At 34.2% G+C, this 72,089-nt stretch overlaps 1 pseudogene; it reads right to left on the bottom strand.

The window, feature by feature from the left end:
* Positions 1-33,364: 33,364 nt before the first annotated feature.
* LOC120146194 lies at positions 33,365-62,687 on the bottom strand (annotated as a pseudogene).
* Between the last annotated feature and the right edge of the window lie 9,402 nt (positions 62,688-72,089).

Here is a 72,089-nt window from a genome sequence, read left to right as displayed (position 1 = left end):
TCACCAAATTTCAAAAACTTTTATTTTAGTCACTAACTCAGTTTTTGGGATGTTACAGATCTCACATCAAATTACCCATTATTCACTATTCACAATTGCTAAATATTTTTTCTTTAAACATTAATTTTTTCAACTTTGAAACTATTTATATCTACTTGCATTTTCATATCATTTAAAAACATAATATTATAAATTCTATGCATACCAATATTGATAAACTAAACTAGTCAAAATAAATAGTTCTAATTTACTGTTACAAACCATTTAATCAAAAACTGATAAAACAAACTAATAATATAATTATACATGTCACTACTAGTCAAAAGAAAGATCGAGTATATCTTACTGATACTGGTATTATTGATGATCTTCACAATATGCTCGAGGGGCTCCTCACTACACGTCTGGTTTCCTATCAGATCCTATGCATGAAAATCATCACGCGCTAAGTACAACTTAGTGAGGCAATAATATTAAAGGTAAGAATATATATATATAAAGAATCGAAATATATATAAAAATAATTTAGACAAAATTTTCATAATTTTCAAACCAGATATCTTGTGTTGTATCTTTATTAGAAACCTGAAAGGAATCATCTTATGAATTTCATAAAATAATATTAAATTATATCAGACAGGATAATCAATCAATATTTCTTTTCAATCATACAGTTTTAAGAACTTCCATATTCTATTTTTGAAGCCCAAAGTATATTTAATAGAATATAAGGTACATGAGTCAGATGATTGTGCGCAATAAATATCCCAGTGCTATCATCAAAATCGGAACATATAAGCGCATATAGTGAAATCAACTCGGAAATCGCAATATGCACACAAAGTGCAATCCCGTCGGAATATATACTAGTGTACCCACCGATAAACCACAATATATCATAATCAGAATATAATCACTCCACCTCATGACATGCTAATTGTACCTATGACACTCAATACAACATACACTGGGCTTTCATTTCAATTTATGATCATTTAAAAAATCATATCAGAATCATTTTCAGATCATATTCACAAAAAATATAACAGGGGCAATTCATGCCCAAAATCATTCATAAAAATTATTAAAACATAATTCATAACTTTGAAATAAATAATGTGAGGTTGACGTATCACAAGTCATCCTAGATCAAAATAATTAAATAAACAAATTGCACTCACATTTGTCTCACTATCGAACCTTTATATGTTAATTCTTTATTCGTGTACTTTTTCCTTTCATTTCGGATCATTCGGATCACTAGGTTTATAGTAGTTTGACAAAATAACATCATAACATATCATATTCAGCTATATGTTAGTATCGAACTAACATAATCGAATCTTAAAATATAAAATTCTATGAAATAAAAATCAATACTTAATCAATACGATAATTATATCATACTTTAATTAAAATTCCAAACTTCTCAAAATACTCTTAAGCTATAATTATATCATACTTTAATTAAAATTCCAAACTTCTCAAAATACTCTTAAGTCCCAAATATTCATTTCCAACTTAAATCCCTCGAATTTTACCAATTTCCAAAACCAAACAATTAACTTTGAGTTCTTCCTAGAATTCACCTCAATTTTCCATTAAATTCATAATAGTCCTTCACTATTATGATCATATCACATTAATTACATAAAATTTTCAGCACCTCCATAGAATATTCAAATCACCACTTAAACATTCAAAAGCTTGCAAATTCATCCTTAATTTTCTTAAACTTTGTTAATTCAACTTCCAATCTCTATAAACTTGTAATTTGATTCGAACTTAATAATTAAACAAAAATGTCAGCAAGATTCCAGATTTCCAGAATTGTCCTAATATACCCAAATGATACTTCTACATTTACTAACTTGCAAACAAGTCTCTATTTTCTTAGGACCTTTCGAATTTTAACCCAACTTTTACCAAATTTGCAATTTGGTTCCACATAATTTCCCAACTTAATTTTCTAGCATTTCAATACTAAATATTATCATTGACTACTACAAATCTCACATTTATGCAATAATGTCCCATAATACTTAAAACTTGTAAACTAGCCCTTTCTCACTTTCAAGGTTCCAAATTGATCCAAATCAATCTCCAATTCACATAGAAAACTTCTAATATCATTTCCAAACCATATTAAATTTTTCAATAGTTTTCCTTAATATTTTTCCTATGGTTGAATACCTCATGTCACTTTCGGGAGACTTTTTGTTCAATTTCAGACATGAATTCAACCTTCTATGATCAATCTCATGCATTTTCAATCATCACAAAATTAAATTACATCAAAATCCCAATATTTCCAAAAACCCTAATTAAGCCAAACCTTATATATGCATGTACAGTTAATTTTAATCATCATACATGCTTTAAAAATATTCATCAACATCAAAAACATAAAAATCCTTCATCAATTCTTCAAGATCACTAAATCCCCTTAAACCCTAATCATCAAATCTCAACACACAAGCATCATCACCATGAAATATTTATAACAATTGATAGAGAATTTCATGTAGGTTAATTCTCTATCTAATAACTTAATCTAAAAATTAAATATTTATCTTCAAAAATCAAAATAAAGATTCATACCTTGGAGCTTGGTAAATTTTGGACAAGAGAGATGAACAAGCTGAAAATTAGGCCTTTATCTTGAGTATTCTAGTATTTAAAGGATAATACACATGGCATTTATCTAATTTAATTGAATTTAAAATTCAATTAATGAGAAATTACAAAAATACCATTAATAAATCTTGAAAATTTTCCAAATGCCATTGTATTATCTTCCATTAAATTATTTCATGGTCAAAGATGAATCAACTTAACTTTTACTTTCTAATTTAGCCATGAAATTTTCTAAAAATGTATTTTAGTCACTAAAATTCCACTGTTCAGTCAAATCTGACAAATTACATTGTTCTGAGCCAAATTTATCTTATCTAAAATATGGAAAAAAATATTTCAACCAATTCCTAACATTCTTCGATTTTTTGTAAAATTCTGATTTGATCTGATTATTTGATTTCAATACTGAACTTTATCGCTTTATAGCTTTTAACACAAATCTCGTACAAAAAAATTGATTCTTTCGAAAATCTTTGTTTTAAGCCAAACTATTTATTTACAGGCTAAAAAATATAATTTTTCAAAATTTCATTTACGGTCCCTAAACCTTTTAAAGTTTACACTTTAGTCATCAAAGTTTTAAAACTTACATTTTAGTCACTAGACAAAATTTGGGATATTAAAATCCTCCCCCTTAAAGAAAAATCATCCTCAAATTTTCCATACGTATATACATACCTGAAATAAACATATGAGGAAACTCTTTCTCTATATCTTTTTTTCGTTCCCAAGTTGCTTCATCAAATTTATGGTTCCACCAAAGAACTATTACCAGTGGAATCGTCTTATTTCTCAGTTCTTTAACTCCATGTGCTAGAATCTTTACTGGCTCCTCTTTGTATGATAAATCTGGTTGAATCTCAATTTCCTTTGGTGTAATTACATGTGAAGGATCTGTGCGATACTTTTGAAGCATTAATACGTGAAATACATTATGAATCTTGTCCATCGCTTGAGGTAATGCCAACTGATAAGCTATGGTCCAACTCTGTTTATAACCTCGTATGGCCCGATGAATCTTGAACTCAGTTTCCCTTTACGACCAAATCTCATAATCTTTTTCTAAGATGACACTTTAAGAAATACATTATCACCCTCTTGATACTCAATATCTTTTCTCTTTAAATCAACAAAAGATTTATGTCTATCGACAACTATCTTGAGATTATCTTGAATTACTTTCACTGTGTCTTCTACCTCTTTAATCAGATTTGGACCAATTACATCTTGATCTTTTAGTTCATACTAATTCAGTGGTGTTCGCATTTTACTCCGTACAATGCTTCAAAAGGATCCATTTTGATACTCGATTGATAACTGTTGTTATAAGAAAACTATGCTAAAGGCAAATACTTTTCCCATGATCATTTGAAGTAAATAACACATGCCCTTAGCATGTCTTCAAGTATCTGAATAATTCGCTCAGATTGACCATCTGTCTGAGGATGATAGGTTGTACTGAAATTCAGTCGAGTTCCTAATGTTTAATGTAAAAACTTCCAAAATCTTAAAGTAAATCTCGTGTCTCTATAAGAAACTATCGAAATAGGCACTCCGTGAAGTCGTACTATTGTTTTGATAATGATTCAAAATACTTGTTCATCGAATAATCCTCTCGATTTGGAATAAAGTGTGATGTCTTAGTCAATCTATCCACGATCACCCAAATCAAATCTTTCTTACTGGGTGTCAAAGGTAAACATTACAAAATCCATTGTAACTCGTTCCCATTTCCATTGAGAAATCAAAATAGGTTGTATCAGCCCCAAATATACTTGGTGTTCTGCTTTTACCTGCTGACAGGTTAGACATTTAGAAACAAACTCAGTGATGGCTCTTTTCATACCTACCCACCAATACCGACTCTTCAAATCTCGATACATTTTATTTCCTCCTGGATGCATAGTCAAGGGCCTATAATGAGCTTTGAATAGAATATATTTCTTCAGTTCTTCATTACTTAGTATGAAAACTCGATTATGATAATATAAACATCCACCAGACTTAATTTTAAAATCTTTCATTTCTCATTTCTTTGCTTCCTCCATTCTATCTAAACATTTTTTTATCTTAATTTTGTAGATCTTTGATTCGATCCAATAGGGCAGGTCTCAATCTCAATTATGAAATCAATGCACCATCTTTTTTCATTAATAATTGCACATCTAACACTCTCATAGAAGCAAAGGTTTTTCGGCTAAGTGCGTCAGCTACCACATTAGTCTTCCTAGGATGGTAATCAATTATCACATCATAGTCTTTTAGAAGCTCAATCCATCTTCTTTTCCTTATATTTAATTCCTTCTAAGTGAGCAAATATTTTAAACTCTTATGATCTGTATAAATGTAACATCGCTCACCATATAAATAATGATGCCAAATCTTCATGGAAAACACCACATGTTCTATCTCCAAGTCATGCATTCGATAATTCTGTTCATGTGCCTTTAACTTCCTTGAAGCATAGGCTACCACTTTAACTTCTTGCATTAAAACACATCCCAAACCATTATGGGACACATCAGTGCATATTATATAATCTTTTCCTGACACTGGCTGCACTAATAACGATACCTATGTTTGAATCATTTTAAGCATGTCAAAGCTTTCTTGACACTTTTCAGTCCAGATGAATGATACATGCTTTCGGATTAGTTTTGTAAGTGGAGATGCAATTATTGAAAAATTCTTCACAAATCTTCGATAATATCCAGTAAATCCCAAGAAACTTTGAACTTCAGAGACATTTTTTGAAGTTTTTCATTCTACTATCACTTGTACTTTCTTGGGATCTACTCTATTTCCTTCTGCTGAAATCATGTGGCCCAAAAAGGCGACCGCTGACAGCCAAAATTCATATTATGATAATTTAGCATATACCTTTTTATCTCGCAACGTCTGAAGTACGACATAGAGAAGTGCGTTGTGCATTTCATTAGTCTTAGAATACCCCAAAATATCATCAATGAACACAGCCACGAACTGATCCAAATACGACTAAAACACCCGATTCATCAAATCCATAAACACTGCTGGAGTAATAGTCAGTCCAAATGGCATTACAAATAACTCGTAGTGACCATATCGGGTTCTAAAAGCTATTTTTGGAATATCTTCCTCTTTTATCTTTAACTGATGATACCTTGATCAAAGATTGATCTTCGAAAATACTGAAGCACCCTTGAGTTGATCAAACAAATCATTGATCCTCAGAAGAGGGTATTTATTCTTCACTGTCATTTTATTCAGTTGACGGTAATATATACATAATCACATCGATCCATCTTTCTTTTTAACAAAAAGTATCGATGCACCCCACATAGATACACTCAGTCTAATAAAACCTTGATCAAGTAGCTCCTGTAATTTTTCCTTTAACTCTCTGAGTTCCATTGGAGCCATCTTGTATGGAGCTATTGAGATAGGTGCAGTACCCGGGAAAATATTAATTTTAAATTCCACTTATCGATCAGGAGGTAATCTTGCTAACTCATTAGGAAATACATCTGGAAATTCCTAAACTGTCGAAATATCCTCCTATCGAATTTCAGATGTCTGTGTATCAATTACAATTTCCAGGAAAGTTGTACGACCTTTTTACATCATTTTCGTTGTTGTCACTGTTGATATTACATTGGCTAAAGATCTCGTTTTTTCTCCGATCACTATTATCTTGGTACCATTTATATCTTTTATAAATAATATGTTCATACGACAATCAACCCATCCAAGATGCCGATATAGCTAATTCATGCCCAATATTATCTCAAACTCATAAAATGGCAACTCCATAAGATTCAATGGGAAAACAATCCCTTGATTTTTTTTATTAGACAATTCCTACTAATATGGGTATCTCTAGCACTATGACCCCAGTGGATTTATAGCTATCATATCACTATTGATGGGTTCTAATGGAATACCTTTATCTCTGACTAATTTTGAACTAATATAGGAATGTTGTTCACGTTTTGTGAGTACTAAATATGGACTTGAAATATGCAAGTATACACATTCAAACAAGTAATAAAATGATGAGTGAGTATAATCTCCACAGGGATTGGTAGAAATTACAAAGTTTAACCAAAGAAAAACACTACTCTATCTAAGTATAGTTAGTAATGGTATGCACTAATGACGGATGTCAAGGTAATAGATATTGGTTGGGATAGAATGATGGTATGATGTGGCATAAAATGGTAATGTTGAGGCAAAATGGATGTAAATGTAGTGGCAATGGAGCAAATTATAAGGTAAAAAAATAACAGTACCAAGGCAACAAAAAACGGTAAAAACAACAAATAAATGAAATGAGTTGACAATCCTCACAAGGGAAACTACTTTAGGAATGAGTGATGGGAATAATTTAAGGATGCTAAAATCATCTCTCTAGCAGATTTAATCTATCTAAGCTTCACTTGCTCGGCGGAATTTGCTGAAAGTGCTCCCATTATCTCTAGTCAAAGGAACCTAATAGAATCAAATGTCACAACATCTCCTCTCAGTCTCAACTATGGCAGCCTAAGCTATTAATAAAAACTACCCCTTTTAGTCGTTGAAATCATATCTTAATCTCTCTCAAGCACTAAGGGATTATGATATAATACTACTATGTCAGGTTTAAGCTTAAGTAAACTACTACACCCTATTGCTTATATGGATCTTACTTGTGTTTCTCTCAAATACTCCAAGCATTAATGACTAAGTTTCTCTCAAACACCTATCATTATCTAAGTAATGGACACTCTCATACCTCCTACAAACTTAGAAGATGAATCCTTCATAAGCAAAACAAGTAAATGCAAAAGATAAACTTCAATCTACCATTAAAACAAAATCAAACATCCATAAAATCAACCCCACCAAATAAGGTTAGTTCATGGTGGACTCAAATATTCCATGAGATAAAACATGAAAATCATTCGTTCCAAACAACCCAACTAAAATAAATGAAAGAAAACAATAAAGGGATGGAGGAAAAAGCCTTCGATGTGCGCTGTCGAAGCTCCCCTCGGCCACCATGAACCACCTTAGCTCGTTAGTTCTTCTCGGACGCCTAGCCATTCCCTCGAGCTTCACCAATAAAGGAACACCACCAAGAAGATGGAGGGAAGAAAAAAGTGGAGAAGATGAAGAAATTCAAGCTACCGAGTATGAGTGTGTAACCTCTCTCCTCTCTCATGTGAGGTGTATTAAATAATAAAAATATATAAGGGTATTCATGTAATTTAGCACTCCAAAATACCATCTTACCCATAGAGTCACTCCTTAGGCATGATGTCTATCCTTACAGATGACAGTGGTCCCCAACAAGCGGTTATAACCATAAGACATATGCTTAGCCAGCTGTCAATTTATAACAATATTTTTTTGTCCTTTTATGTGCCAGAAAGGCCAAGGTATTTCTATTTGCTTCAGCAATGTGTGATGCCACGGCTTTCCTTCCCAGCTCGCCCCTTTTCTTACTATTTTCCTACGCATCACTAAAAGCTACACCTTCTCCTCATACAACACCTTAATAACATAAAATAACACAGCCACCGCAAATGCAATGATATACATCTATGTGCATCTAAAATGATCTAAATGAGCCCTTAAACAAACAATAACTTCAGTGAAAAAGGCATTGAAAGTAGTCTTTTTAGGGAGTTATCACACTCCCAAACTTAAGTTATTGCTTGTCCTCAAGCAATGGATAGCAATTAACACAAACAAAATGTCATGATAATTTCCAATAACAAGACAGTCAAGACAAAAATCGAATTTCAATCCTTAGAAAAATTAGGCTCCAACATGCTATAGATATCAAGAATTCAAGTATTTTTCCCTAGGTCAAGATTCTTTGTGGTGGTGTGTGTGCGTGATTGTATCCAATTTATACTTAAAAAATTTAAGCAATTTCTAATTGAGTACCCTAATTTTGCTCCGGCATCACTTATTTATTCAGCACATTTATACTTCCTTTTTACTTAATAATTTTTATAATGTTGCTACGAGGAGATTCAGCCCATCACATCTACTATCCCACACTCTAGGTGAAAGCGAGCATACCTTTCACCCCCAAGCTAGTCAAATATAGTATACTATGATTGCTTTCATTCACTCATATACACATGGCTTCTATTTATTAAAGAAAGTTCCAGGCACTTCCACGTAAAAGAGGAGTGTTCCTCTACAGCTATGCCGAAGAATTTATTCACAATTTCATATATAAGGGAGTTCTCATTGATTTATCATTTCAACACAATACCAAATTTCAATTTCAAGGCTAACTAGAGTTCCTTCATAAAAATTTCCTAAATTTCTTAAGTATAGATAACATACAAATCGTGTACAAATAATTCAAAAAGCATCAAGCCCTAAATTCAATTCTTTCATTCTCAACAGTCATTTACATTCAATTTCTAGCCTAAAAATTCATCATCATCGGGTATCACCAAAACATTTCATCTAACTATCCTACCATTTACTGATGTCATGGTATATTGTTATGGTAATACTATTATGCATATGCTCTACCAAGAACACTACCTCCCCCAAACTTAAGGGAAGCATTGTCCTCAATGCTTAAAGAGAACTAATTAAGAAATGAAACTAAATGACATGCTATAAAATGAAAAATGAATGCAAAGGGAGGTACCTCATTTTTTTGGTGATGGTGTTGCAGTGGAGGTGCTAGCAGCTCCTCGTCTTGTCCTCTTCCGGAGTGGTACAGGGCTGGAATCAGAAGAAGTTGAATAATAATTGGTGATATTAACACGTATGGCTGAGGTTTTTCTCCGACGGCTACTTCGGTGAGCGGAGAAGGTTCAGGTGTAGAAAAGGGATTGGGGTTTTTTTTAGCTGGTACCAACGAAGAGTCTAGAGTCGAAGACTATGGGGATTCTGGGATTGACTCATCAATAGAAGGTTTAACATCATCAGGCTCAGGAGATTCCTCAACATTAAATGCTGGTAGAATTTCATCGGGGAACCCCGAGTAATTCTATTCAATGTAAGGAAGCATTACTTGAAAGGCATCCACCACAACATCCTTGTGCTTAACATAACCAAAGAAATTTCTTATATCACCATGTAAAGCATGCAAATAAGTCTGTTTCTGGTGGATAGCTTATTCGAGAGCAAGCATTCTTGCCTAGGTATTGGATTGTGTATCATCCACAGACTCTTCATTAATAGCGGCCTTAGACTTTGGGTTCTCCAAACCCAACAGTAATGGCAATCTAGCCCTAGTTATACCTGAAACAACAGACAAAACATCATCAAAATAACTCTCACAAACCTTTTTCTTTAGACACAAAGCAGTAATAAGATTTGGAAAAACCAAAGCACTAGCTTTCTTACCCAAGTATTCATGAACTTGCTCAACAATAATTTTACCCACATCAATAGAACGTGTGACCATAATAAAATGTAAAAGCATTAACCGGGGAAAAGATAATATTGTGTCGTAGGCAGTTGGCATGAGCTTATGCTTCATGAAATGGTTCCAAAGCTTTACGTGTGGTTGAAGACGTTCACGATTTACAGATTAACAGTTGGTCTGTCAACCATTCCAAGTCATGTTCAAAAAGCATAAATCCTCCAAGACTCCATCATATTTGGCACTGTCGGCATGTTTCTCAAAGTTTTCATGTTTATCTTCAACACCCTGCAAATGAAAATACATATTATAGGCAGACGGTGTAAATCAAATGTATTTACCTCAAACGTAAACTGCATGTTGGTTCAGTTTGGAAATATTCGTGTAGAACTCTTTCACCGATGATGCATTCACAGAACCTAGGTGCCTCGCAAACTTGTGCCACTTGTGGGGTTTGACTATATCCATTACATCTAGTCCTAAACCACCATCTTGTTCATCAGTAAAAATAAACCCCAACTCAAAGAAAAGCTTACAGTTTCTTGAAGTTTTAAAATCTTTGCTTTGTCGCGTTGTCAACAAACTATTGAGGAATATGGGTTTTGGCCTCTGTAGATCTCGTTCGTACCACTTTTGTACCGGTTTAAGAGTGAAATGAAGAAAAGTTTAAGCTTTGTTTGGTTTCAATAACGTCGGCTATGGAGGGAAAATGAGAGAAGAAAGAGATGAAAAAAATAAGTTAAAAGTAATAATATGATAGATGGAGTGAGTGAACGATTAAGAGAAAATGAGTGGATGGGGTAAATGGGTAGGTGGGAAAAAGAAAAAATAAAGTGTAAAATTAATGTGATGTGAAAGGACAATGGAAAGAGAGAAATAAAAATAAGGAAATAAAATAAATGAAAGGAATAAATAAAAAGAATATTTTCCCCTTAATTTTTTTATCTTTTCCTCCCTTGATAACCGCTCCTTTGTACATCATCAATACTAGTGGGTCCCTACAGTATAAAACAAATTGTAATTATTCAGGAAAAAGAAATAGAAATGATAGTAAAAAAATAAATTCATTATTTATTCACAATCAACGAAATTCAATGTCGTGGCATTGAAATTTGGTTTTTCGGACAGGCACAGTTAAGTGTCGTGCAAGTAAAGCACTGACTTGTCGCACACATGTGGAGCTCCATTGTAAATTTTTAGACGTCAACCATTGACTTTGAAGATCGTCCCATCATCTATGTTCTTGATGTCAACTGCTCCATGGGGATAGACATAATGCACTTCAAATGGTCCTGACCATAGAGATTTGAGCTTCCCAGGAAAAAGTTTAAGTATGGAATTGTAAAGAAACATTTGTTGCCAACATGAAAATGTTATGGCATCAGTTTTTGGCCATGCCACTTCTTTGTCTTTTCCTTGTATGTCCTCGCATTCTTATATGCCTGTGCTTTAAACTCTCGAACTCATTAAGTTCTAGTAATCCTTGTTCCCCAACTAACTGAGCATCAAAATTCAATCTTTTAATAGCCCAATATGCCTTAGGTTTGAGCTCAACAGGGAGGTGCAGGCCTTCCCATACAACAACTTGAATGGTGATATGCCTAGAGGAGCCTTGAACACTTTTCTATATGCCCAGAGTGCTTCATCTAACTTAGGTGACCAATCCATCCACCTTGGATTCACCACTTTTTCTAAAATCTGTTTTATTTCGCGGTTAAATATTTTAGCTTGACCACTTGTCTATGGATTATATACCGTGGCAATCTTGTGACAGACTACATACTTTCTTAATGCCTTGGCAATCAACTTGTTATCAAAGTGGGTTCCCTCATCACCAATGATGGCTCTAGAGACTCCAAACCGAGTGAAGATATTCTTGTACAAAAGTTGAGCATGATTTTGGAATCATTCTTTGATGTCGTAATTGCCTCCACCCACTTGTACACATAATCCACAGCAAGTAAGATGTATAGATCACCTCCAAAAGATGAGAATGGTCCCATGAAATCAATGCCCAAAACGCAAACAACTCAATTTCTAAAATTCCTTGCAGCGATATTTCATGTCGTCGGGATATATTTCCAGTGCGTTGTCATCGATTGCATGACTTGTAAAATACCTAAGCATCTTTGAACAGGGTTCACCAATAAAAACATGACTGCAACACCTTGGCAGCAGTCCTTGCTCCTCCAAAATGGCCTCCACTAGGGGTTTGTGTGACAATGGTATAAAATGTATTGTTTCTCCTTTTCATGTACACATCGTCTAATGAGTTGTTCATCACAATGCTTGAATAAAAATGGCTCGTCCCAAAAATAGAACCTTGCATCATGCTTGAATTTTTTCTTGCCCTGGTTGTTCAAATCAAAAGACAATATTCCACTAATAAGAAAATTAACAAGGTCAACGTACCATGGGATTTCTGTGGCATATAAGATTTTCTCATCAGAAAATTCCTCTTGAATATCTACAGTGTCATGGCATTCAAAATTGTTCTCTAGCCTAGATAAATGATCAGCAACTTGGCTCTCAGTACTTTTTCTATCTACAACCTCTAAGTCAAATTCTTGCAAAAGTAAGATCCACCTAATAAGTCTAAGCTTGGCATCCTTTTGTTCGCTAAATATTTTATAACTAAATGATCAGTTTGAACAATAATTTTAGTGCCTATTAGGTATGATCTAAATTTATCAAAATCAAATACCACGACAAGTAATTCTTTCTCAGTGGTTGTGTAGTTTAATTGTGCTTCATTCAATGTATGGCTAGCATAATATATAAAATAAAAAAGTTTGATGTTTCCCCAAAACAGCTCCTACGACATAGTCACTCGCATCACACATCAGCTTAAATGGTGATGTCCAGTCGAGAGGAACTACAATAGACGCTGAGATCAATCGTTGCTTCAGTTCATTGAATGCACTGAGGCATAACTCGTCAAACACAAAGGGTTCATTTTGTTGAAGCAAAGTTTATAAGGGATTAGGGATTTTGGAGAAGTCTTTGATGAATCCTCTATAAAAGCCAGCATGTCTAAGAAAACTCCTTATGCCCTTGACAAAGGTTGGCAGTGGCAATTTTTCAATCACTTCAATTTTTGCTTTATCCACATCAATTTCCTTGTAAGATATCTTATGCCCTAATACAATATCTTCAGTCACCATGAAGTGACATTTCTCCCAATTTAAGACCAAATCAACCTCCTCGCATCTTTTATGAACTTTAGCCAGGTTTCCAAGGCATTGCTCAAAATCGTCTCCAGAAATGAAGAAATCATCCATGAATATATCAAGGAAGTCCTCAACCATATAAGAAAAAATAGCTTGTATGCAACGCTGAAAAGTTTTTGGGGCATTACAGAGTCCAAAAGACATCCTCCTAAAAGCAAAAGTGGCATAGGGATAAGTGAATGTAGTCTTCTCTTAGTCCTCTAGTGCAATGGCAATTTAATTGTACCCATAATACCCATCTAAAAAGAAGTAGAATGCTTTGCATGCCAATCGATCTAACATTTGGTCAATGAAGGGTAGAAGAAAATGGTCCTTCTTTGTAGCTTTGTTGAGCTTACGATAATCTATACGTATCCTCTATCCAGTGACAGTGCTAGTGGCCAGTAGCTCATTATCTTCATTGGTAACCATAGTCGTGACACCTTTCTTTGGTACACATTGGACATGGCTCACCCATGAGCTATTTGATATAGGGTAAATCACTCCAGCATCAAGCCATTTCAGAATTTCTTTCATTACCACTTTCTTCATAATAGGGTTGAGTCTTCATTGTGGTTCTGTCAAGTTGTCGTGGCATTCTTCTAGTAGGATATTGTGCATGCAAATCGTGGTACTAATTCCCTTCAAATAAGCCATACTCCAACCAAGTGCTTTCTTATGTTGCATCAAAACACTGAACAAACTTTTTGCATGGTTAATAGTAAGGTTAGAGGAATAGTCATAGGTAAAGTATTATTTCTACCCAAATAAACATATTTAAGATGTCTTGGCAAGGGTTTAAGCTCTAGGGTATGTGCATGCAATAACGATAGCTTAGAGGGAATAAATTCATCAAAATTCAAGGATTCAAAGTTCATACCTGATCTAGCTAGTAGTAAACTAGATTTCTCCACCCCAATTGGAAATTTGTCATAGTCCTATAAGCTTTCATCATTAATCGAACATTCCTTGTCTGATAGCTGAATGAAATTGTTTTGGTAAAGGTGTTTTGTTTCTTCAATTAATGAGTTCAATTCAGACATGCCTTGTCATTCTTCAAGGTCATTAACATACTTGAGAGTACAAAACATATTGACAGTCACACACTGATCGAACACTCTCATTGTGAGTTCACCTTTTTTACAGTCTATCAAAATACGACTAGTGGTTAGGAAAGGTCTACCCAGAATGATGGGTGCCTTGGCATCAACTTCACAATCAAGAATAAGGAAGTCGACTGGAAACATAAATTTATCCACCCTTACTATGACATCCTCGACTCTCCCTTCAGGTCTAACATGGGATCGATCAACAAGTTTTAAATTCACAGAGGTGGGTCTTGCATCTCCTATGCCAAGCTTCAAGAATATGGACTTCGACATTAAGCTCAAACTTGAACCAAGATCACATAGTGTCTTTCCAACAAAATTAGCTTCTATAGAGCAGGGAATAATAAAGATTCCCATATCATTCTGCTTTACTGGAAACTTACTCAATAAAGAGCAAAATTATATTGTCGTGGCAACTGCCTCATACTTCTCCACTTTCATTTTCTTGGTGCAAATTTCCTTAAGAAATTTGACATGCATCGGCATTTATTAAATAGCTTCCAAGAAAGGTACATTGATAAGGAGCTGATCAAGAATGTCCACAAACTTCTTGAACTGAACTTCATCATTATGTTTCTTCAGTCTTTGCCGGAAGGGTGGTGGGGATCTAGCATCCTTAACTGCGGGAGTCAGAATTACTTTTTCTTTGATATCAAAATTTTGAGCTTCGGCAGGCTCACTAGTAGAATTGTCCTCCTTGTCCTTCTTGGCAATGATATCATCTTGTAATTTACCTTCAACTTGTTCGGCAACGGGGGTAGAATTATCATGTTGTGTCCTCCCAACTTTGACTTATTGGTTAATTTTCATTCCACTTCTAAGAGTCAACATATTGCATTGTTCTTTTCTATGCATTTTAGTTCCTTCGGTGTCACTTGGAAAATGTCCTTTATGACGCTCTTGTAATGCCATAGCAATCTGACCAACTTGACATTCCAAAGCTCTCAAAGATGAGCTATGGCTTTAAAGTAAGGTGCCTTGACTATGAAGCAAAGCTCATTGATTTTTAATTGAATTAGAATGGTTTTGCAGCATTGTCCTTGTGGTATATATGAAATCTTGAATTGTAGCTTCCAAAGAACTCATGCTCGCTGCAGATGAAGATCCTTTGTTAGCATTATGCCATGGCATAGTGTTTTGGTAGCCTTGAGATTCAGTGTGATTCTGCTGATAAGTAGGTTGACTAGCATTATGAGCTCCTTGATTACCCCATGAGAAATTGGGATGCTAATGCCATCATGTATTATAAGTGCTAGAATAGAGATTGTTATTATTTCTATTGAAATTACCTATAAAGTTGATGGGCTCATGATTGGTTGGGCATTCGCTCTTGTGACATGCCAAGCTAGCTGCTTTCACTTCCTTTACCTCAGTGAAACATTGTAATTTTTTCAGCATATTAGTAATAGTCGAGAGTTGAGCATACATCGAGTCATTGGTATCTAACTCGAATGTTCCAGGTGCTTTCCTTCTATTCCCAATCCTTGAAAGGAAATTGATAGTCATTATTGGAAATTCTATCCAAAATAGCAAACGCCTCAGTAGGTGATTTATCCAGCAATATTCCATTTGTCGAGGTAAAAAGCATTATCCTCGTGGGTGCATTGACTCCATTGTAAAACATAACTACTTGAGTCCAATCGTGAAAACCATGATTTGAGCACTTTTGAAACAAACTCTTGTAACGATCCCAACACTCATACATAGATTCGTCATTGCCCTGGCGAAAGGATGTTATATCATTCCTTAGATGAGTGTTCATGTTTAGTGGATTATATTGCAATAAGAAACTCTTGCAAAGATTGACCCATGATTCCATCGAATTGGATGGAACACCACTCAACCAAGCCCTTGTTCAGTCACGTAAAGAATATGGAAACAACTTTGATTTTAGCACATCCTCGTGCACTTCTTCTTAGCGGAAAGAATCACAAACCTCCAAAAAGTTACGAATATGTTGATTGGCATATTCAGTTGGCATGCCCCCAAACTGCATTATAGAATTCAACATATGAAGCATGACTGGTTTAAGCTCAAAATATGCAGCTTGAATGTTGGGTGCCACAATTCTAGGATTCAGATCATCTATCATCATATTTAAATGATCACGAATAGCATGAGGCCTATCAACAGGTCCAAAATTATGTAATGCCTTGACATTCTAATTTCTATCATCTTGACCAATGCCCTAGTTCCCAATTTGATACATATTTTCTCGTACACGTTGAACATGTCTCATTTGCCTGAAAAGTCTCTCAATCTCAGGTTTAATTCATTCTAATGGCTCGTCAGAATGTCGTCTAGGAATACAACAAATAATCCTGGAAAATAATAAAGAGAAATATCAAGTAAACTATACACAAATAAAGAAGCAAAAATAAAATGCTCTGGCAAAACAAATATACTTCACATTGCCAATCCCTAGAAAATGTGCCAAAAACTTGTTCTTGTTTTGTGAGTACTAAATATGGACGTGAAATATGTGCAAGTATACAAAATTGAACAAGTAATAAAGCGATGAGTGAGTATCGTCTCCACATGGATTGGTGGAAATTACAAAGTTTAACCAAAGTAAAGCACTACTCTATCTAAGTATAATTAGTAATGGTATGCACTAATGATGGATGTCAAGGAAATATATATTGGTGGGGATGGAATGATGGTATGATGTGGCATCAAATGGTAATGCTGAGGCAAAATGGATGTAAATGTAGTGGCAACAGAGAAAATTATAAGGTAAAAATAATAATAGTTCCAAGGTAACAAAAAATGGTAAAAACAACAAATAAATGAAATGATTTGACAATCATCACAAGGGAAACTACTTCGGGAATGAGTGATGGGGGATGATTTAAGGATGCTAAAACTTATCTCTCTAGAAAATTTAATCTATCTAAGCTTCACTTGCTCGATGGAGCTGAAAGTGCTCTCGCTATCTTTAGTCAAATGAACCTAATAGAATAGAATGCCACGGCATCTCCTCTCAATCTCAACTATGGCTACATATGTTATTGATAAAAACTACCTATTTTAGTCATTGAAATCCTATCTTAGTCTCTCTCAAGCACTAAGGGATTATGATATAGTGCTATTATGTTGGGTTTATGCTTAAGTAAACTACTACACCCCATTGTTTATGTGGATCTTACTTTGTTTCTCTCAAATACTCCAAGCATTAATGACTAAGTTTCTCTCGAACACGTAGCCTTCATCTAAGTAATGGACACTAGCATGTCTCCTACAAACTTAGAATATGAATCCTTCATAAGCAAAATAAGTAAATGCAAAAGATAAACTTCAATCTACTATTAAAAACAAAATCAAACATCCATAAAATCAACCCCACCAAATAAGGTTAGTTCATGGTGGGGCTCAAATATTTCATGAAATAAAACATGAAAATCATTCGCTCCAAACAACTCAACTAAAATAAATGAAAGAGAAAAGCAAAGGGATAGAGAAAAAAGCTTTTGAAGTATATTACTGAGCTCCCCTCGGCCACCATGAACCACCTTAACTCGCTAGCTCCTCTCGGAGGCCTAGCTTGCCACTCCCTCAAGCTTCACCAATGGAGGAACACCACCAAGAAGATGGAGGGAAAATAGAGAAGATGAAGAAATTCAAGTTGTCGAGTGTGAGTGTGTAACCTCTCTCCTCTCTCATGTAAGGTGTATTAAATAATAAAAAATATCTAAGGGTATTCATGGGATTTGGCACCCAAAATACCCATCATACCCATAGAGTCACTCCTTAGGTGTGATGTCTATCCTCACAGATGGCAATGGTCCCCAGCAAGCGGTTATAACCATCAAACACGTGTCTAGCCAACTGTCAATTTATAACAATATCTTTTTTTGTCATTTTCTGCGCCAGAAATGACAAGGCATTTCTATCTGCTTCAACAACGTGTGATGCCACTGCTTTTCTTCCCAGCTCACCCCTTTTCTTATTGTTTTCCTACCCATCACTAAAAACCTCACCTTCCTCCTCATACAGCATCTTAACAACATAAAATAACACAAACACCACAAATTCAATGATATGCATCTACATGTGTCTAAAATGACCTAAATAAGACCTTAAACAAACAATAACTTCAGTGAAAAAGACCTTGAAAGTAGCCTTTTTAGGGAGTTATCAAACGCGTAAAACCCTGATCAATTAAAACAAACACAGTCTCATCATAAAGATAAAGTACATGTTATATATATGGGTCATCATGATCCTCATTAGTCTTAATATTATAAATTCTGGCTGGAGAACAAGCATCGTACTGGGAGGCTATCTCTGAATATCTCCTCCCTCTACCTCTACCTCTACCTCTACCTTTACCTCTACCTCAGCCACCTCTCTAAGATACAACTACAGTCCTCTCTGTCTGAACTGATTTCTCTCCTGCTAACGAACAATCTCTGATAAAATGACTAGTGTCTCAGCAACAAAAACAGGCTCTAGTATTCATTATACAAACTCCAGGGTGAGTTTTGCCATAATGCTGACAAGGTAACATCTAACCCTGTGACTGAGTTGATCTGTTAACTCCTGAGACTTTCGTTTGAGTCTGTCGACCTTTTTTTTTCTTCAAATCCTTTACTACCAGAAGCATCACTTTCAGATTTATTTTGATACTAATAACCTGAGTCTCGACCTCTTTTAGACTGAAACGAGGATGATGCTCCTGATCTTTTGGACTGTCGTCTCCGCTCTATCATATAATTTTAATTTTGTGCCATTTCCAAATCTTTTTCTTTATTCTCCACTTCCTAAAAAGTGGTCAATTTTCAGTCAATAGAATTTATATGAGTCTGGGACGAAGACCTCAAATAAATTTATGACATATGCCTCTTTTGGTGGGAACCATCTCCGAGGAATATCAAGGAAGTTTATTAAACTCACATTCATAATCGTACGTAGATTTACTACCCTAAATAATAGTAAAGAAATATTGCTTCATCTAGGTAATAAACTACTCTTCGATGTACTTCTTCTGGAATGCCTCCTAAAAAAATGTCAAGTGATCCGATCTGCAAAAACATGTCATGTTCATCCACCATATACGAGCATACTTCATAATAGTGAAACTACTCCCTCCAATCTTTCGTTATCAGAAAAGTGAAGAATGTCCAACATAATTTTCACATCATTCAACCACATATCTACCACTACAGTCCTTTGTTTGCTTCTCCTTTAAATTCTACAGTTCCTAAACTTTTTAATTATTTTGAAACTGATATTTTCAAAGCTGGAGGAGGAGGTGGAGTGCTACTACCAGCTGATATCGAGCCACGATAGCCTCCAGAGCCTGTAAAAATGTTCTCTGATATGGATCTCACACTCCCTAATGTACCTGCCCTCCCTGTCGTTAAGGTACATGCTCTACCTCATTACTACTCCCACTACCGATTCCCTCAGGAACCTCTTGTTCGGTGACCCGTCTCATGCCTTCCAAACCCAACATCTAAACAAAAATCACAAACTTACGTTAGTATGGAGCAACATCATAAGTAAAATCATCAGACCATACCAGATCAGTAATTCCGATATCCTAGTGGCATGTACATATTTTTGAAATAACATAGGCTAGGTTTAGGCTGAGAATCGGCTAAACCTGCAACTCTGATACCAATAAATATAACACCCATAGCCCATAAACATTTAAAAATATGAGCCATAAATGTCACTTCAAAATGACCGATATTCACTATTCATAATTACTTAATACCTTTCTCTAAACATTCATTTTTCAACTTTGAAACTATTTATATCTACTTGCATTTACATATCATTTAAAAACATAATATTATATATTCTATGTATACCAATACTGCTAAATTAAACTAGTCAAAATAAATAGTTCTAATTTACTATTATAAACCATTTAATCAAAAATGATAAAGCGGACTAATAAAATAATTATACATGCCACTACTACTCAAAAGAAATATCGATGATATCTTACAGATATTGATATTATAGATGATCTTCACAAGATCCTCGAGAGGCTCCTCACTGCACGTCTGGTTTTCTATCAGATCCTACGTATGAAAATCATCACGCGCTAGTACAACTTAGTGAGGCAGTAATATTAAAGGTGAGATATATATATATATATATATATATATATATATATATAATCAAAATATATATATAAATATTTAAAAAATAATTCAGAAACAAATTTCAAAATTTTCAAACAAGATATCTCATGTTGTATCTTTATCAGAAACCTGAAAGAATCATCTTATGACTTTCATAAAATCATATTAAATTATATCAGACAGAATAATCAGTCAATATTTCTTTTCAATCAGACACTTTTCAGAACTTTCATATTCTATTTTTGTAGCCCAGATTATATTTAAGAGAATGTAAAGTACGTGAGTCAGACGAGTGTACGCAATAAATATCTCAGTGCTATCATCAAAATCGGAACAAATAAGCACATATAGTGATATCAACTCGGGAATCGCAATATGCACACGAAGTTCAATCCCGTCGGAATATATTAGTGTACCCACCGATACACCACAGTATATCAGAATCAGAATATAATCACTCCACCTCATGTCATGCTAATTGTACCTATGACACTCAATACAACATACAATGGGCTTTCATTTCCATTTATGATCATTTAATAAAAATCATATCAGAATCATTTTCAGATCATATTCACACACAAAATATAACAGGGGCAATTCAAACCCAAAATCATTCATAAAATTTTTTTAAAATATTTTGGATATAATTTCAAAAATCAAAACATAATTCATAACTTTGAAATAAATAATGTAAGGTTGACGTATCACAAGTCATCCTAGATCAAAATAATTAAATAAACAAATTGCACTCACATTTGTCTCACTATCGAACCTTTATATGTTAATTCTTTATTCGTGTACTTTTTCCTTTCATTTCGGATCATTCGAATCACTAGGTTTATAGTTGTCTGACAAAATAACATCATAACATATCATATTCAACTATATGTTAGTATTGAACTAACATAATCGAATCTTAAAATATAAAAGTCTATGAAATAAAAATCAATACGATAATTGAATCATACTTTAATTAAAATTCGAAACTTCTCAAAATACTCTTAAGCTCCCAAATATTCATTTCCAACTTAAATCCCTCGACTTTGACCAATTTCCAAAACCAAACCATTAACTTTGAGTTCTTCCTAAAAATCACCTCAATTTTCCATTAAATCATAATAGCCCTTCACTATTATGATGATATCACATTAATTACATAAAATTTCCATTATTTTAATAAAATGTTCAAATCATCACTTAAATATTCAAAACATTACAAATTCATCCTTAACTTTCTTAAACTTTGTCAATTCAACCTCCAATCTCCATAAGATTGTAATTTGATTATAAATTAATAGTTAAACAAAAATTTCAGTAAGATTCCAGAATTTCCATAATTTTCCTATATACCCAAATGATAATTCTACATTTACTATCTTGTAAACAAGTTCCCATTTTCTTAGGACCTTTCGAATTCTAACCCAACTTTTACCAAATTTGCAATTTGGTTACACATAACTTTCCAACTTAATTTTCTAGCATTTCAATATTAAATATTATCATTGACTACTACAAATCTCATATTTATACAATAATATCCTACAATCCTTAAAACTTGTAAACTAGCCCTTTTTCACTTTCATGGTTCCAAATTAATCCAAATCAATCTCCAATTCACATTGAATACTTCTAATATCATTTCTAAACCATATGAAAATTTTCAACATTTTCCCCTTAAGATTTTCCCTATAGTCGAATACCCATGTCATTTTAGGGAGACTTTTTGTTCAATTTGAAACATGAATTCAACCTTCTATGATCAATTTCATGCATTTTCAATCATCACAACATTAAATTACATCAAAATCCAAACATTTCCAAAAATCATAATTAAGCCAAACCTTATATATGCATGTAGAATTAATTTTAATCATCATGCATGCTTTAAAAATAATCACCAACATCAAAAACATAAAAATCATTCATCAATTCTTTAAGATCACTAAACCCCCCTTAAACCCTAGTCATCAAATCTCAACGCTCAAGCATCCTCACCATGAAATATTTATATCAATTGATAGAGAATTTCATGTAGGTTAATTCTCTATTTAATAACTTAATCCAAAAATCAAATATTTATCTTCAAAAATCAAATAAAGATTCATACCTTGGAGCTTGGTAAGTTTCAGCCAAGAGAGATGAACAAGCTGAAATTTAGGCCTTTATCTTGAGTATTCTAGTATTTAAAGAATAATACACATGGTATTTATCTAATTTAAATGAATTTAAAATTAAATTAATGAGAAATTACAAAAATATCATTAATAAATCTTGAATTTTTCCAAATGTCATTGTATTATCTTCCATTAAAATATTCCTTGGTCAAAGATGAATTAATTTGGCTTTGAATTTCTAATTTGGCCATGAAATTTTTGAAAACTGCATTTTCTTCACTAAAATTTCACTGTTTAGTCAAATCTGAAAAACTATACTGTTCTGAGCCAAATTTCTTTTATCTAAAATATGGAAATAATATTTGCAACCAATTCCTAACATCCTTCAAATTATCGTAAAATTTTGATTCGATCCGATTATTCGATTTCAAAATCGAACTTTATTGTTTTATTACTTTTAACACAAATTTTGTATCAAAAATTTAATTCCCGTGAAAATCTTTGTTTTAAGCCAAACTGTTCATTTAAAGGCTAAAAATATATAAAATTTCAAATTTTCATTTATGATCCCTAAACTTTTTAAAGTTTATACTTTGGTGACTAAATTTTCAAAACTTACACTTTAGTCACTAGATGAAATTTGGGGTATTACAAAACTAATCTGATATTTACCTGATTGTAATTTATAATTGATAAAGTTAGAAATTATAATTTTCTAATATTACAATGAGACATAATACTTCTTCACAATTTATAATGCATTATTAACTATGATAATTGAATTAATGTATTTACTTTTTATACTTATATTGTAGCCTATAAATATATTCAAAATTTTATTAAATTAATGAGTTGGTATTAAAATAAATGTAAAATAAATTAGTAATTGAAATCATTATATTATTAAATTTACTTTAAATTACTAAATTGAATTTATATATTTATTATGGTTATAATATTAAAAAATTAATTATGGATATTAAATTAAGTTTATTAAATGATTCATGAATTATTTTTATAATAATTAATAACTTAAATATAATTTGTCTTAAATATTTAATTATATATTAAACACGATTCTAGTTATTGATAATATTATAATATGAGATTAAAAATTTAATAACTTTATAAATATTGAAACTAACAAAATGTATAAATGTACAAATTAAATTTATCACAACTCAATACACCACAATTACAATTAAATGAAGTAAATAAATTTACATTGAAATTTAAGCTCTGAGATCTTATAGCAAAAGTTTTACAAGGCTGAAAACCTGACTTTACAACCAGAAATTTATTCATCGAGCTTTTGTTTATCTCAAAATATCTAAATGCTGCCAACATGATTAAATTACGAGCATCTTTTTAGCTTTAAAAGACAAAATAACACCAACATAATTTAACTATGGGTAACTAATTAGATAAGAATTCACAACAGTTCAGCTCTATCAGATCAACAACAACAATTTACAAGGCAACAGTCAGCCAACATGCAACAATCCATCATTTAGACCAAAACTAATCAGCATTCAAACGATTTCTAATCAACATTTAGACGAATTCCAATAAGCATTCAGACCAAGTCCAATCAACATTCATACCAATCCAATCAATGGTAAAGCTAAGGGGAATACGATAGCTAACAATGTCAAATATTTCCAACTTTACCAAACCTACAAAAGTTAAAACAATGGTAAATCATCCATTTATATGCTTGTTGAAATTTATGAAAATTAATCAAAAAGAAGTAAATGTAAGAGCAGTAGCATGATTGTTGAAATTCATGAAAATTAATAAATAAAAAAAGCAGTAGCACCTACAATAAATCATTTCAAGTATTAATGAAAATTATGAAATAAACACAATAAAAATTACCATAAAAGGGAATAATCAAGAAAAAATTATTCACAAATTCATTCAAATGTGCTTGTTGTAAATGTAAAAGCAGTAGTACCCTACAAAAGCAAAAAAAAATCATTTAATAAACAATTTTAATGAAATAAACATAAGAAAAATAGAGCAAATCAAATATTTACCTTTAAAGGGAAGAATCAATAGCTACAATAAGATACTCTTCATCCCTTTCTTCTAATTCAAAACCATACAACCAATTTCGAGTTGTTACAAAAATCTCAACATTTTTAGGTAAATGTTTGGCTCTCAACTTGTTCAAAATACGACCTCCCCATGCTAAAGGAAGATTCAGAAGCAACTGAAGTAATTGGAATGGCCAATATATCTCCCGCCATGCGAGAGAGTACCAAAAAAGAAGCATTTTGTGATTTCCAATACCTCAAAATTTCAAACTCAACATCTTCATTACGGGAACAGAGACAAATTAATGTAGGAATCAATGTCTGATTTTTCCAGTCCTTGAAACAGTTAAATTAAAATAAAATTATGAAAAGATAAATAAAATAAAATAGTTATAATTGTGAAAATAAAATAATCAAATTAAAATAATTAAGATTATAAAAAATCAAACTGAAATAGACTAGATTTTTTAAAAGTTCAAGGTCGATTGGAAGAACTTGACCCACTTATCTCTAGAGATGTGTTACTATGGACAAAAGAATAAGAACTAAGTGTAGATTTTGAATAATATATATATATATATATTAACAAACTCATTATATATGACATTTACCCTTCGTTAAACCTCGTTCTCTACATAAAGAACATTATACAACTCCTTCAAGAGTTGTAATTTATATCGAGGATCAATTAAAATAGTAATAGACAGAATCAATAAGTGATCAGACCAATATTTCTCATATAATTCAAGCATGGATCCTGCCATTGTAGAAATGCCTTGACAAGGATCATTGTGAGCATCACACAACAACTTTTCAATTGCAACAACATTAGCCAAATACAAGTTAGAGGTTGGTACTTAGATCTAGATAACAGAGTAGTAATTTTATAAAATGACTCAAGAAAATCACAAATTGTTTGAACAGTTTCCCACTCATATTCGGTAATAGCATCCAAGATATTTTCTCTATTCACAAACAAATTAATGGCTAATTTAGCATCAAGTGCCCTATGAATCATTAAGTAAATATAATTCCATCGAGTGGGAACATCAAGTAATAATTTACCACGAAAAGAAGATTCACAATCTTTAACAGCTAATTCAAAGGCACAAAGTCAAGAATCAGAAGAATCAATAAACTTAACAATTTCTCGTAACTTAGTAACAAAAGAATCAAGTACCTTCAAACCTTTTTGAACTATCAAGTTCAAAATGTGGCATCACACCTTACATGAAAATATTTACCATTGCATGGAATAGGAGAAATAGCATGCAAATCATCTCTAAGTCTTTTAATTTATGTTTTCTATTTTTTAATAAGATTGAACTATCCAATTAAATCAATTGAATCAATAGGCCAATCAAGTTAAACCAAACTGACTCGCAACACAAACACCTTGAATTAGATCCCATAACAACCTAGAATTTACATTTTTAATATAACAACTCAGAATTACAAATGAATAATACAAAACAAATAATAAATAACAAAAAAACATATAACAAAAAAACATATAACAAAAAACAAAATACACTACTAAAAAAGAAAACGAAAATAAATAAATAATAAATAATAAAAACAAATACAAAACAGAATATAAAATCAAAAAAGAAAATTTTAACGCATATAAAAAACAGAAAACAAAAACCAAATAAAAAATAAAACATTGTGGTTTTTTGTCTCCTTGTGTTGGTTGATCATTTTGATTTCTTTGTAGGTCTCCTGCATGAGAAAAAAAGATAGTTATTTATTTGTTACAACCCTAAAACAAAAAATAAAAAAGCAAAACAAAATCATGTCTTTTTACTTGGGAAATTTATCTCGTATGAATGAGAATCCATCAAACTCTAAAAAATAAAAGGATTCGATTGAAAAAGTGAAAGTAGCCAAGAATAGAAAATGAGTAGTCATGAACAATTGGTAAAGAGTTAGAAAATTTTTGGAATGAACAGTTGTTTTTTTTTTGGTTTTATAAAGAATAGAACTATAGAAGGTGCAGAGTCAAGAAGATGAGGAGTCGAGAAGGTGAGGATTCCATAGATTTTTCCCCCGAATAAACAATGCTTATTTTTGGGTTAGATCTAAAAAATAAAAAAGGAACGCTTTTTTATGTTGTTTTGGATCGAAAAAAATGAAGGACTAATGAAGGAATTTGTGTTTCGAACTAAAAAACACAAAAAAGAATGAAAGTTTTTGTTTTTTTGGGGATCAGACAGACTTTTTTTGGAAGAACATATGAAGAACACAGATGAGTTTTAGGGGTTTGATCTTTTTTTTTTTTTTTGAAATCTGGAAAAAATATGTTTTTCTAGATAGGGGAGAGGATTTTTCGGGATAAATAATTTAGAGAGAGAGAATTCAGAAAATGAGAAAATTAAAATTGAAAATGAGTAAAAAAATGGTATTTATATTACATTTTAATTCGGGCTTCTAAGCCCGCTCTTCAATGGAGACGGTAGTCTTGTCTCTTAAGTTTAAATTATTTCAATTTAATCCTTTATCTTTTTTTAATTTTTTTAATTTCAGCTTGAAATTTTGTATTTATTTAATTTAGTCTTACGCATATATATATATACTTATATACTTATATATATGTATATACTTATAATGTATACTTATATTATATGTATATATATATATATATTATATAAATATAAACTATATTATATAATATATAAATATATATATATCTATATATAAATATAAACTATAGTATATAGTTTATATGTCATACCCCAATTTTCAATATAAATTTATTAAATAGATTAATTGAAAAAATTGTAAGTTCTGGAACTTTTTGAGCTAGTTTTGAAAATCTAAGAAGTTTAGGGACTAACCCCGTAAATATCTTAATTTTTTATCAGTTGGAAAAAATATTAAGTGTGGCTAAGGGGTGTTAAACCCGTAACCTTGGGTATAGCCAGCCATCACCCTACCAACCAACCTAGGTCACTATTTGTGACTAATTTAATAAATATAATTTATAATAATTTGGGTTGGTTGATAATCCATTTTCAAATTCCCCCCGATGGTGAACCAAAAAAAACCCCTTTTCTTTGTGAAATCTTGAACCCTAAACCAAATCACCCTATCATCGTTCATTCACCACCGACCGACAGAAACGTGCATCAACGTCGTCGTCAGCTTTAGCATCCTCCGGTGACCCAACCCCGACTCGTAGAACACCTCAATCGGTCTCCAATTGTCGTAAATCGAGGGAGGAGACCTTGTATTGCCACCATTTTCTCTCAATTTCGGTCGTTCTAGTTATCTATTGGCTGCATCGTCGCCACCTCCGCACTCCCTACCTCTGTATGCTCAAAACTCGACTGGTGCATCAAGTTGTCGTCACCGTTTTCCTCGTCGCAGGCGTGGGTAAGCGTTTTGGCCCTTTTTCTTTTGTTTCGAGTGGTTTTAACTGAAATGGAGCATTGTTGTTGCTTGGATTTGATGTTTGGTTTATCGCGGAGTAGTCTGCAACCGTCCCTCGACTCGTCATTGTCGCACTCGCTGCCACACGCCGGCAGTGCGCGTGGGATTCGTTTGCCGTTCTAGGAGTCTTTTAGAACCGGTCCAGTCAGACCAAACTGGTCCAGCCAGACCGAACCGGTACTTGTCGAGTCAACTCATTGAGTCAACTTGGACAGAGTCAACCTGTTGACTTTGACTGAAGGTTGACCTGACCGTTGACTTTGACCAGAATTAATTGTTGACTTTGACCAAAAAGTTAATTTTTTCTCGAAAAGTCATATTCTATGTTTTTCGACGTCCTGAGTTCGGAAGTTCGTTTTGCCAAATTCGAACCTGAAATCCTCCAAATTGACCGTTAAACCCGAAGATGCATATGTGCTTAAGCATTTTATTTAAGAATAATTAAATTGAGGTTAGAGACTGATCATATATTATTGTTTAAAGGTACATGAGACTCTCTCGATCGCTCAACAACTCGACCCACCTCCTCTTGATCAATTTGACCTCGTGAGCCAGTTATTACTCATATGACCTGAGAACCCTATGAATACCTAGGTTAAAATCTTACTTCGATATTAACCTAGTTTTATTATGAATTAGGTTCGAGCACTGCTGCAGAGCATGGAGAAACAGGTGCTCAATAGATACCCTGACCGGCCTAATTTTGCGAGGTGTGTTCCTTAAGTGTCGTATAATTGTTTTACCTGTTTTAAAATGTGATTTTCTAAAATTGCTTATTTACTGGCTTATCGAATTACTGTTTATGAACTATAATTGTTTGATATATATTATTTGGTTACTTGTTTACACTGGAAATATGCGAGAAACGTTTTATTGAGATATTGTTTTGGGTAGGATACTGGAGTATGGAGGTTTAGCTTTGATCAAGTTGGTAATACCTTACGGACCTAATGTGACCCTTGGGTAGTCTTCGAGGCCCCGAGAACTTTCTTCGGTAGGCTCTCAAGCCAAAAGGTACTCTCTTAGGTTGGCTTCTATACCCAATTGGTATAAGGTAGCCCTTATGGATGCAGTTATGGGGAAACTGCATTATGGTGAACTGGAGGAGGGTATTATGAGTTTTAAATTCAACTTATCTATGACTTTTTACGATACCTTACTGTAACACTTCTGATTATTTTATCTACCATGTGTTATTTGCACTAGTAGGACACATTGAGCTCCCTAACTCACCCTTTTCAAATTGTTTTCTCCCCTTTCATATACTTTTGGATATGCACCCCAACTAGGCCTTCGGAGGATCGACACATTCTTTTAGAACATTTTGTTGTAATGTTTCTATCTTCTGAATTGCTTTATTTACGGTGACATGTTCCCTTATTTTGAAATAATTATGCTTATGATTTTCACTACGGTATGAATTATGATGTATTTTATTTTTATTCAGTCACTAACGATTGATATTTACTCGATGAAATTTTTATCGTTTTTTTTTTATCGTTTTTAATTGTGTTATTTTTGTTAGATATTGTTTATAATATGATTTTAAATTATCAAAAATGTTTTTAAAAATTTTACTGTAATCTGCTAGATCTAGTCGTAACGCATAGGTTGGGTCTAGAGGTTACATTATATATAAAGTATAGTTTATATAGTTTTATATATAGTTTTTATATATAGTTCATATGTAAACTATATAGTATATATAGTTTATATATAGTTTACATATAATATATATGGTTTATATATAGTTTATATACTACTATGTATAAACTATGTAGTTTATATATAAACTATATAATTATATAAATTAACCCTAAACCATATATATATATAAAAACTCTATAGTTTATACATAATAGTATATAAGTATAAATTATATAGTTTATATTAATAATCTATATAATTTATACATATATATAATTTATAATTATACATAGTATATAAATATAAGTTATATAGTTATATATATCGATTATATTTATTATTATATACTATATATAAACTATATAGTTTATTTTATATATATGTATAATTATAAATTATATATACTATGTATAAATTATATTGTTTATACTTATATACTACTATGTATAAACTATATAATTTATATATGTATTATTATAGTTTATATATATATATAATTGTTTCAATTTTTTCAACTTTTGAAATGAATGCAATTTAGTTCATTTTACATATTTTTTTCACATTTTACAATTATTTTGATTTGATCCCTTATGTTGTTTAATTTATTTAAATTTTTATTTTTAATTTCATATTTATTCAATTTAGTCCTTAAAATTATATTTTGATATGAAATTGACCTATACTTATTACTTATTTATATTTTTGTAATTGACTCATAACTTTTTAAATGAGTATAATTTAATACTTTTTATATTAATTTCAACCTCACATTTTAAAATTATTTTGATTTTGTCCCTCATCAATGCATGTTGTTTAATTTATTTAAATTTTTACTTGTAATTTCATATTGGTTCAATTTAATCCTTAAAATTATATTTTTATCAAAATTGATCTATAATTATTTATATTTTAAGTAATTTACTCTAAATCATAACAATTTAAAATTATAATTCAACGTTCACGAAAGGCGAAAAATAAGTAATCCAAAAATAAAAAATGACCCGACCTGAAGTTAATCTGTATCCGGTAAAGATCTGACCTAAATTTTATCTGCCAATGATGTGACCCGGTCTGAACGAGATCTGACTGAAGTCCATCCGAATATGAATTAACCTGGTGTTTAACTATTCCGGACCTAAATTATTTTTACTTGAACTGACATCGATCCGAATCGAAATTAACCGACTTGTACCTGAACTGAATCTGATGTCAAATGAACCTAAAAATGACCCGAACTGATTTGATCTGAACTCAAACCTGATCCGAGTCCAACCATCAAAATGATCTGATACGACCTGTATCTAATTTTATATTACCTTAAAGGATTCGACTGAAACTGAAGGATTGCCTAATTTTACATCTCTATCCTTGTCCAAATGCACGTGTGGTTATTTTTGCAGATGCTTCGAACGGCTTGTCCAAATAGACATATGGATTAGCATGTAACTTTGAGAAGACGCGCAAATCGTTCGATAATTTCTTTATGGCATGTGCATACTTATAAATTTATAATATTATAATTCCGTCTATCTAGACACGTTAAATGTTTTTCACATGTTATCAGATAATTCGAACTGTAATATAATAATAATTTTAAATGAGAAAATAGTTACCAAGACTAGAAATTAAAATTATTATTTAATGAAATTTACAATGTATTTTTTAACAATGACAAATTGATTTTTTATAAAAACAAAGAAAATAAAAGTACACAGCATTCAAGCATAGAAAAAAATGAAGAAATAGTAAAAAAAGAATTAAAATCAAATATCATAATCTTTCTACGATCTCTAAAATATTATGGAAATATATTAAAAACATACCAAAAATCATAATTACTGTCCCACAGGAACAGTAATGAAATTTATAAATTATAATTGAGTTAATCTACGGGGCGTGTTTAACATAACGCCAACAAATTAAGCATGCCCGTCGACCGCACTGTTTTCGCGTTTCCCACTAAATTCCTTATTTCAAGACACAAAGAACCCAAAGCCAAAGAACCAAACTTGAATGGCAAGGTCGGAGAAGCAAGTCATGGTGGTCGGAATCGACGAGAGCGAGCACAGTATGTACATACTGCTTCATCTGCTGTTGTTCTTGCAGGATCTGGTCTTTTGAAAAACAAAAAACAAAATCAATTGCTGTAATTTTCTTATTACTATTGAAGTATGATGGTAGGAGCTGCTGATGTATTGGCGTTAGTGGATGCGGATTTGAGGAAGATCGCCACCAGCGTTGTGGCCAAGGCCACGGAACTGTGCCTTTGTAAATCGGTATTCATTTTCATTACTTCCTTGGTTTTATTGTACTACTTAGAATTCTAGATAAGATGTGACCGATTATTTCATTGTAGAACATAGGAACAGTAGAGCCTAATTAACCCAGAAAAGAAAATAAATTTAAGTGTAAAGATCAATGTTAGCCTAATTAAGGAAGAAGAAAACAAAGGGCATTAGTTCTACTAAACATCTATCCTGGCGGTCAACAAGAGATGGACCCGAGAGGGATGGTCTTCTTTGAAAATTTTAAACTCTCTGTAATATTTTTATTTCATTTTTTTATGTATAATTTATCTTCTTATTTTATAAATTTTCTAGATTTATTCTGTAACATAAAATCCTACGTCCGTGGTCGGACACTCAAAATGCCTGAAACTCAAGCATTTTCTACCATGAGAATGTCCGGATACATTTTCTATCAGTTGTTTACATCTTCGAAGGAAAATGCCTGAAACTCAAGCTTCTTTTTTCATTGTTTTGTGGGAGCTGATTTGTTCGAAATTATTTATTTTGGGTTTGGGTTATATTTAGGGTAAATAACACTGAAATTCGAAATATCTTCTGATGAAGTAAATATTAAATTTATATTTAAATAAAAAATGATAGCTTGAAAATTTTAGTTTAATGGATGCTAATAGCCGAAGAAATTATAAATTACAATCAATGGTGAAATACTTGGTAGGATTTTATATTAGGAGAAAATTTACTATTTTTCTTTTCAAAAAAAATATATGAAATAGATTAATTAAAAATTAAAAGTCAAATTGATTTTTAATCTAAAATTTAAAGATTAATTTTTAAGGGTGAACTACGCATTTAATATCTAAAATAGTTTTGATCATTTTAGTATCTAAACTTTCAATTTTTTTAAAATCATACCTAACATTCAGTTTTTATTTTATTTTAGTACCCTTTGTTATAAATTTAAAAATTTAATCCCTAAATTATCAGTTTTGATTTGTTTTAATATCTAAATTTTCAAAAAAAAAATCAAATTTTAACGTTAAATTTTAAACGGTGATACTAAAATGAAACAAAAAATACAATTTAGATATGATTTTGGAAAAAAATTAAAAGTTTAAGTTCTAAAATAGACTAAAACTAATAGTTTAATTACTAAACTCATAATTTACCCTTAATTTAAAAATTATTCAATAACCATATTATTTTTTAAAATTTCAATAACCAAAATAAGATAACTAACATAATACATTGTTTAAAAAAACCTAACATAATACATTACCAAAATCAACAAAAATTATCATGCAAAACAAAAGTGATCTTCGTTACCCATCTAGTCTTTAAACCTATGTTGTGTGAATCACCAAATTAAAGATATTTGGGTAAATAAAAATAAATATCTTAGAAACGATTTATGAGTTGGTGTGGATATAAATTACAATCACACATTTATCATAATTGTGTTGTCGGTAAATAACACAAAATTTCCCAAAACACGACACCGTTTTCAGGAATTGTTCACTCACTTTCTCTGAAGGCAATGATTTAACCGTCAAATACAGTAATTTGTTTTCTCAGCCACCGCAATAACGAATAGCCAGAAGCACGCCTTTCTTCTTTTCTTCTCCCTGGTTATTGAATTTCGTAATGAACAAAAACTTTGTTTCCTGCAAATCTTCGGGCTGATCGGATCCATCCGCTCAACACATGAGCTCCGATGGAAACCTGCAGCTGCAGATGAATTTACGACATACCGACGACGAACTCCCTGTGGGATTGAGGTAATCAGAATCAAAAGCAAATGTGGATGAGTTTCAAGTATTCCATAAAGAAAAGAAGCCCATAACTCGGACACCGTTAACACCAAGACCAAGAGGAGGGACTAGAGAACACCTCTCGAGAAACAGCTTTTATCCACCTAAAGCTAGATTTAAGAATTATCCCTAATGAAAGGAGCATAGCTATTCTTAACTTCAAGAAGACTCGACGAAACGTAGCAATCTCCCATAAAGTTACCTTTATATCATCAGTTTTGCTGGACTTGTCGGTGTATTAGCATTATCCAATTGACATAACTAGTGGTACCACCCATCTGGTCCTCGATAAGATTACCAAGCAGCAGCAAACCTTCCCTGGGTTGTTCACCTTGTCTTGCAAGATAAGGAAGTCGATAATATGAAGGGTCACTCTCTCTTAGTTTCTTCAATATCTTCATCAGCCTTCTCGACATTTCATTATCCTGCTCCGTAAGAATAACCTGGTTTTAAATGGACAACATGAAGAACCAATCAATTTACAAACTCATCAGGAGGCATGCCAAGGAAAGGTCAAAGGAATAGTCCAACAGATTAACTTCAAACAGTGTTTATCATGGCCGGCATTTGAAGCAAATCTTGTATATATGTTGAATACCAACAATGATACAAGTTTCTTTTACACATTAAATGGTAACTACAGATTAAACCTATCATATTCAACAAAATTGAAACTATAAGAATATTGCTTCATCAAGAAGAGATCATACCCTTGATAATTCGGCTGCAAAGTCTGGTCCGAGTAAATTCTTAGCTATATCGGGAGATACCATTCTACCAAACCAAATAACAAAGAGGAAACCATCATCGTATATATAAAGGCCTCTTGAATCTAGGCTTTCTGCAACCAAAGGCAACCTCTTCATGGTGTTTTCGAAATCATCTGCTTGAGCAGATGGCTAAAATATGAGACACAAGTGATGTTCAGTTGCAAGCTCATCATCCTTGTTGAAATATTTTAAAGGTTTTTAAAATCTTTCACCTTCAAAAGATACTCGTCAATTCGAATCAAGGTGGGATATAAAAGCTTCAACAACTTTTTAACAGGTAATGCCATCATCGTGAAACCTGCTGCACAGCGTTCATCAAGCTGAGCATCGGCATATCCTCCTTTTAGAGGTACCGATTTAGAGAGTGTTAATCCATACAAACATAAGAACTTTAGAGACTCGGGATAAATCATCCTAGTTCCCAACCTATGCTGCACAGCATAGAGATTGCGGTATTCTCTGAGTGCTTTTACGATCCTTAGCTGCAAAGAATTTCTAGCATCTTCAAGTTTACTGGTCAAAGTTTTCTCAATTGCTGCAAAATCTCAATTGGTTAGAAAATATAAAAATCCACTGAAACTAATATCCACAAAAACAAATAGCATCTCTTGTTAAGGGGTTTTTGATTAAGTTTTACCTAATCTCAAAAACAAAAAAACGATGGCACCAGTGTCAGCCTGGCGGTACATCTCCCCCAGATCAGTAACAACAGGGGCAGCTGCTGTATGTACTCTGATACGCCTCTCTCCACAAGATGCGGTATATTTTTAAATTGTTAAAGAAACATCAGTAACCCATATCCTATTTCCACTTTTAAAGGTACCAGTTTCAGCCAACAAGGGAATAACCTAATAAATTAAAACTGATATAATAAACGAGCCACTTGAAGGATACAATAAAGCAACCTGGAAATACACTGTTTGAGTTGTCAACAGTGTCTCCTCGAGGGATAACTGCATTGCATATGCTTTATCACAGTCCACGGCTGGAAGTGCCAGTAAATCTGTGGACCTTAGCATGAAATTGCCATGATATGTTGTAAACCTAATCCCTGGAGTGAAGTTATAACATGAATCAATTGCTTTCTTATCTAAAATCATGGGAAAAGATAACACAAGTTACAGTAAAATATATTTTTTTTTGATAGGAAATAGGCCTCATTAAAAACCCCCCTTCGTATCCTACATGTTATAACAGTAACATGAATGACATAAGAAGGAGGAAAAGAGTACCTCTGAATTTTATTACTCTGAATCATAACGTACAACCAACTCCTAATATACTTCTTTACATAAGATTTACACACCTGATACAAACAGCAGCAGTATAACTAGAACCCTAACCTCCTGCTAAAACACCCTAACCGAAATAATATAAGACAAAAAACACAATACGACTGAAAACAGAATTCCCTACATAAAAGGAAACAATTCCAACACCTCAACACAGCCACCACAAGACACATAATCAGTCTATCCCATCTTTAGTCAATTGGTCAGCTTCCCAGTTGGCAGCCCTCAAGATCTGCCTTAAATAAATCTCCATCCCTTTAACCACAATAAAAACCCAAAAATCAACCTATACCATCTTTTGCTAATTCATCCGCTTCCCAATTTGCAGCTCTCGAAATATGCCTTGTGATAATACCCTTCCTCTCCACACGAGTAGCTATATCCCTCACCAAGGATTTAAACAAAGAAGTACTAAGATCCGGATTTTTAATCCACTTTAGAGCATTAGTCGAATCCGATTCCAAAATAATCCTCTGACTTGGAATGTAACCAACTTCCTCAATAAGAATCAACCCTCGTTTGATCGCCAAAAGCTCTGCAAGTAAAGGAGGACCACCCCCTACCTTCTCTGAAAACGCCCCAAGCACAGAACCACTACCATCCCTAATCAATCCACCTATTCCCCCTTATCCCAACCTTTGACCATTGCACCATCTACATTTACTTTTAAAAACCCTTCTAGAGGAGGACTCCACCTAGAAGAAGGATAAGTCCTCTTTTTAAGATTACCATTCAAGTATGCTAGTTTTAAATCCCCCATCAAGGAATCGAAAGGAATATGGACATCCTTAAATGAAGTTCCAAACCAAGAAACAATTCTGAATCTTGTAATGAAGAACAACAATGCAGAATCAACCTTCCCTTGCTGGAAAATCACCTCATTCCTACATTTCCAAACCGACCACAGCATAACCCTAGGGATAAACTTCCATGTGAGAGATCTCGGAACTAGCTCATCCCACGCAATTAAGAATTCTATCAACTTGGTCGGAACCACAAAGCAAACATTCCAGTACTTTAAAAACTTGGCCCACAACTCCCACACCACATCACAGTGCAGGAACAAATGTGAGACCGACTCATGACACTTCCTGCACAAAGAGCACACAAAGTCTTCCACCCCAGTAACACCTCTCTTCAGCAGTTCCTCCTTCAACGCTACTCTGTGATGAGAAAGTTTCCAAACAAAGGTTTCCACTCGTGGTGGAGCTACCCCTTCCAAACATGTCTTTCCCAATTACCTTCTACTTCATCATTACCCTCTATCAAAATACAAGTGCATGCATGATTTTGCTGTAAAACAACCCTCACCAGTTCCCAACCAAATCCAACAATCGTCCTCAACTAATGACAGTGAAGAACTGTTCAAGAGAGAAATAAGTTGCAGTCACTGCTCAACCTCACAATCCACCAGATTCCTTCTTGTTTAAATATCCCAGACCCCACCCGAATCATTATACAATCTGAATTCTACAACCTTCCCCTCTTTGTTATTCGTCAGAGCAAATACCCTTGGAAACCTATCTTTAAGAGGAACTGTACCCAACCATACATCATGCCAAAACTGCACTATTTCTCCATTTCCAGCTCTAACATACAAATTTTTCCTAAAATAATCCCCAAATGCATCACTTGAAAAGTTCTTAACAACTCCTCTCCAAATCCAAGAAGTGCGTGTTGTCCAAGTATTCTGGATCATCATTAAATTTGGATACATATTGTTTACACAAAAGACCACTGTTTTCCACCAAGAGGATTTTTCTGCAGCAAATTTCCACACTCACTTCCCCATAAGAGCCATGTTTAATAGCAACAGATTTGGGATCCCCAAACCCCCCAACTTCTTTGGCTTATACACCAATTCCCATTTGACCCAATGTATGTTCTTTCTTTTTTTCTGTCGATCCCCCCTATAGAAAAGATTCCATGATAGAATTTAATTTGTTGAGAACACTAATAAGGATCCTAAAAATAGAAAGGTAATAAATTGGAAGAGAGCACAACACAGATTTAACCAAAACTGACCTTCCAACCAATGATAAAGACTTTGCCTTCCAACCAACCAAACTGTTATGACATTTTTGTACCACCGATTCCCACAAGGAAAAAGAATTCCTCTTAGCCCCTAACGGTAGACCTTAATACTCCGATGGAAAAGCTCCACTTACACAACCTATTTCCTTGGCCCAAGAAGCTAACTCCTCCTCCCTCACATTGATTCCAAAAATTCTGCTCTTATTCAGATTCAACTTCAGCCCCACCAACAATTCATAAATTAAAAGAACCCTTCTAATATTCACCAAATCATGAGTAGAAGCCTTGCTAAAAATTATTAAGTCATCCGCAAATTGCAAATGTGATAGCATGAAAGAACGAGCCATCGAGCCTAATTCAAAACCCGAAAACAGCCCTTTGTTCACTGCTTTTACCAACATTAGATGTAATAATTCACCTCCCAAATTGAACATAGGAGATAATGAACAGCCCTATCTTAATCCTCTAGTAGTGTAAATTCTCTCTATTGATGTGCCATTTACCAAAATCGAAATGGAAGCTGTTGAGATACACTTGTACATCCAAGAACTCCATCTATCTCCAATTTTGCTCATTATTTTCACCAAAATCCTCCAATCAACCGAATCATAGGCTCTCTTAAAATCCACCTTAAAAACAACTCCCTTTAATCCTTTTTTCTCCAACACTCAATGCCTTCATTTACTATAAACGAGCAATCCAAAATGTGTCCCCCGGTATAAATGCAAATTGTGATGGACTAATAACTTCATTAATACACAAGCTTAACCTACTCGCTAGTACTTTTGAAAGAATTTTGTAGAAACCCCCAACTAGGCTAATTGGCCTAAAATCTTCTAACCCCTCCGGATTGGCCTTCTTAGGAATAAGAGAGAGGAAAGAGTGGTTGGTTTCTTTATCCAGTCCTTACCCTCATAAAATTCCTTAAAAAATAGCAGCAGAACTTCTTTCAAAATTGATCAGAACTTCTTGAAAAAACCTAAATTCAGCTTATCCGGGCCAGGTGCTTTGTTACTATCCGAGTTAGCAATTACACCCCAGATTTCCTCTTCAGAAAAAGGCTTCTCAAGGGCCATTCTCTACTATTCCGAGAGTTGTAAAAAATCCAGGTCCAACTCCTCCACTTCCAATGTATTTTCCTGATTAAACAACCCCTTGAAAAAATGCACCACTGAAGTTTTAATTAATTTTGGATCAGAAATGTCTTCATTGTCTACTTTGATGGATTTGATACCATTTCTCCTTCCTCTACCTATTGCACATTGGTGGAAAAATCTAGTGTTCTTATCCCCATCCAAACTCCACTTCAATCTTGACTTTTGAAGCCAAATCGATTCCTCTTTTTTATACAAGTCCCATAGCTCTCTCTTTGCTTCCACCAAGTTCTTCATAGACACCATGGGTAGACCTTGTTGCAACTGAAGTTCCTTCTCATGAATTTCTTTCTCCAACCTATTTATTCTCCTAAGAATCTCTAAATACCCCTTCTTAGACCATCTCTTCACTGCTTCTTGTACTCCTATTAGTACAGTAGAGATCGGTTGTCTATTCTCCACACTACATAACTTGTGCAACTCTCCCTCCATCATCTTACAAAACCCATCCTCTTCCATGACATAGTTAAATAATTTAAACGGTTTCGGGCCCCAATTCCATCCCCTATTTTCCAGCAAGATGTTGTTATGATCTGAAACAGACCTTTCTAGGAGTTTTTGTGTTATCATGGGGAACACTGATAAAAAACTTTGATCCACTAGGAATCGATCTAGCCTCTCATAAGTTGGAATTTCTCTATTGTTGCACCATGTAAATCAACCTTCAACCATAGGCAAATCCACTAGATTAGCTTTGCTCACAAATTCTCTGAAAGAAAACATTGAAGCTAAATTCACTGCACCTCCAATCTTCTCCTCCTTTAACATAACCACGTTGAAGTCCCCTCCGAGACAGACTGGACTGTCTAAATTTCCCAAAAATAAAAGCAGCTCCCCAAAGAACACCTCCTTTTCTGAATCCACACTCGGTCCATACACATTTATGAACCAGCAAGACCCTAGTACCTCATCAATAACACCCTTAACTGCTACAAATCTCCTGTGAATGATCTCCTCTTGAACCTGACACCCTTTTTCATTCCATAAAGTAATCAGACCTCCTGCAGAACCTTCAGCTGCTGAAACTGCCGCAACTGTCAGCAAATTTCCTCCCATTTTTCTCACTACCGATTGATTCAACACTTCCATTTTCGATTCCTGAATGAATAAAAATAAAGGCTTTCTCTCCTCCACATCCCTCCTAACAGCTCTAGCCTTTACCCTCCTTCCCAAACCCCTAATATTCCAAGACATTAAATTCCAACTAGTCATCAATATCCAACTATAACCTTGAATTCCAGCACCCCTTAATTACCCCCATGTACTTCTCTCTCCTTCATCAAGGGAATCGTTTTGTTCATAAAAGCTTCTTTCCCCTCTAAATGTGACCCCTAACAGTTCACTTACGTTCCAGCACTCCAAAGCCTCTGCCCTATCCACCTCCTCATTATTATAAGCATGCTCCGAACTTGTACCAATACGGCTCCTAGATCCCCCATCCTTGATCGTGAATAAACACGTTTGTACTTACCTCTTCCCACTCTACTCCCAGGTACAGTCTTCCCATAATTTTTTTGAGAAGACATAGAAACAGACCCCACCTGCAGGGGAGTATGATACTGCACAGCATTGATTCCTGTTGTAGTAATAAACCTTGCTTAATCTCTCCTCTTGATCCAGCCCACTCCTCACCTGTACTACCGGGCCCCTATGAAGCCAACTTCCACAGTCAACTTTCTCATGCTCAATGGGAGGACCTCCCATACATTTCCCATTTTCTATCCCTTCATTAACTTCTTCTAACTTTTCTTGTTGGATAGAGACATCACCTGCCTCGGTCACTTCTTTGCACAGGTCAAACATATTTGTCGAAACGATTTTTCTTGGTATAGGTGAAATTTTGAAAACCACATTAATTCTTAATTATCCTCTTTTTAATTTAAAAACAAATGCAATTTAAAAGACCTCTCGTTTCGAAAAATTTTAGATTTCCTTTACGATCGAAAAATACGGTTTGAAGAGTCGCCACCAATCTTTGATTAGGGTGTGATTGGGCACCCAAAAATGCTTTGTCATTTTAAATAAAAATTAATTTTAATTAAAACAACAAATTAAGGTATGCGTTACCAAAAATTGAGTCCGGGAGTCGGTTACGTGTGGGGAAGGATTAGCACCCCCACAACGCCCTAAATCGGTACCTAGTCGATTAATTAACGTCTTTGCATTGATCTTTACAAATTCGAATTTATTTTGATTTTTGATCCCATAAAAAAATGTAAATTTAAAACGTTCAAAAACACTCAAGCAAATTAAATTAAAATTACCAAGTCATTTTAGAAAGATAAAGAATTTTCGATTATTTACAAATATCGAGACCAGATCTTAAAGATATAACAACCTTTTCTCGATATATTTAAATAAACGAACATTTCTTTTTCTCTCGTTCCCAAATTTTAGGTAATGAATCAATTTTTTTGGTTTCACTTTCGGGATACACTTTTATTTTAAAATCATTAAAAGCGGACCTCAAATCAGTTATGACTGCCCACTTAAAACAATTTTAAATTTAAAAGTATATTACCCTTAATCCAATTATATACTAACGTCAAGTTATGCAAATGAGGATATCATGCAAATTATGCAAAAGGTGGATGTCATGCAAAAATTAATTAAACAAAATTAAAAATATCATACAACGTGACATACAAAAAATATATATGTATATTTTGATTAAAAAAAAATCATAAAACATGCATATTAACATATAATGTACAAGTGTGACTCAAATACAAAAAATAAAAATGGAATACTAAACTATAAATTTTAAAAAATATATACATCATATTAAAGCAATGACTAAATTTAAACACACGTAAAATTAAACATACTGACTAAAAATCAAAACAGAGACTTAAATAAAACGAATATAAATATAAGGAACTTAAACTTAAATAATTCAAAATAGTAACCAAAACAAAAACTAGAAAATAACTAAGTTAAGACATAAAAAAAAATCAAGCCCTAAAGGTGACTAAATTACAAAAACGTTAAACTTAGAATCTAAAGATAGTTTACATCTAAAGTTACAATGGCTAAACACTAATTAATCCTAAAATGTTAATATAAAACCTAAGTAAAACTTAAACCTAAGCTAAACTAAATTGAACTCTGCCGCTCCTCACGTTTCCTCTTCATTATCCCTTTCTTCTCCGATTGTTCTTCTTCACCAACCTCACGACCACCGCTCAACGGTGACTACACTAAACCCCGACCACTATTGGACTGTTAACCGAAGCCAAACGACCATTGTTATTCTCTATTGTTCGAGTCTCTCCACCTCGGCGACTTCAACTCCGGCGACCATCTCTTCAACTAGGTAAATTGACTCCTCTCATACATGGCCAATATTTTAACAACCCTAGAAACGAACCTACCCCAACCCTAAACTTATTCTAAACCTAATCCTTAGCTACTGCCCTCTATCTCCTCATCACCCTTGGTCGAGCCCTCAAGACCTCCATGATCGTCGAATAAATACATATCCAACGATTCTAAACCACACTTACAACGCTTTTTAACCACTACCATAGCCACCAACGACTCTTAATGGTTTAACTACTTCCAATGGAGACTAAGCATGCTATCAACAAAGCTTAATTATACTGAAACGGAGGAAATGGCGGTAATTTTGGAAGAAGAAACACTGGACACAACTGTGATGACAGAGACAGTGAGCATGGAGCGATGACTGAAGACCTTAAATTCAGGTTTATGGTAAGGCTTTAGCTTCTAAAATTGTGATTAGCAAACATTGTTATAGTTAGTACTTTGATTCGATGTTGGTTCTATGGTTCTCTGTTATTGCTATCGGGTTGTTTAGATTCTACCATCTTGTTTTTTTATTCTCTATTTATTTTTCATTGTGAAATCTATTAAAACCAATAAAATATGCAACTATAAGTAATCATGAAGGGAAAATCTTACACGTATTGGATTTGCTTGGTATTGCTTTGAAAGAGAAAGAGCATTTTGTTTGTAGTAATTCTTTTCGTGCTTTTCTTTCCCTTTTCTCTCCTGTGTAAAACTCTCCCTTTTCTCTGCCTGTTGATCCTCTTTTTTTCTCATGCTTCTGGTGGTTAAATCAAAATTAAACCCCCCCCCACTCTCTACAAACTGCTCCCTCAATTGTTTTAGTTAACTGCTGATAACTGACCAGTTATCATACATGGCTGAAAATCCTTTTTTCTCTGATTGCAGTACATCAAAGCAGTTGCATGGTTAGACAGCTACAACCAACCAATCCATTGGTCCGGGCTTGCTCCGACTTGGCCCCGGACAAATCGAGCATCTACAGCTGCCCCTCTTTGCTCATTGTCGTATAACGAGAATAGAGCAAAGATCAAAAGATGATCGAATTTGTCCGGTCATGAAAACTTCAAAAGATTAAGCCACTCACTGTTACGTCGGGATAAATGAGACTTGAAACATCTTCAAATGACGGGTCCACTCCCTATTTCTCAGGGATTAAGGAACTCAAACAATCTTCTAAAAACGGGTTCGCTCCCTATTGCTTCAGGGAGTAGAACTCGAATAATCTTTTGCTTACGGGTTCGCTCCCTCTTGCTTCAGGGAGTAGAACTCGAACAATTTTCTGGTGTGATTCTGCTTCACTATTCTTCCATGAAGGCTCAACTTCGAGGGTTAAACCTGAAAATCAAACGTTGTCACTCATTAATGTATGCTTGAAGATTTGAAAAACATTATACTCGAAAAAATTAGAATTTAAGAGAATCTTTGAGAATCCATTTCTCTTGCGGGAGCTTGTCTCGCAACAACTAGATATGAAAATCTTCTTGGACTCGACAGCCATCTGAACCTCTCTCTTTCTAGGACCTTGAATTAGTTAATGACTCCTGATGCGCATTTCCTTTTAATCAATTGATCTGCTTCTTTGTACTCGAGAACCTTCGCTTTCTTCTCACATCTGATGACCTGATAATTTGCTCCAACTCTATTCCGAGAAGGCTTAAAATGGCCCGAAGGACTTATCATCTCACTCGAAAGACTTACAAATGACCCGAAGGATTTCATCATCATGCTCGAAAGACTTATTGATGGATTTGCTTCACTACTCTTCGGTGAAGGCTTACAAATTACCCGAATGAATTAATCATCATGCTCGAAAGACTTACTGATGGACCGAAGGACTTATAAATTGTGAAATTTTGAAAATCGCATTATTTGTTTTCAAAAATTTCATCTTCTCAAAACATCGTTTTTCATTTTCAAATTCTTTTGAAAACATCTTACCCGAAGGTTTTACGGATGGCCCGAAGGACTTATCATCTTGCTCTAAAGGCTTACAGATGACCCGAAGGATTTAAGCATCATGCTCGAAAGACTTACTGATGGCCCGAAGGACTTATAAATTGTGAAATTTTGAAAATCACATTCTTCGTTTTCAAAAATTCCATCTTCTTAAAACATCATTTTTTATTTTCAAATTCTATTGAAAACATCTTACCCGAAGGTCTTATGGATGGTTTGCTTCACTGCCTTTCGGTGAAGGCTTAAGTTTGACTTGCTCCAATCTCATGTGTGCAAGTCTTTCCAATCGATCGATTCACTTCTTTATACACAAATATCTTTGTTTTTCTTCTATATCTGATGGTCATCACTTCAGAGTAATGCTTCTTCTGTGGATTAGACCTCAATTCTTCAGGGTATGCCTCTCTAAATGTAACTCCTTGCGTTTGAGGTTGGAAATTTTCCCTTCAAACTTGTCGGGCTTTTGACATCATGAATCTTCTCTTTTCACGGGAAGATCTGTCAAAATCATGTATTTATGCATGAAACACTAATGCAATTAAATGTATCAGTGTAATGCATTTTCTTTTATGCAAATGATGTTTTCATGAATGCATAAATGTTGAATCAATTTTCACTTGGCTCCAGAGTGGTGAGCTTGATCTTCTTCTATTTGATCATTCTTTCAAGGGTCTACTTCATATGCTCGTGTAGCAACTCACGGTTTCCAACTTGCATCTTTGACAAGCCCTCTGATCTTCTTCTTGTCGTCTTTGTTTTCTTTCTTTATTTCGGAGAAAGTGTTTTCTCTCTCAACATTTTGCTATAGTAAGAAATACGACTGTGTTGCCCCATTTCCGTCCTTGGCTCAATTATGCTTTCAGAGTTGTTCTTCTAGGACTCTGCCATTGATCAATGCTCAGTTGATTTGCTTTACAAGGTAAGCTCTTCTCAAATTCACGGTCTGCCCCTAACACTTCAAGTTGTGAGGCTCATTCTCAATATCTTCTTGATCTGAATCTTGTCATCCCAACATGATCTGGGTTTCTGGTCATGCCCCAAAGTGCGTACTCTTGGATCTCTTTGTGCCCAACATATCATAACTTGAATGTTCTCATTCTCGTGTCACTACATAGTAGTGTTGTCAAGTAGTTTGAAGGCGTATCTTCACATTGTCATAAACACTTAAGTGCCTAATTTTTCTAACAAAATGTCTTGCATTTTATACAAGTTGTAATATGTGCCCCTTCTGGATAATGAGATCATCTTCTTCTTGATGGGTAATTGACAACGTCACAAGGAAATTTTATAAGTTTCATTCTTCATTCATTCTGTTCTCTTGGACCATCTACTTCAAGATCGTGGAATACTTCATGTTCTGGCATTGCTTATTCTTTTTCTCCAATAGAGGCATAATGAGTCTCACAAGCTTCAAGGACCTTTCACACTTGAAACTGTCATGTTTGAAAATGTTTTTCCCTTTTCTCTTATTATAGGGATCAAAGAATGAAAGAATTTTATAAAATATTGCCCCTTAATTCAGGCTCACAATCAAATCAAATCATAAACACGAGTTCAAAAAATATCAAAAGAATCAATAACTATTTAATTTTTCAGAGTTATAACTCTTTGACAAGTGTCAAAATTAATGGGTTGGCTTTAGTTGGCTTCCTATTTTTTAAGGTTTCAGCCAACAAACTTATATTTATTTCTCGGTCTTCGTGAACATCACAACATGCCCCTTCTTCTGGCTTGGTATTTTAATCGGATACGGACAAAATGACTCAACTTGCATAATCAATTACTAGACTTTATAGAACACTTCTATTTCAGTTCTCTGAAATCTTCCATTTGTTCAAGCCTCGTAGACTCCTCTAACAAAGGCAGTGCAGAAATATCGATCTAAAAATGAAATTCCTGAGTGCTCGTGTGAAGTTGACTATAACAGATTTTCCTTAACTCCCTTAGTCAATCTTTACGAAACTCCTTATTTAGAAAAACTTGATTTAATTTGCCATTGTCCTGGCTAGCTGAAATCAGCTTTATTGTAATTTGCCTCTATCGGGCTAGCTGAAGGGTTCGTCTCATCACAAAGTCTTTGACTTGACAATCACAGTGGAGCATACACCAAATGCCAGGTACCCGATCAAGGTCATGGTTTGAATATAATCTATTCATAAAGCCAGGGCTTTCGAGTTTCCTCTATAACCAATTGCTTAGCGGAATAGCTCAGCTTTATTGTATATATAATATCATCACCTTTATTAGGCTAGCTAAATTATGTCCATAAAGCCGGGGCGTTTAACCAATTGCTCTAGAGGGACAGCTCAAGCTTTATTGTATACATATAATTAATTTGGGTATACGGGTCCAATTTCTTAAGCTTGTCAAGAAGAATCTGTCATAGTCTAGGTGTTGTTGAAAGTCAGAAAATCTCATCGTTAGAGTTCAATTTCCAGTAACTGACCTAAACTAGATTCACCTACTCGACTATTTCATCCGTAAAGATCATAAGCATCATTGAACGTCATCAACAAAAGTGTGGTCTATTCAGTTTCGTGACATCATACACAAAAGATGCCCCACGTTGTCCGCTCCTATACATACCTGAATACCAAACCTATTGTTCATCTCCATTATGATAGAAGAAGGCTATATCGGTCCCTGAAATAAAAAGGTATGGTGTTCGATTGTATCTTCTGGGGATAAGGTCAAGGTCCTTGTTTTATCAGGTTTCAACCTTGTCATCTTGTCAAAGATTTATAACTCTAATCATTTAAAGAGTTTTTAATTCAGTTGATATTCAAAGAATTTCAAGTTGCAAATTCGATTTAATGCTTACCATCCTTAAAGTAACATGAATTATTTAAATATCATTATACAAAAAAACTGAGAAATGATGAAAAACAAGTTCAAACATGATTTTGCAAATGGAATAAAGCTTCATGATAGAATGAAATGATCTCTTCCTATCTAGGAGGCCTCATTACCCATCTAATGTCGTGGCACTTAACTCAACGGATGTTACATATTGCTCTTTGATGCCCCACTCGAGCTCGTCATCCACTGTTCCACCAATTCCTCTGTTAATGTCGCATTTGCCACAAGCATCTCTATCTCCTTTAACAGCGGCCTACAGTTTCCCGTAGAATGTCCCAATGCCCCAAGTGAAAATCACATACACTATCTTGATCATAGCTATGAGCAGAAGGGTCTGGTTGCACTTTCACTGGCCTTGGTGTGAGGTATTGACCTTCAATCAAATGGGATATAGATCTGAGATAGGAGTTTGGAACACTTTCAAAGCATTTTTTGATCTTGGGACTTTCTTTGAAAATCTCGAGTAACCCGCTACCCATTTTCTTTTACGGCTTTGAGAGCTCTTGACGTAACATTCATTCACCTCATCAGTTTGTTCTTTTTGATCGGTTGGGTTTTTAGAAGTGTCTTTCAAGTTTCCTTTGCTGATTGCATCCTCAATTAACTCTCCAGCTGTCATAAGATCCTTGAAGTTATTCGTCGACTTTCCCAACATTAACTCAAAGAAAGGAGCTGGAAGAGAATCGTGAAACATATATGATATTTCTTCTTCTAACAAAGGAGGTTGAACTTGTGCTGCCACTCCTCTCCATCTTAGGGCATATTCTTTAAAGCTCTCAGTAGCTTTCATTCTTATCCTTTGAAGGTCATGACGTTTTGGGGCTAAGTCTTTAACATATTGATATTGTCCCAGAAAAGCATCAGCTAGGTTGACCCATGTCTTGATCTGTTCTTTGTTCAAACGGTTATACCATACTATAGCCGGCCCAACAAGACTATCATGGAAGTAATGAATCAACATATTGTCATTATTTAGGTACCCTTCCATCTTTCTACAAAACATCTTTAGATGAATTATGGGACAACTAGTGCCATCATATTTCTCAAAATTAGGCACCCTAAATTCATGTGGGATGACCAAATCAGGGACCAAACTAAGTTCTCTAGCTTCTAACTCCTTGTGAGGGGCATTAACAATCTTCATATCTTCAATGGCTTCATTCAACCACCTGAATTTGTCTTCAAATTGTTCAAAATTGATGAGGCTCGTCCCTAGGTCTGAGTTAGACGCTCCAGGGCAAATTATTACTCTTGATGTACCAGTCTGATGAGATTGATTTCCTTTATCCTCTATTTTCTCTTTACTAGCAGCCTGTGGTACCAGTACATGGATCATTTGATTCGATACGCCTTGCAAAGAACCTGATGCTTGATTCCCCGTATCTTGTTGTGACCCGACTAACTGCTCTTGCAACTTATCTTGTGATCCCTTATGAAATTGCTCCATTGTTTCCATTTGCTTATTCATGACGATGAGGAAGTAGTATGAATGGATGATGTTGTTATTACCTTCACATAACCTTCCATAAATTATTTCTGTGTTTTTATAATTAATGCATGTAAAATGCTTAATAAATACATGTAATGCAAATGCAAATGCCAAATGCAAATACAAAGGTGTCATTCTAGAGTGACCATCTTAAAACAACTTTCATTGAACACAAAGGTTTCGGTGTTCATCAAACAACTTTACATATAACGGACAACTTTCACTCCGAACTTTTCTATCTCCTTCAAAAGCCAATTTAATTTCCACTCATGCTCGGGGGTTGAGTTGTCAATCTGCTTTAATTCTCTTGCAAAGCCAGCTAAATCAACCCATTTCTGAGCCACATTTCTTGCTTGGGTCATAACTTCTTTCATGACTTTGTCCCTTTTCTCTATCTTGAGTGCTGACTCTTGGAGCTGTAGACACTGCTGTTGAATCTTCCTTGTAAGAAAGTCATTGTGGTTATAAAGCTCTTGCATAAGATCACTATAATCATCCACAATCTCATCAACTTCTTGTTCTTGGCTCTAACGGCTTCTAGCTCAGCGTCATTCTCCCGCTTATGGCACTGATATGAGATTTCCATATTGGCAATGGATCTGTTCAACGTCTGAATTTCGGCTTGATATTTTCCCAAATTATCAACAACTATATTGCGTCTTCTTTCTGCAATATGTAATCATGAGAAAACTTCTCGGCTCGACCCTCGTGTACCTTACAATTCCTTCTCCACTGTTCAGCGTCATTCCTCAGTTTAGCGACTCCTGTTATCCACTCATCTAGTATATTTCCCATACCAGCAAATTTAAAAGCTTGATTGATCCTTTGAAAATCATCTCGCATGGCTTCCATCTCTCTGCTCAATTTATCATTTTCACTTCTTAAATGACGAATCAGAGCTTCGTATTTTGGCAAACAATTTTCTTCCTGGATTTCCTTACTGATACCCTTACCTTTGGTCACTGTTGGTTCAAACTCAACAGGATAATCTGTTTTCAAACTGGGTTGTCCTTTCAATTCAAACTCCAATACTCCATGATCTAGAAGAAGTTGGACTCGACGTTTGAAGGTAGAACAATTCTCAATAGAATGTCCTTGAACTCCAGCATGATATTCACAACGAACGTTGACGTCATACCAACTTGGATATGGAGGTTGCAAAGGTTTTACATAATGCGGTGCCACTTCTCGGGCTTCTAATAATTCATCATACAATTCTTTATATGATATTGGGATGGAATCACAACGAGATCCACCTCTCAACTTGGGTTGAACTAGAGTTTCCAGTTTTATTTCCCTTGTTGTTTGGAGTAAACTATCAAACACCAACGAGTTCTGACTGCATGTCTTCTTTTCATCCTTCTGAACTTCTATAGTTGCCATTATTTCCTTGTCATTTCCAAACAACTTGTTGATACGAACAATGATTATGCGTGATTTCTCATACTGACTAGAATCAACAGGTTCTAAAGTAGTCCCTTGCGTATCTGACACCTCGAGATTATTTTCATTTAGTTCTTTCTTTTCTTTTATAGAAGTCTCTCTTTCTTTGGACAAAATATATATTATATCCATCATCTTAGACATTTGCTCTTTTATCTCTCTTATCTCCTTGTGCTCTTCGTCAGACATATGATCTTTATGAGCGCAACTCTCCATTATTCTCGAAGCTTTCTTAGGATGCCATTTCTTGACTGTGTTATAGTCTGTTTGACCACGAAACCCCTTGTCCGTCATGAAAACCTTTTACTATGATGACCACTCACAAATCAACACCTTTTGAATATGTCATGATCATGCAATGCGGACAAAGAAAAAACAATATAGAAACAAGTTAGTACAAATGAGATAACAAAATGACAAAAAGCAACAATAACAAAATAAATAAATTAATGCTAATAAGAATGCAAATGCAAATGCAAATGCACATGCACAAGGTGTTAACCCTAAAAGTGACCACTATAGAACAACCTTCATTTAGACAACAAGAATTCAGTACACCATGTAGTCAAAATATAAATGTGATTCTTCATTTCTTCATTTCCTTGAGCCGTACTCTTCATGGAATCTAATATTGCCCCCAAAGTTGTCGGCGTACTTTATCACCTTTGATGACTTCAGATGTCTTTAAATTGAATCTTGAGGTCTCCATTTTTACTTTCAATACGAAGTGATCTTCATGTCTTTGTGAAGGGTATTCTCGTCCTTGGTATAATTGTATCTATCTCTTGAATCAACATCTTGGCCTTTGCCCCATTAAAGGAAGTCTTCAATCAGTTTGATTTCTTCATTCAGCAGATATTATTCTTCATGATCAGTCGAACATCTTTGTATCTCCCGGTTTTTACTACATGGTTGAGAATTTTTTGTCTCAATATGTCTAGCCTTCTCTTTAGTCAATCACTTGCAAATTAACACCTTGTGATGACATGAAGATGTAAATGCAATAAAATCAAAATAAAATAGACATATAACAAAAAATGGGTTAGTGCACATAATATAAACAACAAAAATAAGTAATAAATATCAAATAAAACCTACCCTCATATATTGGCTACCCAATCATACTTTAGTTGATCCTACCCAACATGATATCTACCCCATACTTTGTCATTCAAAAATCCTAACCGCATGATATCTAATTCGCATGTTGTTCGAGAAAAATAAACCTAACCGCATAATTTCTAGTTCGTATACATTTATTCAAAAAGCAAAATTAAATGACTCAAAAAGCTTTTCCTTGTGTACCCTCCTCACGGGACTCTTAAGGTTCGGGTTAGGCTCGACCTAAATTCGGGCTCTATGTTCACTATATGCTGGGTTCGGTTCTAAAGTAATAGGTTCTCGAATTGTCCTTGTCAGTGCCCCCTTGGGCTACCGAACCCTCAATCCTAGCCCATCACAGGCTTTAGGGGATCGAGTTCAATTTCGAGGGAACACACCTCCTTATGTCCATGCGGAGGTGATTACCATCACGAGGACCATAAGGCGTGAACTCCAGGAGCGATCCACTATCCCATGCGGAGGTGAAAACCACACGAGGGCATAGTCTCTCACTCCTACTTAAATAGGACAGAGCGGGGTTTTAGCTCATGTTATGAAAATGCAGCTGTGCAGTGTGTGAGGAAAAGCGAAAAACAAACAATAAAAACACTGAAAATCAAATCCCAAAACACACAATTATTCTGAAACCATTAGCAAACAGATCAGTACAACTATTTAATTGTTAATCGAATTAAATTAAAAAACCAAAATACAAACAAAACTTATTAAAAACTAAACAAGGGATCAAAAACCAAATTAAAATTAATTTATAACTTTCAATTGCAAAGACAATTAATTAATCGACTATCGGCCTGACTCTCTAAAAAAAAGGTCCCCAGCAGAGTCGCCAAGCTGTCGAAACGATTTTTCTTGGTATAGGTGAAATTTTGAAAACCACATTAATTCTTAATTATCCTCTTTTTAATTTAAAAACAAATGCAATTTAAAAGACCTCTCGTTTCGAAAAATTTTAGATTTCCTTTACGATCGAAAAATACGGTTTGAAGAGTCGCCACCAATCTTTGATTAGGGTGTGATTGGGCACCCAAAAATGCTTTGTCATTTTAAATAAAAATTAATTTTAATTAAAACAACAAATTAAGGTATGCGTTACCAAAAATTGAGTCCGGGAGTCGGTTACGTGTGGGGAAGGATTAGCACCCTCACAACGCCCTAAATCGGTACCTAGTCGATTAATTAACGTCTTTGCATTGATCTTTACAAATTCGAATTTATTTTGATTTTTGATCCCATAAAAAAATGTAAATTTAAAACGTTCAAAAACACTCAAGCAAATTAAATTAAAATTACCAAGTCATTTTAGAAAGATAAAGAATTTTCGATTATTTACAAATATCGAGACCAGATCTTAAAGATATAACAACCTTTTCTCGATATATTTAAATAAACGAACATTTCTTTTTCTCTCGTTCCCAAATTTTAGGTAATGAATCAATTTTTTTGGTTTCACTTTCGGGATACACTTTTATTTTAAATCATTAAAAGCGGACCTCAAATCAGTTATGACTGCCCACTTAAAACAATTTAAATTTAAAAGTATATTACCCTTAATCCAATTATATACTAACGTCAAGTTATGCAAATGAGGATATCATGCAAATTATGCAAAAGGTGGATGTCATGCAAAAATTAATTAAACAAAATTAAAAATATCATACAACGTGACATACAAAAAATATATATGTATATTTTGATTAAAAAAAATCATAAACATGCTATTAACATATAATGTACAAGTGTGACTCAAATACAAAAAATAAAAAGGAATACTAACTATAAATTTTAAAAATATATACATCATATTAAAGCAATGACTAAATTTAAACAACGTAAAATTAAACATACCGACTAAAAATCAAACAGAGACTTAAATAAAAACGAATATAAATATAAGGAACTTAAACTTAAATAATTCAAAATAGTAACCAAAACAAAACTAGAAAATAACTAAGTTAAGACATAAAAAAAAAATCAAGCCCTAAAGGTGACTAAATTACAAAAACGTTAAACTTAGAATCTAAAGATAGTTTACATCTAAAGTTACAATGGCTAAACACTAATTAATCCTAAAATGTTAATATAAAACCTAAGTAAAACTTAAACCTAAGCTAAACTAAATTGAACTCTGCCGCTCCTCACGTTTCCTCTTCATTATCCCTTTCTTCTCCGATTGTTCTTCTTCACCAACCTCACGACCACCGCTCAACGGTGACTACACTAAACCCCGACCACTATTGGACTGTTAACCGAAGCCAAACGACCATTGTTATTCTCTATTGTTCGAGTCTCTCCACCTCGGCGACTTCAACTCCGGCGACCATCTCTTCAACTAGGTAAATTGACTCCTCTCATACATGGCCAATTTTAACAACCCTAGAAACGAACCTACCCCAACCCTAAACTTATTCTAAACCTAATCCTTAGCTACTGCCCTCTATCTCCTCATCACCCTTGGTCGAGCCCTCAAGACCTCCATGATCGTCGAATAAATACATATCCAACGATTCTAAACCAACACTTACAACGCTTTTTAACCACTACCATAGCCACCAACGACTCTTAATGGTTTAACTACTTCCAATGGAGACTAAGCATGCTATCAACAAAGCTTAATTATACTGAAACGGAGGAAATGGCGGTAATTTTGGAAGAAGAAACACTGGACACAACTGTGATGGCAGAGACAGTGAGCATGGAGCGATGACTGAAGACCTTAAATTCAGGTTTATGGTAAGGCTTTAGCTTCTAAAATTGTGATTAGCAAACATTGTTATAGTTAGTACTTTGATTCGATGTTGGTTCTATGGTTCTCTGTTATTGCTATCGGGTTGTTTAGATTCTACCATCTTGTTTTTTTATTCTCTATTTATTTTTCATTGTGAAATCTATTAAAACCAATAAAATATGCAACTATAAGTAATCATGAAGGGAAAATCTTACACGTATTGGATTTGCTTGGTATTGCTTTGAAAGAGAAAAGAGCATTTTGTTTGTAGTAATTCTTTTCGTGCTTTTCTTTCCCTTTTCTCTCCTGTGTAAAACTCTCCCTTTTCTCTGCCTGTTGATCCTCTTTTTTTCTCATGCTTCTGGTGGTTAAATCAAAATTAAAAACCCCCCCACTCTCTACAAACTGCTCCCTCAATTGTTTTAGTTAACTGCTGATAACTGACCAGTTATCATACATGGCTGAAAATCCTTTTTTTCTCTGATTGCAGTACATCAAAGCAGTTGCATGGTTAGACAGCTACAACCAACCAATCCATTGGTCCGGGCTTGCTCCGACTTGGCCCCGGACAAATCGAGCATCTACAATATTTTCCGTACCTTTGTTTAAATTCAAACCCCCCACAGTAATTGTGTTTATCCCTTGTTGAGAACTTCTAACCCATTCGTCAACCCTATTTTGGGATTTTGACAACTCCTCTCCCACCTGCTCTTCCTACCTATTCTGCACTTCTTCATTTCTCCAATCCGAAGAACTTTCCTCCCATGGATCCTCTGCAACTTCTTCCTCCATATCTGTTTACTCAGGAAAAAAATCCTCCATGCATTCAACCTTAATTTTGATCATGAACTTCCTCCAATATGTATTGATGATGACATGTTCTGGAAAATCAAATGGACTCTCAACCCTTAGTAACAGTTGTGGCACTCTGCAATAAACTCTGTGCATTTTGATCTTGAATTCTAACTAACTTGCCCAATCTGGATGCTAAACTAGAAAAGAACAGGACCGACCAACAATTTAATGGGACACCAACCATTGAAATCGCACAATAAGCTAATGGGATACCCCCCTCTTCCACAACCGGCTCCAATAATTGAAACCAGAACAACAGAGCTTCCCATCTCTCTTCCATCGCAATTCTTCTCTCCTCGACCGACTGAAAAACTACAAGACACGCATTCTTCGTAAAACCCCACCTTATCACTTTCACTTTGAAGCCCTCATTCCGTAAGGCTTTCTGCACAAAGTCAACTTCGAAGATATCTTTGCAAATGCCAGTAAGTGAAGATTTCAACCATAATCTCTCTTCCACCGGGATAAAGACTTCCAAAGATTTATTCTCCTCTTTTTTATTCCCTTGACTGCTTACTTGATGACCCTCTGGAACTTTTTTCACCCCAGTTACCGTGTCTCTATACGTTCTTCCATCAAAGAACCTATTCATCCGCTCTATTTTCTCTGCCACCTGTGCTGGAGAAGTCATCCTTCTGCCTTTCAACTCACCTGTTCCTACTCTTTTGGAACCCGCCGCTCTAATCCCTTCACGACTCTTCATTTCAAATAGCTTATCATATTTAGCTACTGACACAGAAATTATCCTCCCGTCAACCTTGACATTATTCATCTTCTCCACTGCATTGCATAGATCCTTCTTGCTTGCAAAGTGAACGAACGCAAACATGCAATCCTTGTATTTCGGTCTGTTGTTAATAAAAGGAATAAACACCCTAATAACTTTGCCATGATAACTAAAATGTTCCCCTAATGCTCTTCTGCTCACTCTCCGACTAAGATTATCAACAAACGCAGACCAAGTACCCCCTCCATGGACCTCACTCTCTTTTCCATCAGAAAACTTGCACTCTCGCTCACTCACTATCTCCATTTTTTTTGTCTATTTCTTGTTTTTTACTTTATATTTTCAACTATAGAGTTTTGGGAGGGTTTTTAACTATGGCAAAGACTTCACCTTTTTTCATAAGTTACAGTAAATATTAATAGCATTTTATATAAGACTTGGCCCATGTCAACATATAGGACAAAGGGAGAAAAAAATCATGTAGCCAACCCAGCTACAGTGAGATTATGGCTAAATAGCATTCACTTACAAGTAGATAAAATAACAAATAAAAAGAATCTACAGACCTTTTCCACATCTTATGCGCATAACTGCTTCCCAGGCTGTTTCCCTAGTGAGGTCTCTGGCTAATTCATGCCTCAGTTTCTCTCCATGAATGCTTGATTGGAAGCTTGGATAATAATACACTTGACCTCCAGTATATTTTGCCACGGTTCCTACATTGGAATTTATAAAAGAGATATCCACTATCACTAAAAGCTCTTATAAACATCTATATTATCTATATCGGAAAAGGCAGTGTTTTTTTCACCTAATGAGGCTATGTCGGTGTATTTATCACTGAAGGCATAAATATTAACCCCTATCTGGTACTTCGTAAGATCAGCAGCCATTTACTTGTAGAAGGGATCTTCTGGTAATCTTAAGATTTGTTCCTTATCAGTTCCATATACACGAAGATCATCCCCACGCAACTTCAAGCACCCAACTCCCAAGGAAGGCAATGAGTTCTGGAATATTAGCAGCTTTCCCCCAAGTCGACTCTACGGTAAATAGAAAGTCAAACAACCAATATACAATACAAACATCAGCAAGAAACTAAAAAAAATGCTATCATTGGTAAAGGCTAATGGTAGAAATAATTGAGAAAATAACATACCATAACCATGAATGCTGCCTTAAGTGCAGGACCAAAAGCAGATTCCATATTCACATTTTCCTGAAACATTGAGGGCAAACTATCCAGGAATGTTTCAACCACATTTCTAAAATCAGACAAATTAACAAGGAGATCATCTGGAAATGGGACAAATATATCATCCAGATCTAAAACCACCATCATTTGAGCCTGTGTAAAAGATGACTGCAAAAACAAAAAAAAAAGTACAAGTTTTATTGAAGTATTTGACTGAAATGGAAAAAAATCTTATCTAGGAAAAACATCTCCATTGATCTCAGAAATCACTTGCCTTCATATTGTAAAAATGAATGGTGCTATCATAAGTAATGAAACCAATCTGTGTTCTGGGGAAACCAGGCAGCTCATCCATATATGAACGTATAGTTTGAGCAACAACCTAAAAGATACATTATAAGTCGGCAGAAACCATTACATGGATATACAATGTAAGGAGAAAAAAACAAAAGGGGGAGAAGAGCAGTGTGGCTTATCAAGCTACATATTATCACAAGAATTTGATCAACTATGATTGAAAAATGTAGAAATCAGAGTAATTCTCTGTTTTTTCATATATTTTCAATAGAACAGATTACATCTTTATATACAAATTATCGCTCTAAAGTAGGAAACACTTAAGAAATGAAAGATACTAATCCTAGGATATGATCCCTTAAAATAAGGAATTGTATAAATATATGTACAGAATCTTTTAACTAAATGAATGATATCAAATCATAACAAATCATATCTTTATAATTCCTACACTCCCCCTCAAGCTGGAGAATATACATTGTATAATCCCAGCTTGAATAGGAATTTATTGAAAGCAGGCTTTGGAAAAGCCTTAGTAAGAATGTCTGCAACTTGTTCTTCTGAAGGAATGTATGAAATTGTGACTGTCTTTTTGTTAACTTGATCAACTATAAAATGCCTATCAATCTCAACATGTTTTGTCCGATCATGTTGAACTGGGTTCTTGACAATTTGAATAGCATATTGATTATCACACAAGACTTCAAAGTGATCCTCTTGATTAGTGTCAAGTTCTTTCAGTAGTTTAAGTAGCCAAATTCCTTCGCATATTCCCAATGCTAGTGCTCTGAATTCAGCTTCAGCACTACTTCTTGAAACGACAGATTGTTTCTTACTTCTCCAAGTTGTAAGATTACCCCAAACAAATGTGCAGTAGCCACTAGTGGATCTCCTTTCAGTAAGGTCTCCGGTCCAACTAGAGTATGTAAAAATGCAGGAGTGTTGTTATCTCTTGCAGTGAACTCCAATTGGCCTCTACATCAACTTGACGTTAAAAATGCATTTCTCAATGGTGATCTGGAAGAGGAGGTGTATATGAGCATACCGCCAGGATTTGAGAAGAAACTTGGCAGTAACAAAGTATGCAGATTACATAAGTCACTATATGGACTCAAACAATCACCAAGAGCTTGGTTTGACCACTTTGGAAAGACAGTTATCAGTTATGGCTTCTTGCAGAGTCAAGCTGATCACACAGTATTTTATAAACATTTAAAAGATGGTAAAGTTGCAATTTTGATTGTTTATGTTGATGATATTATTCTCACTGGTGATGATGAAACAAAATTAACTATTCTGAAGAAAAGACTAGCAAAGGAGTTCCAAATTAAGGACCTGGGAGCTCTTAAGTATTTCCTTGGAATGGAATTTGCAAGATCTAAGGAAGACATATTTGTCAATAAGAGAAAATATATTCTTGATCTCCTTGGAGAAACAGGTCTACTTGGTTGTAAGATGGTTGAAACTCCGGTTGAGCCAAACTTGAAGTTACAAGCTGCTAAGGTTGAAGAAGTAAAGGACAGGGAACAATATCAGAGACTTGTAGGAAAGTTGATTTACTTGTCTCATACACGGCCTGATATTGCTTTTGCAGTTAGCATGGTAAGTCAATTCATGCACTCACCAGGGGCGGAGCATTTCAAGGTCGTCTATAGGGTCTTAAGATATTTGAAAGGAACTCCAGGAAGAGGCTTATTATTCAAGAAACATGGACATCTTCAAGTTGAAGTCTACACAGACGCAGATTGGGCAGGAAGTGTTACAGACAGAAGATCAACGTCTGGATACTATTCCTTTGTTGGAGGAAACCTAGTTACATGGCGGAGTAAAAAACAAAATGTGGTAGCTAGAAGTAGTGCTGAAGCAGAATTCAGAGCCGTTGGCCATGGAATTTACGAGGCGATGTGGATAAAAAGGATTCTTGAAGAATTGAAGTTTTCTTACTCGACTCCAATGAAGGTCTATTGTGACAACAAAGCTGCTATTGCTATTGCTCATAATCCAGTTCTTCATTATCGCACGAAACATATAAAAGTGGATAAACATTTCATCAAGGAGAAAGTCAATGCGGGAATCATAAGCATGACATATCTTCCAACTGATGTACTAACGAATGGACTACACAAGAAGCAATTTGGTAATCTGACTAGCAAGCTGGCTATGGAAGATATCTTTAAACCAGCTTGAGGGGGAGTGTTGGAAATTTTGTCATTGAAAGCCTTGATTTAGTCATAATCTGTGAGATATTCTAGGATTTATTTTCTATGTAAATATAGAAAGTAAAAGATGTAAATCAAGAAAAAGTATGAAAGTAGAAGCTGTCAAATATTGGCTCTAATTAGTTTTTTTTTTGTAATTTCCCTCTGTATAAAAGGAGCCTTGTATTCATTCAAGAAATATGACATATTATTTTTTCATTCTTTTCTAATTTATAACCCTTCTTAAGTGAAGAATACCCAACCGGTACACACTTTAATGATTTAGGATCTAACTTTGACTTATTAGGAGCAATGTTTTGGATAAAAACAGTACAACCAAATATTTTAAGTGGAAGGATGGGGGAGATAGGTTTAAAATAGGGAAAGTATTGCAAAAATATAGATTGAGGTGCTTGAAATTGTAAAACCTTACTAGGCATTCGATTGATTAAATATGTGGCAATTAATAAGGCTTCCCCCACAAATATTTTGGAACATTAGTGGTAAATAGAAGAGAATGAATAACTTCAAGGAGATGACTATTTTTTCTTTCGACAATATTGTTTTATTGTGGAGTGTCAACACAAGAACTAATTTGAACTATGCCATTTTCCCTGAAAAACGCACCCAAAGATTTAGCAAAAATTTTACTGCCATTATCAAATTTGAAGAGCTGGATTTTAGTCCCAAATTGAGTGAGAGCCATATTATAAAATTGGGTAAAAACATCAGCAGTTTTAGATTTATCTTTTAGCAAATAAGTCCAAGTTATCCTACTATGATCATCAATGAAAGCGATAAACCACTTACAATTATCAGTATTCTTCACCCAAGAATAGCCCCAAATATCACTGTGGATCAAAGCAAAAGGGTGAGAATGCTTATATGTAGAAGGAGAATAAGTTGATTTAGTATGTTTGGCAAGAGAGCAAACTTTGCAAGAAAAAGAATTTGGCCTTTTATGAATGAATAGAGCAGGAAAAACTTTTGCAAGATAGTGGAAACTATGATGGCCTAAACAATAGTGTCATAACATAACATTATCAATTTTTTCTAAAGCGGTGAAAGATTTCGAGATTTCGGTTTTAGTAGAGGCAGGAAGAATATAGAGACTATTCTGCAAGCTGGCCTTACCAATCATCTTCTTCGAGTTCAATTCCTGCAAAGTACAATCAATATAATTAAAAATTACAGAGCAGTGCAAGTCAGTGGAAAGTTTACTAACGGAAACAAGATTGCAAGCCAGATTTGGTACGAAGAGGACATTTTTAAGTACAATCTTGTCATTGAGAATAACAGTGCCATGTCCTTCTATTTTGCACAAGGAACCATCAGCCGTTTTGACAGCTTTACCAAAGTTTGGAAAAAATTGCAAAAACAAATCCCTATTACCAGTCATATGATCCGTAGCACCAGAATCAAGGATCCAATAGGGGTCAACTGGGAGGAGAAAAAAATTGTAGCATGAGGTTTACCTTCTGGTTCTTTCATGACCAGATTACCTTCTGATTGAGCAGCAGAACCATAAAATTTTTTTGGATTCGAAGTGATCTCCAGAGTAGTAGAAGAAGTTGCAGACATCATCTAGGTTGGAAAGTACAACCAGGATGAACAATCAGCTAAATAAGTTCTACTCTTTCCAACAAACCCACAGTAATAAAGCATCATGGTTGACCCATATTTCTCTATAGATTTCATGGCAAGACAAAAGATTCTTGTAAACCTTACTTTATAACCATATTTGAGACCAAGTTGTGGCGAAGACCCCACATCTATCACTTCCAAATTGTATAAAATGTATGAGACAGACACTACATAACCCAAGCCATCATTTCATACAGAATATCAGAACAATATTGAGCACCAATAGCTGATCAGAAAAAGAGAAGCCTCCTCAACTGTAATTCACATGTTCTTAATTCGCATTACAATCAGAAAAAAATGCCTTTATAAAATTCCTATTAGAATAACACAATACTTTATTACAAGAAGTCATGTTAAATAATTAACCGCCTTAAAGGAAATGCTTACCTCAATCATGCCACTTCTTACTGCAGATATTGAAACATCAATGAGGAAAAAGTAAAGTGGCGGCATTGGAGGCCGAACCATGTATTCAGTTGGTGCAACAAATTCCACACTGCCTTTTATAAGCTCGGACCGCTGATCCAAATCAATTCTTCTTCCAGTGGAATCGAAGTTGGCAAAATACTCACCAGGAACTGAACATGGAAGTTGAATTAAATAAGCATATGCTTTGTAGTTCTAATTATTAAAGAGATCTACCCAGGAAAGAAAACTAATTGGATGCAACATAAAATAAACAAAAATTACATTGCCAATAAAGAACAGTTAGTTAACATGTTACGTGAAATCCCAAACCACACCCTATCATTAACACAAAAGTGCAAAATGCATTTTGCACTTTACCAGTGAGCTGAGAAAGTTAGAAGTTAGGAAATATGCCCATAACAATCAAGCATACAGAAGACCGATATATTTACTGCAAGTCTATAAAAGTGAGTAACGACTCCATTGCCCTCCAACAATATTTGACATTCCAAAAACAAAAGAAATGCAGATAAAAGATAACAGAATGTAGAGCATAGAAAATGATGCCATAAACATCAGTCACAACTAGAACACTTGATGTAACTCATTGCACTTTCAATCGTTGAATTCTATAGGAAGTGTTCTATAATCAAATGTTGGGTCAATTGATCCAGGCACGGATGCAACAGAGAGTGAACTAAAATATTCTGTCAAGCTTTGGACACCTCCAATAGGAGGTGCAGAGCCTGGATGTTGCATTTGGTCCCTTGATTGGTATCCCAAGTTACTAGCTACTGGTGGAGGAGGACCATAACTTCCCTGCTGATTAGGAAAGGGGGAAGGCATTGCACGTGGAGGCATAAAACTTCCTTGCAGAGTAGGAAAAGGTGGTGGGGCTTGTGAAACTGCAGGCTGCTTGTTTGGATATCCGGGAAAAGGTGGCTGGAAATTGGGTCTAGGCCCTGATATCGACAAATCAGATGGAGGTTGAGGAACATTCATACTGCATGGAGGGAATTTTTTATTTTGTGGTGGAGATCCCATTGGAACAAGCGGTACTTGTGTATGTGGTCGGAAAAAAGGCGGCGGCACTGATACTTGACTTGCAGGAGGTTGAAATGGTGGCTGGCCCACAAGTGGTGCACGATTAGGGGGAATTTGGGTAGCTGAAGGAAACGGATGTGTTGGAAATTGCTGATAAGGCACCCCATAAGGTGGAACAGATTTTATGGGTGGAGATGGAACTGATGGATCACTAAAACGACCAGGTGGGCTAGGTCCAGGTGTTGAGAAAGATGTCATATTCGGGGGTGCACCAAGTGGAGTAGGTCTAAAATTGCTGCTTTCTGATCCTGTCACAGGACCATATGATGAAAAAGGTCTCACAGTGGGAGGAGCGGAAGCAAAAGGTGTAGAGGAAGGTCTCATGGGAAAATTTGGTTGACCGGGGTTTTCAGTCCCCATTATTATCAGTAATATGACTAAGTTTTTTAAGCACTCTTACAACTAATCCTGCCAGGAGAAGTAATATCAAAATAGTGAGCATTCGCAAAAGAAAATTAAAGAAAGTACATTTAGTTGAATCACCCAGAAAAAAAAAAGCAAGATTTTTCCGTAGACATCACCAATGATTCTTTTCAAGAATCAAGCAGCACCATACGCACCAAGAAAAACTAAATATTTCCAATTTGTACTTTTTTCTGAAACATTATCATGCTCAATAATTCCATGCATCCAACAAAAGGAAGGGGAAATGGTACAATCGCCTTCATGAATCTACAGAAAATTTTAAATAAGAATACCGCTAATTCAACCAAAAAGGGGGGGTGAACTCAAGCACATCCTTGAGTCTGAGACAAAAGTGTTGTATAAAAAGCATAACCTTACTTGATAAATTGACTTCCAAATAGAAAATACCTTAAATATGATGATTTAAAGATCACATATAACATAATTGAAGTCAAAAGGGTTTGATTCCTTTATTTTAACAAAATTTTATTCAGTTTTAAGCATTCAATATTTGCATCATAACCGTGACACACAGTTTAACAATCCATAAAAGATTCAAATTCATAATCATCCCTAAACTGAATTTCCAATCAACTAATCCACAATTCTATTTCCTTTTACACTAACTCAGCTTCAGCTTTGACTAAAAATTTTATTCTCTTTTAAAAAAAAACTCAAGACTACCTTTCCGGAAACAATCAAAAGCTACAAAAATGAAGGGAAAAAAACAATACTAACCGTCGTTGTATTGAGAGGCGTAGACCTCCAGTGACAGGCCGTGAAAGATCTACACGATGATTTCCAAGAAACTGCGGATCAAATAAAAAAATGACGGCTTCTTGAAGGGACTTGAGGAAGGCGAGATCTAAAGAGAGAATGAGAACTTGCTTTAGGAATTTGCAGATCGAGGAGAGAAAGGAGGTTTAAAAATAAATAAATAAATAAATAAAAAAGAAGTAATTTTACGTCGTTTTTCTCTTATTATTGTTTTAATGAGGTCGTTTTGGATAGCTGGGGGTATTGTTTATTTGATAATTCTCTGTTCTTGCTTGGCTGGCCTGCTGGCATCGGCAGGAGTCCAGTTTTTTTTTTCTTTTTTGCCTTATAAATAAGGGTAAAGTATAGTAATGGTCACTGAACTTTTCTAAAACTTGTATTTAGGCCCCTAACTTTTAAAACTTACAATACAATCCTTCAATATTTAGTCTGTTTGCAATATGGTCCCCAATGTAACCGGTCGTTTGACACCATTACACTACCGTTAGAAGAATATGATGTGGCAGTCCTTCAACATTTAGTTCGTTTGCAATATGGTCATTGAACTTTTAAGGCTCTTGCATTTAGGTCCCTAACTTTTAAAACTTGTAACTCAGTCCTCAATTTTTATTCTAAACCCCAAATTCTAAAATAATTCTTTACATTTTAAATCTCAAATTCTAAAATAATTTAATTTAGGGTTTAGAATATAATTAAAGTATTTTAGAATTTGGGTTTAGAATGTAATTGAAGTGTTTTGGAATTTTGAACATGAATTTTCTATTTGATAATGTTTACTTTAATATAAATTTGAGGTTTGTTGCATGCACATCCAACAACTGCCGCACTTTGTTCATTAAAAGTGCACCTATCACGTTTATTGCATAAATCGTTGAAGTGGAAGTAATAAGGCCAATTTGTCTTGTTCGTACCTGTCGCACTTTGGTATGATAATCCAATAGGTTTGGATGGAACTTGAGCATGCACATCCAATGACTGCGAAAATAGTAAAGAGTTTTAGTTCATAGGACTACAACATACAACCAAGCAATAACTAAAATAAACCAAGAATATCAATTAATAACTCATTCAAAAGGAGGACTTAATAAATAAAGGGAAAGAGGTTCGGTCATAGTCACTCCAAAAGCTAATGCGTTAAATGGGTTGTTTAAGATAGACATTAGATGCCAAATACAATATTACCAGTTGTAAATACACTAGTGGCCTACCCTTTTAACATATAATTGCTTCTAATGCTCCATGTTTAATGTTCCTCAATAGCCAAACATAATTAGAATCTAAAGCAGATAGCGGAACTAAAACATAGGACCCCCCATAATTCTTATAAATGCATGGCATGCCAGTAATAAAAGACGTTGTAAAACATAGAGGACACTGCAACAAACATATATATGCCAGAAATGAAGGTGCAAATATGCAATGATCGGGCAACATATAAAGTAGCTGCTCCAAATATACTACCATGTCATATTGTTTTTCGAGTTGCGTGCATGCAAAATTGTCTTCTAAAGCTATAATTCAATATAGATTCAACTGTAAAATTTCCAAAACATGTAAAAAAATCTAATTCGTTCATGATATATTAGTCCTATAATCAACGTGAACTTATTAAAAAGAATACGAGCTCACAAGACGTCGAAAACCACAGGTCGGATCAATACAATTCCCAGTAAACTAGTACCAGCAGTCTCTCAGATTGAGCCTGGCGATTTCACTATGTCGATACTCACAACAAATTCCCTGATTTAAAGAAAACCTAATAAGAAGATAAAAAAATTTAGCCTAGGACCCTCTTTCACTTCTATTCTGATGGACTGAATATATTTCATAAGGAGTACTAAAATTTTTTATTAAGAAGAAAGAAAGAAAATTAAATGGTTTTGGTTCAAAACTAACACTGAATATCCATATACTTGACATACAGTTCCATAAACATAAAAATTTCAACAAAAAACACACAATGCTAGCTGAAAATGGGAAAGTGTGAAAGATGAAAAGCTTACTTCCGGATGGCCCAAAAGATAAAATAAATACCTTCTTGCAAGTGAGGGGAGAGACTAAGAAATAAACGCAATCGGTGTTACGTTCCAGCAATTCTTCCTCCATTTTTTTCTTTATAAATAAAAATATGAAAGAAAGAGCACTGCTTGGGTTTACAATTTTACATGGCGGAAAACTAAAGAACAAAAACCAAACGAGAGTGCATATGAGCCAAACAGACTGAGAGGTGAAGGTGTAGTTTGGGATTTCATTATATTTGATCATCTGTTGGAAAATCTTTAACCACAAGGATTAAACGAAGAAATTATTATATGTCATTTATACAAAATAATTTCAGCTTTGTTGGTGACTTTCAACAATGATACTTAGTTCATCTTAGTATTATTTGTCAACTCTACATTTCTAACCCATTTTTTCTCACATCACACCTTAGATGACATGTATCTAACGTTACGCCTTGAATCGTTGATGGTCCCGATAGTTCCTTGGTCTGGTCTTCTCTCAATGGACCCTTATTCAAGTCAACACCTCTACAGAATTCAAAGTTAGAATAGAATTTTACATGCATCCCCGACTGAAAAGTTACGCTGGAAATAATAAGAGAGAAGCAAAAAAGGAAATTTGATATCAAAAAGGAATTTGGGGTTTATAATGAAATTGAGGACTGTGTTGCAAGTTTTAAAAGTTGGGGGACCTAAATGCAAGTGCTTGAAAAGTTCAGTGACCATATTGTAAATGTACTGACAGCATTGTAATGGCGTCAAACGGTCGGTTACGCTGGGGATCATATTGCAAACGGACTAAATATTGGAGAATTGTATTGTAAGTTTTAAAAGTTGGGGACCTAAATGCAAGCTTCAGAAAAGTTCAGTGACCATTACTATACTTTACCCTATAAATAATTGAATTTTCTTTGGGCTTGCGGAAAGTATAAATTTTGAGCCCAAGTAGAATTTGAGTCAAATTATTATAATTACAGGTATTCAAAACAGGGTACCAGTTTTTCGGGCGGGTACTAAAATGTCGGCCCGTGTCTCGGCCTATGACATCCGGGTACTCGTAAGTTGGGGGTACCCGAATTTTCGGGTCACAGGTACCCGGTTTATAATTTTTTATTTTTTTCTTTAAATTTATTATTTTTAAAATATATATATATATATATATATATAAATTCTAAAATTTAAAATTTAAAGTTCTATAATACACACATATAATTCAAAAATTCAAATTACATAATTGAAATTTTTATTAAATAAAAAAATATAATTAAATTTCAAGTGTTTCGAAGTTAAAATAAATATTTTTAAAAATAAATTAGAATTATAATGTGAAATAATTTAAGAAATTAAAAATTTAGAATGTTATTGTAGCAAAATTTAAGAAATTAGGAATTTAGGATGTTAGAATAAAATAATTTGAAAATTATAAATAAACATTTAATGGAAAATAAAAATAATATATAATATATATAATAAACCAAGTACCGGGTCGGCGGATACTTGGTTAAGTAACATTTTGTGATCTGGGCCTGATCCAGAAACCCGAAAAATTTAACTGGTATGGTACCCGACCCAGAAAATCGAGTATTTTCAAAATAAGTACCAATTATTTTTTAACCGGGTCGGCGGGTAGTCGGGTCGGATATTTTTGAACACCCCTAATTATAATTGTTGTGTAAGGAGTTATTTATTATGTGAATTTTATCCTACTAATACTTTAAATTATTAGTAAAGATATTTCAGTAAAATAATATGATTATTATTGATAATAATAATAATAATAGAATAAGAAGAAAAATAATATAGTTAGTGTTGTTGTAAAATTTATTATCTTAAAAATAATTTTTTCAATCTCAAAAGCCTACGTTGCATCCTCAAGGTTAATTTAATAATCTTTCAAATGTTATATAGACATGAAGTAAAGAAACGAAACTTATTTGATATTTCCTCTTTTCGAGAATAAAATATGAGAAAATAATTTATAAGAAATAAATAACTTCTAGTGTGTAAAAGAATCGGTTGAAATTTAGTGTTTATAAAAATAAAACAGAGATAAATAAAATGTAAGTAATTATCATAAAATTTCAACCATCTCCAAAATATATTTAAATTATAGACACTCGTTTTCGTCCAAATTCTTATATATATATATATATATATATATATATATATATATATATATATATATATATATATATATGATATAGTTTGCAAATGATTTTTGAAATATATATAATATATAGTTTTTAAAATATTTGAAAACTTATATAATATATAGTTTTCAAAGCGTTTTGAAAATATATATATATAACATATAGTTTTTTTAAATCATTTTGAAAATATATATAATATATAGTTTTTAAATCATTTTGAATATATATATATATATATAATATATATAGTTTTTAAAACCTTTTGAAAACATGTATATATATATATATATATAGTTTTTAAAACATTTTGAAAATATATATAATATATAGTTTTTACAACATTTTGAAAACATATAATATATAGTTTTAAAACATTTTTGAAAACTATATAATTTTGAAAACATTTTTAAAAAATATATATAATATATAATTTTAAAATACTTTTGAAAATATATATTATATAGGTTTTTGGAAAATATCTTTATATTATTATTATTATTGTTATTTATTTTTATTTTTTATTTTTCGTTAATTTTATTTTTATTTTTATTTTATTGTCCAGATCCAATAATAAGTCCAGAAAAGGCCCCATGGGAAACCCAATCGGGTAAGCCTGACCCAGCAGACCCGATCAGGTGGGTCTGACCCAGCCCAGTAAAAGTTAGGGTTTGGAAACCTTAAAAAAATATCGTCAGGCGCCGCAATCTGGCCCGTTGGATGACTCACGGCAGAAAGCGGCAGAGGTGACCTCAAGAGTCAGAAGCATCGTACATCGCCGGTTAAACATGTAACAAGATCGGAGCAAAAATCAAAACAAGCACGTTCCGAAAAATGGAAACCTAAAATACATGTAATCGGCCACCCTGAAATATTCGAGATCGACCCCAAAATAGCCAGAAACAACCATCAACAACACAGAAATAGCCAGGGGGCATCATCGAGAATAGGGAAAAAAAAGGTAATAACAACCATCAACATGATTGTACCAGCAGTAAGATCGAACACAGTAAACCGAGAGAATCATCGAACCCATTCACAAGATCAAACACAAAGCAAACAAAACAATACAAAAAAAACCACAAACACAGTCTGCCGAAACCAACCACACCAAAAATGACAAAAATAAAACCATAAAAGGCAAGACTTTTTGCCTCATCAATGGTCGGCAAGAGCTCCGGGAGTGTGGAGGAACCCCATCGAAGGGAAAAAGACACCGAGAAGTGGAAAAGTCACCGGAAAATAGTGAGGATCGATCGATTTTTTTAGATCTACGGTTATTGGTGTTTACTTTAGAGACTTGGGGGTCGGTTTCGGGTTCATGGTGATGAGGGGAACATTTTGAGGTAAGGTTGATCTTTCCGACCACCACAGGCAGCGGCCGGAGCGACGATTGGCACGGCGAGAAGGTCACCGGGTGGTGGCCGGACGTTCGGCTGATGAGAGAGTTGAGAGAATTTTCTCTCACTCTCTCTCTTTTCTCTCGTCTCAAAGTGAAGCAAATGACGGGGATAAGCCATTTTTGTCTTAAACAAAACACATATATAACAAATGCAAAACGACGTCGTTTTGCTGGGGACCTTGTGGGAATTTTTCGCGTGGGTAAATTAAGCATTAGGGGCTTCCGTGTTTTACATATTCATGCTTTGGTTGCCTATTATGTTTTAATTACATTGTAGTTGATGCCTCGTATTTATTAATCTTACATTTTGGTCACTATTTCTCATTTTAGTTAAATCTTGAATTTAGCATGTATATTTATTTTGATTATATTTTGGTCCTTTACCTTTTGTTTTTACTATTTGGATCCTTTACACTTTTAATTATTTATTTATTTATTATATATATATATTTTTCCTTTTAACTTTTTTATTTCTTTCCACATTATATATATATATATATATATATATATATATATATATATATTACATTTTTTAAGATGAATATTTTTTGCTCATTTTTTCCTTCTTAACATTCTTATTTTTTTTTAAATCTAACAATATTCTTGACATTTTTAGGGAAATTTTTTTTCTCAATCGAAGGTAATTCATTCGAATCGAATTTTCAAATTTTAATTTTAATTTTAATTTTCGTAATTAAAGACAACCGACAAATTAATGTGTACCGAAAGGGCGGTTCAAGGGTGCTAATCCTTCCTTGACCGTAACCGACTCCCGAACCGACACATTTCTGGTGAAACACATATCAGGTAAGATGGTGTCCGATCCACCTAAATATTTTTTAAACAATCGATAGCGACTCTAACCCAGTCAATTCAAGTCAAAGCCCAATTTCGGGCCCACCCGAAAGATGGCCGCGACAACTTGGCGACTCTCTTGGGGACATGTAAGTGAGTCAGGCCAGAATTAATTTTCAGTTGTCTTTTTATGTGAAAATAGTAAATTTTTATTTTTATTTATTTATTCGATTCCAATTATTTAACTTTGACATTTTTTTCAATGATTTTAGATTTTTGAAAAGTTTCTATCTCTGGCTCTATACCCGAGCTCCGAACCCTTTTTAAATGGGGGTGAAAGCGACGCCTTCTTGAAAATTTATTCTCCGCACATGCCTAGCAAGTAACCTTCGAGATTCATATACCTTATGTCTTCGTGTGAATTTATTCACCGCACAGACATAAGGGAATGTATCCTCTTGAGTTTAACTTAGTCCACATAAGCTTGTAATGGGCTTAGGGCTAATGGTATGACAAGCCCAAGGGGGCAGCAGCAAAGAGTGCTCAGGTACCTTTTTAGAACCTAAACCGGGAGACTACATGGAATTAGAGCACACCTCAAAACCTCATTTCAAACCCTAGGCTTCTTTGAGATTATTTCCTACTTTATTTTCTATTCAAAGCATGTGAACTAGAAAATATATGGTTAGGACTTGTTCAAAATCAACTTGTAGGATAGAGATCATGTCCGGGTAGGAATTAAATCATGTGGGGTAGATATCATGTGGGGTAGGACTTTTTATTTTTTATTGTTTTGATTTACCTCACTAACTCTTTTTCATTTTTGTTCTCTTTCATTTTTTTTTACATTTGCATTATTCAAAAGAGGTGTTGATCCACTAAAACGTGTTCGTTAAACGTAAATAATTTGCATTAATGGACAAAGGGGTTATAATACAAGAGATGAAAAGCTCAAAAGTCCTGCTATTGTCAGAGAATACTCAGAATGGACCGGGATTTACACCGAGGACACCAAAAGTCAACTTTTTGAGCCGAAAAAGGTTGTAGGGGCAAGACAAAAAAAGGTTACTAACCTGGAGAGTTCTTTCAAAGACAACAAGAACAAGATGGCAAAACGGTAGCTGAAACTAGAGGCCATTGTTGACAAATCCAAGAAGCAAGCTTTGGATAATTCCTATCGATGGAGGGCTCCAATGGCACTTTCGTTAGGAACAGGCTCAGCAGAGAGTGAAATCCGGAGATGTAGTCATTCGAGATTTTTTTTGGGCAAGCAGCTCGTCACTTGTACAGTTTAGCCAGAGAAGCCGGAACGATTCGACATGGCATTCAACCAGTGATAGAAAAAAGGCAGAAGACGAATCAGCCTGTCAGAAGTTGTTCGGGGTCTATACCTTTAAAATATTTTTTGTCTCTTAAGACGTAACACTTTTGTCCCCAATAAGGATTTTTTATAATAACAAACACATTTTTGGATCAATGCCTCGAACATTGCATACATCATGCATTTATACATATTTTTTTTCATTTTGTTTCTTTACATCCGCATTAACTAACATAAACATGTCTCATCAAAAGGAACAAATACTGGATATACCACCTAGAGCATTGGACACACCCCATCCACATAACACCCGCTTCAAAAAGAAGAAGATGGAAGCCATAATTGCTCAACTTGAAGAGAACATGCTAAGGTTACAAAAGGATCTGGAAGAAAAGATAAATTAGAATAGCCAGAGTACCCTAGATACAATCACGAAAAGCCAAGAGTCCTTGGTCAATCAGATCGTTGCCAAGTTAGCTGGCCTACGTCAGACAAGTGCACCTGGGGCAGGTTCATCGGAAAGGGTAACTATGTCACCTACCCCGCAAGTGGTTGTCTCACCCAGAATCTTACCAGGACTTCAAAATAATTCGGATGGTTACCGCATTCTGAAATTTGGTGAAGAAGTCAAAACAAAGATGGTAGGAACGACCATTAAACCAGAAGGTATGTCGAGTAGAAAGCCTCTCTTGAAGAAGAAAGAAAGAGACATCATCAGCATTTTCAATGCTAGCAAAGGTGTTACAATCTCCAAATCAAAACCATTTGCAGTTGTACCATCTTTTAGACAAAATTAGAGAGAACCAATGAGTGAAAAAGAGCATTTCGATCCCATTCCCATGACATATAAGGAGTTTTACCAACAATTGTTTAACGCACATGTGATTTCACCCTATCCAGAGACACCTCTAAAGTCCCCATACCTCAGGTGATATGACAAAAATATG

Source organism: Hibiscus syriacus, unplaced genomic scaffold (genome assembly GCF_006381635.1).
Source record: "Hibiscus syriacus cultivar Baekdansim isolate YM2019G1 unplaced genomic scaffold, ASM638163v2 tig00110903_pilon, whole genome shotgun sequence".
NCBI classification, from domain to species: Eukaryota; Viridiplantae; Streptophyta; class Magnoliopsida; order Malvales; family Malvaceae; genus Hibiscus; species Hibiscus syriacus.
This window is presented reverse-complemented; position numbering and strand designations above follow the sequence as displayed.